The sequence below is a fragment of the Grampus griseus genome (assembly GCF_964374135.1).
Source record: "Grampus griseus genome assembly, chromosome: X".
In the NCBI taxonomy this organism is placed as follows: domain Eukaryota; kingdom Metazoa; phylum Chordata; class Mammalia; order Artiodactyla; family Delphinidae; genus Grampus; species Grampus griseus.
In genome coordinates this window covers 109029957-109102045 of record NC_138999.1, presented here as the reverse complement: position 1 = coordinate 109102045, position 72089 = coordinate 109029957, and positions in this window count along the sequence as shown.

The window sequence follows — 72089 nt, the reverse complement described above, 5'->3', positions numbered from 1 at the left end:
TGCTACTGTTGGGTGGAAAGTTCTGTAGATGTCTATTAGGTCTAGTTGATGTATAGTCTTGTTCAAATCTTCTGTTTCCTTGTTGATATCCTGACTAGTTGTCCTATTCATTATTGAAAGATAGATGCTAAAGTCTCCTACTAATATTGTTAAGTTGTTTATTTCTATCTACCTTTCAGTTTTTTCTTTATGCATTTTGGTGCTTTCTTATTAGGTGCAGGTATATTTATAATTGTTTTATATTACTGATGAATTGGCCCTCTTATCATTATAAAATGTCCCACTTTATCTCTAGTAATAGCATTTAAAGGCTATTTTTTTCAGATATTAAAATAGCCAAACCAGATTTCTTATGGTTGCTTTTTCTTTGATATATATTTTTCATCCTTTTACTTTTAATGCGTTTGTGGCTGTTTCTTCTATTAATGAGGATAATGATACCTGAATTGCCCTAAGTCATAAGCTTCTAAAAGATTAACAGTTATGAGTTATTTGTGTCAAGTAGGAAAATTACAACACAAGCAAAGGCAGATTGTTAAGTAAGCTATGCATTCCAACAAATGCTTTCAACTTGTTACACAACATTTCAATGTTATGATACTGAGGAAGTGAGCAGTTTTCAAGAAAGAGCAATGTGTGAGTATGCAAGTTTAGAAAACTATAGCATTCATTCTCTGCATAACTGTTTTATTGACCTGGATTCCATTAACAACTATAAATGAGTCAGAAATATAAAGATTATACAGAAATAAACTATGTATTTATATACTCTGCTTATATTACAAATTTGTGCTTGAGAAGTATCTGTTACGTAAAATATATCTACCGCAATTAAAAACTCTATTAAACGGCACAACCCAATTCAAACATTTTATTCAGTTAAAATAGCTTTAGTAATAGACAAATGTGTGTCTCTTGCAAAACAATAATAACAGAAGTCATGTCTTCAATTCAGTTTTTGTCTATTCCGAAGTCCCATTCCTATACTCTTTTTTTTTTTTTAATCAGCTTCTGAACTAGTTGGAGTGAAACAGGCAACATGAATAACACTAGTTCTTGCTCCATTCTCTACAGAGCATCCAAAATCCTTCCAGATTCTCTATAAAGAACAGGATGATTGGATGAATGTGCCCCAGAGACAAGTTCCATAAAATAATAGACTAACATAGTTATGTACCCAACTCAACATATGCCCTGAAATCATGAAACTGAACATATATCAAGTTATTTAAATAGCCTTCTTTTAAACAATGGGACAATCTGGATAAAATGTAACCATGTATTTGTCCCTGGCAGAGAGCTGATTGATGAAGAAAAAATATATATGCCTAGAGAGCTAAAGCAGCTGAGTGCCACTAAGTTCATGATTCCAATCACTGTAGAATCTGAAAATATATTTGTGTAAGTGTAGTCTCCATGGATATTTATATGTGTCCTAGATTAAAAATGAAAAATGGGGCTTCCCTGGTGTCTGCCTGTCAGTGCAGGGGACACAGGTTCAGTACCTGGTCCAGGAAGATACCACATGCTGCAGAGCAGCTAAGCCCATGCACCACAACTACTGAGCCTGCACTCTAGAGCCTGCGTGCCACAACTACTGAAACCCGCGCGCCTAGAGCCCGTGCTCTGCAACAAGAGAAGCCACCACAATGAGAAGCCCGCACACCACAACAAGGAGTAGCCCCCACTCGCCGCAACTAGAGAAAGCCTGTGCACAGCAATGAAGACCCAACGCAGCCAAAAATAAATAAAAGTTAAATAAATTAGGAAAAAAACAATGGCTGATTCCTGCAGATGTGAATAACAATTAACAAATATATTTGCCTTCCCTGCACACAGTCCTTCTGCCAAAAGTACCATCCATGGACTTACCTAATGCTATATTCACCATTATAGTATTCTAAATAGCATTGCTTGTGATCAAGGAACTCGTTTATCAGCAAAAGAAGTGTGGTAATTGTCCATGCTCATGGAATTCACTGATATTACCATGTTCGCCACTATCTTGAAGCAACTATCAGTAAAATGGTGGAACAGCCTTTTGAAGACAGTTACAGTACCAGCAAGGTGGCAATATTGCAGGGCTGAGGCAAAGTCCTCCAGAATGGTGTATGTGATTTGAATTGGTGTCCAATATATGGTGCTGCTTTTCTTATAGCCAGGAATCACAGATCCAGGAATCAGGGGATGAAAATGGTACCATTCACTACTACTTCTAGTGACCCACTAGCAAATTTTTTTGCTTTTTGTTCCTATGACCATATGCCCTGCTGGCATAGAAAGTGTCTATTCCAGTAAGAACAAAATGCTGCCCCTTACATGATGCAAGAAATCCAGTGTGATCCATTCACCACGAGGCAGCTGGCTGATGCCTTAGAGCATGGTGCCATATTGAGGACTCAGTTTTGGTCTGTTGCTGGCAGATTAGACACAGCAGTGGCCATAGCCAGGTGAGCCTTGGTGCATGGAAGGCCACGTTGCTGAGCTCATGCTTATCTTCCTGATCCTACCATCATATATACTTTGTTATTGAGCCCATTAGACAGTGACAGGGTAACTGGAGAAAGAGGCTAACTGGTATTCATAGAGTGAGTTATGCTATCCACTTGATTATTAAAAATCTCCTCTGCTGAGGTCATCTTTTGGTAAGCATTCACATGGGACACAAATAGCTACAATTTTTCCCACTCAAAGAGGTATATCCACATACCTTTCCCCCAAAGTTTCTTGTCACTAATATTCCAATTGTGTTCTTTTCAAGTCACCCACCATCCAGGCAAACTGTTGGCCACAGCCCACAGCTGCAATATATTCACACATCTAACCACTTCTCCTTCCAAGCAAAGTAAATAATTAAGTGCACTAATCGAAGTTCTGCCCAACTGGAGGATTTCTCTTCACCGCTGTCCTTCAGGGATGTCCCAGGAAAGGGCTGTAATGTTGAAACTGTTCACTTTAAGGTAGTACTTGCATACCATGCTGAGTCATCTGTCAATCAGACTCTAGTCTTCTATCGTCTGCCAACTGATTGTAGGGAACTCCTCATGAAGCCATAGGTGCAGGCTAGGAGAGAGAAGGCAGTGTATCAAGAGTGGGAATCATGGGCATTTGGGCCACTTCTTCATGTGACTTATGTGTGCCTTCAGGGCCTACTTGGGCCAATCATGTATATGATCTCAATTCAGTGATGGGGTGCTGTTATGCATGCCCAACTTTATGGCTTGATGGGTCAGATGACACCTAGCTCATGATGGGTAGCTAAGTTAGAATGGTAAATTGTTGAACCTTCGTTAAGCAATCAATTTTTACTAAGGCCCAGTAGCAGGTCAAGAACTTTTTCTCGAAAGGAGAGTAGTTATCCACAGAGTATGGCAGGACTTTGCTCCAAAATCCTGAGAGCCTGTGCCATGATTCACTTACAGGGTCCTGTCAAAGGCCCCTAAGAGCATCCCTATCTGTCACTGCCACTTCAAGCACCATTGAATATGTTGGATCATATGGGCCAAGTAGCAGAGCAGCTTGCGCAGAAGCATGGACCTGTGGCAGAGTCTTCTCTTGTTCTGAGCCCCACTCAAATCTATCAGCTTTCCAGGTCCCTTGGTAAATAGGCCAGAGTAAGATGCCTAAATGGGGAATATCTTGCCTCCAAAATCCAAAGAGGCCTACTTGTCATTGTGCCTCTTTCTGGTCTTAGGAGGGGCCCGGTGCAACAATTGTCCTTTGCTGTCTTAGTTCGGGTAACTATAATGGAATACCATAGACTCTGTGGCTTATAAACAACAGAAAGTTATTTCTCATCACTCTGGATGCTGAGAAGTCTGAGATCAAGGTGCTGACAGATTCGGTGTCTATTGAGAACCCACTTTCTGGTTCATAGTGAGCCATCTTCTCTCTGTATTGTCACACAGTAGAAGGAGCAAGGGAATTCTCTGGGGTCTTTATAAGGACACTAATCCTATTCATGAGGCTTCCACCCTAATGACCTAATCAGTTTCCAGTGACCTTGCTTTCAAATATTATCACATTGGGGATTAGGTTTCAACATATGAATTTTGAGAGGACAAAACGTTCAGTGTATAACATTCACCTTAGAAGGGATGTCTCAACATGTTCCACACCTCACTGCCCTGGATATTTCACTCAGGTAAAAAGACCCTGAAATTTGTTGGATTTGTTTTCCACCTTCTGACATGCAAATATCTTAGCATTAAGTAAATAGGTGCTAATTCTTAATAACTATGTCCAATAAGCATAATGCCATCAATGTAATGAATGAGTGTGATACTGAAGCCGAATCTGGCCTCTGTACCCCTACATTGAATTAAATCTCGGAGACAGAATTTTGGGTGAAGTAGAAAAGAATAGCTTTATTGCTTTGCCAGGCAAAGGGGGCCAAAGCGGGCTAGTGCCCTCAAAACTGTGTGTCCTTACCTGGAGGGGATAGTGAAGAGTTTTATAGTAATGGTTAAGAGAGAGCATGATCAGCTCATGGATATTCTTGTGATTGGTTGGTGGTGAGGTAAGTAGGGGTCAGCATCATCAACCTTCTGGTTCCAACTGGTCTGGGGTCTACGTGCTTGTGGGCAGCATACAGTTAACTTCTCCCACCTGGTGGGAGTTTCAGTATCTGCAAAACAGCTCAAAGATATTGTCTTGTATCCCCCTTGAGGGGGAAACAGGACCCTGCCCCAAGGCTGTACTATTGTTTCTTGACTATTCCTCCCTTGTCTCTGCATCCCCTCCCTTCCCTAATTAGGAGCTGTTTGAACTTGCCCATTGGAACTCAGGGAAGGTCATGGGTGCTGTATGAAGCCTATTTCCTGTAATCAAGAAACAGGGGACACAGAAAGACTTTTGTGCCCAGGAGCCCCACAGGGTCCTGCTTGGTTTCAATATCTTTTTTTTTTTTTTAACATCTTTATTGGGGTATAATTGCTTTACAATGGTGTGTTAGTTTCTGCTTTATAACAAAATGAATCAGTCATACATAAACATATGTTCCCATACGTCTTCCCTCTTGCGTCTCCCTCCCTCCCACCCTCCCTATCCCACCCCTCCAGGCTGTCACAAAGCACCGAGCCAATATCCCTGTGCCATGCGGCTGCTTCCCACTAGCTATCTACCTTACTACGTTTGTTACTGTGTATATGTCCATGACTCTCTCTCGCCCTGTCACAGCTCACCCTTCCCCCTCCCCATAACCTCAAGTCCGTTCTCTAGGAGGTCTGCGTCTTTATTCCTGCCTTACCCCTAGGTTCTTCATGACGTTTTTTTTTCTTAAATTCCATATATATGTGTTAGCATACGGTATTTGTCTTTTTCTTTCTGACTTACTTCACTCTGTATGACAGACTCTAGGTCTATCCACCTCTTTACAAATAGCTCAATTTCGTTTCTTTTATGGCTGAGTAATATTCCATTGTATATATGTGCCACATCTTCTTTATCCATTCATCCGATGATGGGCACTTAGGTTGTTTCCATCTCCGGGCTATTGTAAATAGAGCTGCAATGAACATTTTGGTACATGACTCTTTTTGAATTTTGGTTTTCTCAGGGTATATGCCTAGTAGTGGGATTGCTGGGTCATATGGTAGTTCTATTTGTAGTTTTTTAAGGAACCTCCATACTGTTCTCCATAGTGGCTGAACCAATTCACATTCCCACCAGCAGTGCAAGAGTGTTCCCTTTTCTTCACACCCTCTCCAGCATTTATTGTTTCTAGATTTTTTGATGATGGCCATTCTGACTGGTGTGAGATGATATGTCATTGTAGTTTTTTTTGTTTGTTTGTTTGTTTTTTTGCGGTACACGGGCCTCTCACTGTTGTGGCCTCTCCCGTTGCGGAGCACAGGCTCCAGACGCGCAGGCTCAGCGGCCATGGCTCACGGGCCCAGCCACTCCGCAGCATGTGGGATCCTCCCGGACTGGGGCACGAACCCGTGTCCCCTGCATCGGCAGGCGGACTCTCAACCACTGCGCCACCAGGGAAGCCCTCATTGTAGCTTTGATTTGCATTTCTCTAATGATTAATGATGTTGAGCATTCTTTCATGTGTTTGTTGGCAGTCTGTATATCTTCTTTGGAGAAATGTCTATTTAGGTCTTCTGCCCATTTTTGGATTGGGTTGTTTGTTTTTTTGTTATTGAGCTGCATGAGCTGCTTGTAAATTTTGGAGATTAATCCTTTGTCAGTTGCTTCATTTGCAAATATTTTCTCCCATTCTGAGGGTTGTCTTTTGGTCTTGTTTATGGTTTCCTTTGCTGTGCAAAAGCTTTGAAGTTTCATTAGGTCCCATTTGTTTATTTTTGTTTTTATTTCCATTACTCTAGGAGGTGGGTCAGAAAGGATCTTGCTGTGATTTATGTCATAGAGTGTTCTGCCTATGTTTTCCTCTAAGAGTTTGATAGTTTCCGGCCTTATATTTAGGTCTTTAATCCATTTTGAGCTTATTTTTGTGTATGGTGTTAGGGAGTGATCTAGTCTCATACTTTTACATGTACCTGTCCAGTTTTCCCAGCACCACTTATTGAAGAGGCTGTCCTTTCTCCACTGTACATTCCTGCCACCTTTATCAAAGATAAGGTGTCCATATGTGCATGGGTTTATCTCTGGGCTTTCTATCCTGTTCCATTGATCTATCTTTCTGTTTTTGTGCCAGTACCATACCGTCTTGATAACTGTAGGTTTGTAGTATAGTCTGAAGTCAAGGAGCCTGATTCCTCCAGTTCCTTTTTTCGTTCTCAAGATTGCTTTGGCTATTCGGGGTCTTTTGTGTTTCCATACAAATTGAAAAATTTTTTGTTCTAGTTCTGTGAAAAATGCCAGTGGTAGTTTGATAGGGATTGCATTGAATCTAGATTGCTTTGGGTAGTAGAGTCATTTTCACAATGTTGATTCTTCCAAAACAAGAACATGGTATATCTCTCCCTCTATTTGTATCATCTTTAATTTCTTTCATCAGTGTCTTATAAGTTTCTGCATACAGGTCTTTTGGCTCCTTAGGTAGGTTTATTCCTAGATATTTTATTCTTTTTGTTGCAATGGTAAATGGGAGTGTTTTCTTGATTTCACTTTCAGATTTTTCATCATTAGTATATAGGAATGCCAGAGATTTCTGTGCATTAATTTTGTATCCTGCCACTTTACCAAATTCATTGATTAGCTCTAGTAGTTTTCTGGTAGCATCTTTGGCATTCTCTATGTATAGGATCATGTCATCTGCAAACAGTGACAGCTTTACTTCTTCTTTTCCGATTTGGATTCCTTTTATTTCCTTTTCTTCTCTGATTGCTGTGGCTAAAACTTCCAAAACTATGTTGAATAAGAGTGGTGAGAGTGGGCAACCTTGTCTTGTTCCTGATCTTAGTGGAAATGCTTTCAGTTTTTCACCATTGAGGATGATGTTTGCTGTGGGCTTGTCATATATGGCCTTTATTATGTTGAGGAAAGTTCCCTCTATGCCTACTTTCTGCAGGGTTTTTATCATAAATGGGTGTTGAATTTTGTCAAAAGCTTTCTCTGCATCTATTGAGATGATCATATGGTTTTTCTCCTTCAATTTGTTAATATGGTTTATCACATTGATAGATTTGCGTATATTGAAGAATCCTTGCATTCCTGGAATAAACCCCACTTGATCATGGTGTATGATCCTTTTAATGTGCTGTTGGATTCTGTTTGCTAGCATTTTGTTGAGGATTTTTGCATCTATGTTCATCAGTGATACTGGCCTGTAGTTTTCTTTCTTTGTGACATCCTTGTCTGGTTTTGGTATCAGGGTGATGGTGGCCTCGTAGAAGGAGTTTCGGAGTGTTCCTCCCTCTGCTATATTTTGGAAGAGTTTGAGAAGGATAGGTGTTAGCTCTTCTCTAAATGTTTGATAGAATTCGCCTGTGAAGCCATCTGGTCCTGGGGTTTTGTTTGTTGGAAGATTTTTAATCACAGTCTCAATTTCAGTGCTTGTGATTGGTCTGTTCATATTTTCTATTTCTTCCTGATTCAGTCTTGGCAGGTTGTGCATTTCTAAGAATTTGTCCGTTTCTTCCAGATTGTCCATTTTATTGGCATAGAGTTGCTTGTAGTAATCTCTCATGATCTCTTTTATTTCTGCAGTGTTAGTTGTTACCTCTCCTTTTTCATTTCTAATTCTATTGATTTGAGTCTTCTCCCTTTTTTTCTTGATGAGTCTGGCTAGTGGTTTATCTATTTTGTTTATCTTCTCAAAGAACCAGCTTTTAGTTTTATTGATCTTTGCTATTGTTCCCTTCATTTTTTTTCATTTATTTCTGATCTGATTTTTATGATTTCTTTCCTTCTGCTAGCTTTGGGGTTTTTTTGTTCTTCTTTCTCTAATTGCTTGAGGTGCAAGGTTAGGTTGTTTATTCGAGATGTTTCCTTCTTCTTAAGGTGGGCTTGTATTGCTATAAACTTCCCCCTTAGAACTGCTTTTGCTGCATCCCACAGGTTTTGGGTCATTGTGTCTCCATTGTCATTTGTTTCTAGGTATTTTTTGATTTCCTCTTTGATTTCTTCAGTGATCACTTCATTATTAAGTAGTGTATTGTTTAGCCTCCATGTGTTTGTATTTTTTACAGATCTTTTCCTGTAATTGATATCTAGTCTCATGGCGTTGTGGTCAGAAAAGATACCTGATAGAATTTCAATTTTCTTAAATTTACCAAGGCTTGATTTGTGACACAAGATATGATCTATCCTGGAGAATGCTCCATGAGCACTTGAGAAAAATGTGTATTCTGTTGTTTTTGGATGGAGTGTCCTATAAATATCAATTAAGTCCATCTTGTTTAATGTATCATTTAAAGCTTGTGTTTCCTTATTTATTTTCATTTTGGATGATCTGTCCATGGGTGACAGTGGGGTGTTAAAGTCCCCTACTATGAATGTGTTACTGTCGATTTCCCCTTTTATGGCTGTTAGTATTTGCCTTATGTATTGAGGTGCTCCTATGTTGGGTGCATAAATATTTACAGTTGTTATATCTTCTTCTTGGATCGATCCCTTGATCATTATGTAGTGTCCTTCTTTGTCCCTTTTAATAGTCCTTATTTTAAAGTCTATTTTGTCTGATATGAGAATTGCTACTCCAGCTTTCTTTTGGTTTCCATTTGCATGGAATATCTTTTTCCATCCCCTTACTTTCAGTCTGTATGTGTCTCTAGGTCTGAAGTGGGTCTCTTGTAGACAGCATATATAAGGGTCTTGTTTTTGTATCCATTCAGCTAATCTGTGTCTTTTGGTGGGAGCATTTAGTCCTTTTACATTTAAGGTAATTATCGATATGTATGTTCCTATTCCCATTTTCTAAATTGTTTTGGGTTCGTTATTATAGGTCTTTTCCTTCTCTTGTGTTTCTTGCCTAGAGAAGATCGTTTAGCATTTGTTGTAAAGCTGGTTTGGTGGTGCTGAACTCTCTCAGCTTTTGCTTGTCTGTAAAGGTTTTAATTTCTCCATCAAATCTGAATGAGATCCTTGCTGGGTAGAGTAGTCTTGGCTGCAGGTTTTTCTCCTTCATCACTTTCAGTATGTCCTGCCACTCCCTTCTGGCTTGTAGGGTTTCTGCTGAGAGATCAGCTGTTAACCTTATGGGGATTCCCTTGTGTGTTATTTGTTGTTTTTCCCTTGCTGCTTTTAATATGCTTTCTTTGTATTTAATTTTTGACAGTTTGATTAATATGTGTCTTGGTGTATTTCTCCTTGTATTTATCCTGTATGGGACTCTCTGTGCTTCCTGGACTTGATTAACTATTTCCTTTCCCATATTAGGGAAGTTTTCAACTATAATCTCTTCAAATATTTTCTCAGTCCCTTTCTTTTTCTCTTCTTCTTCTGGAACCCCTATAATTCGAATGTTGGCGCGTTTAATGTTGTCCCAGAGGTCTCTGAGACTGTCCTCAGTTCTTTTCATTCTTTTTTCTTTATTCTGCTCTGCAGTAGTTATTTGCACTATTTTATCTTCCAGGTCACTTATCCGTTCTTCTGCCTCAGTTATTCTGCTATTGATCCCATCTAGAGTACTTTTAATTTCATTTATTGTGTTGTTCATCATTGCTTGTTTCATCTTTAGTTCTTCTAGGTCCTTGTTAACTGATACTTGCATTTTGTCCGTTCTATCTCCAAGATTTCGGATCATCCTTACTCTCATTATTCTGAATTCTTTTTCAGGTAGACTGCCTATTTCCTCTTCATTTGTTAGGTCTGGTGCATTTTTATCTTGCTCCTTTATCTGCTGTGTGTTTTTCTGTCTTCTCATTTTGCTTATCTTACAGTGTTTGGGGTCTCCTTTTTGCAGGCTGCAGGTTCGTAGTTCCCGCTGTTTTTGGTGTCTGTCTCCAGTGGCTAAGGTTGGTTTAGTGGGTTGTGTAGGCTTCCTGGTGGAGGGTACTAGTGCCTGTGTTGTGATGGATGAGGCTGGATCTTGTCTCTCTAGTGGGCACGTTCACGTCTGGTGGTGTGTTTTGGGGTGTCTGTGGCCTTATTATGATTTTAGGCAGCCTCTCTGCTAATGGGTGGGGTTGTGTTCCTGTTTTGCTAGTTGTTTGGCATAGGTTGTCCAGCACTGTGGCTTGCTGGTCGTTGAGTGAAGCTGGGTGCTGGTGTTAAGATGGAGGTCTCTGGGAGATTTTTGCCGTTTGATATTATGTGGAGCTGTGAGGTCTCTTGTTGACCAGTGTCCTGAAGTTGGCTCTCCTACCTCAGAGGCAGAGCCCTGACTCCTGGCTGGAGCACCAAGAGCTTTTCATCCACACAGCTCAGAATAAAAGGGAGGAAAAGTGGAGGGAATTAGTAGAAGTATGAGGAAAGAAAGAAGGAAAGGAGGGAAGGAAGGAAGGAAGAAAGAAAGAAAGAAGCAAAGAAGGAAAGAAAGGAGGGAGGGAGGAAGGAAGGAAGTAGGGAAAGAAGGAAAAAAGACAGAAAGAAGATGCAGTAAAAATAAACTAAAGTATAATAAAGTTATTGAATTAAAAAATTCTTATTTAGAAAAAAAAAAGGGACGGATAGAACCTTAGGACAAATGTTGGAAGCAAAGCTATACAGACAAAATCTTACACAGAAGCATACACATACACCCTCACTAAAAGAGGTAAAGGGGGGAAATCATAAATCTTGCTGTCAGAGACCACCTCCTCAATTGGGGATGATTCGTTGTCTAAAGGAGGGAAGGAAGGAAGGAAAGAAAGAAAGAAAGAAGGTAAAGTATAATAACGTTATTAAAATTAAAATTGATTATTAAGAAATAAATTTAAAAAAAAAACCATGGACGGATAGAACCCTAGGACAAATGGTGGAAGCAAGACTATCCAGACAAGATCTCACACAGAAGCATACACATACACATTCACAAAAAGAGGAAAAGGGAAAAAAATCATAGATCTTGCTCCTAAAGTCCACCTCCTTAATTTGGGATGATTGGTTGTCTATTCATGTATTCCACAGATGCAGGGTACATCAAGTTGAATGTGGAGCTTTAATCCGCTGCTCCTGAGGTTGCTGGGAGAGATTTCCCTTTCTCTTCTTTGTTCTCACAGCTCCCAAGGGCTCAGCTTTGGATTTGGCCCCGCCTCTGCGTGTAGGTCGCTGGAGGGCGTCTGTTTTGTGCTCAGACAGGACGGGGTTAAAAGAGCCGCTGATTCGGGGGCTCTGGCGCACTCAGGCCGGGGGGTAGGGAGGGTCACGGAGTGTGGGGCGGGCCTGCGGCGGCAAAGGCCGACGTGACTTTGCACCAGCCTGAGGCGCGCTGTGCGTTCTCCCGGGGAAGTTGTCCCTGGATCCCGGGACCCTGGCAGTGGCGGGCTGCACAGGCTCCGCGGAAGAGGGGTGTGGCTAGTGACCTGTGCTCGCACACAGGCCCCTTGGCGGCAGCAGCAGCCTTAGCGTCTCCCGCCCGTCTCTGGGGTCCGCGCTTTTAGCCGCGGCTCGCGCCCGTCTCTGGAGTTCCTTTAAGCAGCGCTCTGAAACCCCTCTCCTCGCGCACCAGGAAACAAAGAGGGAAGAAAAAGTCTCTTGCCTCTTCGGCAGGTGCAGACTTTTCCCCGGACTCCCTCCCGGCTAGCCGTGGTGCACTAACCCCTTCAGGCTATGTTCAAGCCGCCAACCCCAGTCCTCTCCCTGCGCTCCGTCCGAAACCGAAACCCGAGCCTCAGAGCCTCAGCTCGCAGCCCTGCCCGCCCCGGCGGGTGAGCAGACAAGCCTCTCGGTCTGGTGAGTGCCGGTCGGCCCTGATCCTCTGTGCGGGAATCTCCCCGCTTTGCCCTCCGCACCCCTGTGGCTGCGCTCTCCTCCGCGGCCCCGAAGCTCCCCCCTCAGCCCCCCGCAGTCTCCGCCCGCGAAGGGGCTTCCTAGTGTGTGGAAACTTTTCCTTCTTCACAGCTCCCTCCCACTGGTGCAGGTGCCGTCCCTATTCTTTTGTCTCTGTTTTTTCTTTTTTTCTTTTGCCCTACCCAGGTACGTGGGGGGTTTCTTGCCTTTTGGGAGGTCTGAGGTCTTCTGCCAGCCTTCAGTAGGTGTTCTGTAGGAGTTGTTCCACGTGTAGATGTATTTCTGGTGTATCTGTGGGGAGGAAGGTGATCTCCGCGTCTTACTCTTCCGCCATCTTCAAGGTCCCCCCGGTTTCAATATCTTATTGGAGGAAAATGTGATCAGTATCTCTGAGAATTAAATTATGGCATAGGGCTAGAGAGTTGCTATATCCCTGAAATAGGACATAAAGGTATATCGCTGGTCTTGCCAGCTGAAAGCAAATTGCTTCTGGTGGACTATATGGACAGGGTTGGATAAAAAGGCATTTGCCAAATTAGTAGAGGCAAACCAGGTGCCAGGGGATGTGTTAATTTGCTCAAGCAATAAAACCACATCTGGTACAGCAGCTGCAGTTGGAATCACCACCTGGTAAAGTTTACAGTAGTCCACTGTCATTCTACAAGATTCATCTGACTTTTGCGTAGGCCAAATAGGAGAATTGAATGGGGCTGTGGTGGGAATCATCACCCCTGCATCTTTCAAGTCCTTGATGGTGGCTAATCTCTGTAACTCCTCCAGGAATGTGGTATTAGGGTTCACTATTTTGCTAGTTAGAGGCAGTTCTAGTAGCTTTAATTTGGCCTAATCCATCATAATAGCCCTCACACCACAGGTCAGGGAATCAATGTACGGATTCTGCCAGCTGTTGAGTATATTTATCCCAGTTATGCATCCTTTGGGGGAAATAACCACAGGATGGGTTTGGGAACCCACTGGGCCCACTGTGAGATGCATCAGAGCTAAGATTTCCCTGATCACGTGACCTTCATAATTCCCTTCTCTGAATGGTCAACTGCAGTGATGTTTTGGGTCTCCTGAAATTAGTGTTCTTTGAGAGCCAGGGTCTTATAGTCCACAAACGGTCTGATTATTTTCTTTTCTCTAGTGCATTGGTTCCTTTGGGGAAGGCAGGGAGAAAGCGTAAGAGTGTAAAATTTTGGCAGTGTACTGGGATCCTTCCTCAAGGGGACCTGGCCTCTCCTTCATTCAAGGAGTTCTAGGTGTGTAAAATCGCTCAAGACTGGGAATTGACTGAGGATCCATAACTCTCTGTTTTTATGATCCAGTTTAGACTTTTGTTAACTTCACCTAGAACTTTTCTGATTATACAACTGAAATGATTCAGTAGGCTTCTATCCGTTTCAGCGCTACAGCCACCATGACTAGCCAACAGCATAGGTCTGCATAATTCAGGCTATTCTGTTGCTGCCTTGTCTCTACTGTCCATTACAGCAACCACACTTACCTTGCTTTTGGTGGCTCACGGCTGCACCTTGGCCCTTGCCACCTGCCATTTCCTCGCACTATACTTAGATTAGGCAATTCAGTGACTGGAGTTCCATGAAAAGGTCTCACCTACACCGAAGAGCAATTACAGAGCTCTTCAAGGATTCTGGAAGTCCCCTCAGAAATTTATTTCTCAGCATTTTGATGAAAGGTGTGTCTTCTGAACCGTCCCTGTGTTGGTGAATAGGTCTTAAGTATCCACTCTAACATTCAGATCTCCCTAAACCTTTGAATTCCTTTCTGTACATTAAAACTAGGCAGATCTGGCTTTTCTAATTCACTCACTGCGCCACAGCATCAAATGCAGAATTTCTGCTTAGTGAGCCCATCTCAATAAATTCTGTCTTAGCAACATTAAATTTGTTCCATCATTATCCCACACATCAACATTCTGTCCATTCTCACACATGTCCCGGAGATCTGTTGGTATAAATTAGAAAACTCAGGTAGTTCTTTTGATGTGTAGCACACATCTTCATGGGTCACAAAGTATACCTCATCTTTAGGGACCTGCTAAAACTTGAGTCTAGTTAAAGGTCTAGAAGCAAGGAGAGCTGGTCTTTGTAGGAGTTCAGGTTTCCTGAGGAGAGATTCCAGAACTCCATTGGAGAAAAAAAACAAATTACGAGTTTAGATGCAGTAGAGATGGTAAGAGGAGCTTTGCCAGCGCTGACTTCCCCCGTGGTGGCACTGCATGGAGCTGAATTAGCCGGTGGTGACCTCTCCCACAGGGAAAGGGAGAGTAGTGAGTGAGTGCCTGGTTTCCTCAGCTGTGCAGGATGCTTCTGGAGAAACCAGTTTTTCTCCCACAGCACCCCAAGTATTGGAGTGGGACCTCCATGATGGGGGGGGGAGAGGAGATAGAGAAAGAGGCAGATAATACTAGAGAGCATTAAAAGGTTGTGGTTCTGCCTTCTTGCACTGTTAGTGGGAATGTAAATTGATACAGCCATTATGGAGAACAGTATGGAGGTTCCTTAAAAAACTAAAAATAGAGCTACCATACGACCCAACAATCCCACTACTGGGCATATACCCTGAGAAAACCCTAATTCAAAAAGAGTCATATACCACAGTGTTCATTGCAGCCCTATTTACAATAGCCAGGACATGGAAGCAACCTAAGTGTCCATCGACAGATGAATGGATAAAGAAGATGTGGCACATATATGCAATGGAATATTACTCAGCCATAAAAAGAAACGAAATTGAGTTATTTGTAGTGAGATGGATGGACCTAGAGACTGTTATACAGAGTGAAGTAAGTCAGAAAGAGAAAAACGAATACCATATGCTGACACATACATATGGAAACTAAAATTAAAAAAAGAAGGTTCTGAAAAACCTAGGGGCAGGACAGCAATAAAGACGTAGACGTAGAGAATGGACTTGAGGACACGGGGAGGGGGAAGGGTAAGCTGGGATGAAGTGAGAGAGTATATATACACTACCAAACGTAAAATAGATAGCAGTGGGAAGCAGCCGCATAGCACAGGGAGATCAGCTCGGTGCTTTGTGACCACCTAGAGGAGTGGGATAGGGAGGGTGGGAGGGAGACTCAAGAGGGAAGAGATATGGGGACATATGTATATGTATAACTGATTCACTTCGTTATAAAGCAGAAACTAACACACCATTGTAAAGCAATTATACTCCAATAAAGATGTTAAAAAAAAAAAAAAGATGTTCTGGATGACTGCAATCAGAACTACAACAGGAAACCCATGCAAAAGCCCCTAAGTAAACCTCACCAGAGAATCCCTGCAAATGGCACCAAGGAAACACGAGTTATTTGTCTAAACTTATCCTTCCTCACTGTACTCCAGCCATACTGACTCTTTGTTCCTGTAATTTTAGGCACAATTCCAATATGGGGCATTCAAACCTGCTGTTGTTTTTATCTGGAATTTTCTTCTGCTGATATTCACATGACTCATGCCCTTACCTTTTTTTTTCTTTCTTTCTTTTTTTTTTTTTTTTTTTTTTTAGCGGTACGCCGGCCTCTCACTGTTGTGGCCTCTCCCGTTGCGGAGCACAGGCTCCAGCTGCGCAGGCTCCGCGGCCGTGGCTCACGGGCCCAGACGCTCCGTGGCATGTGGGATCTTCCTGGACCGGGGCACGAACCCATGTCCCCTGCATCGGCAGGCGGACTCTCAACAACTGTGCCACCAGGGAAGCCCTACCTTCTTTTTTTATTTTTATTTTTTTCAGTTTTTTTAAATTAAAGAATATAATCCATACAATTAAAAAGGTGTAAAAAATTCAAATTCATTTTTCTTAAAAAAAAATTTATTGGAGTGTAGTTGCTTTCCAATGCTGTGTTAGTTTCTTGCTGTATAGCAAAGTGAATCAGTCATGTGTGTGTGTATATATATATATATATATATACACACATATATGTGTCCCCTTTTTTTAAGATTTCCTTCTTGTTTAGGTCACCAGAGAGCATTGAGTATAGTTCCCTGTGCTATACAGTAGATTCTCATTAGTTACTTTATAAATAGTAATGTATATATGTTCCATGGTGTAATGGTGAGCACTCTGGACTCTGAATCCAGCCCTTACCTTCTTTAGGACTTTGGTCATATACATAGTGTGGTCTTTCATGACCATTCTATTTAAATTTGGATTCCCTGACACACTTTGTATTTCCTGTTTCCAATTGTTTTCCTCCATGCCACATATCTCAATCTGATGTTTTACACTTTATTGTACTTATTTATACATTTATTGTCTTAATCCTCAAATTAGATGATGAATTCCAATATGAGCAAGAATCTTTGTCTTTTACTTAGCATTTCCTTAGTGCTTAGAAGGTTACAGGCCACATAGTAATTTCCCAATAAATATTTATGAGGAAATAAAGTAAGGAAGGAAAAAGGCTGGTAAGAAGGGAGAGAGGGAGTTTTTATTTTCTTCTATGTGCAATTTGATAGCAACTGAAGTTTTTTGGGTAATTGATGCCATAATTAGCTTTGCATTTTTGGAAGGATGCCCTGGGTTCTGGGCAGAGAAGGCCCTGACTACCTTTCCTACCACATCTCTTACGATTCCCATTCTTATTTACTATTCTGCAGCCACTGGACTTCCTTCTGACCTGAAACACTCCAAGATTTTTTCTATCTCAAGTCATTTGCACTAGCTATTCCCTTGGCCTAGAATGCTTTTCCTCTAGACCTTTTCGTTACTTGTTCCTTTTCATTATTTATTTCTCAGATTAGATAACTTTCACCATCACAGGAAGAACTTTGCTAATGACCATAGCTAAATTACCCTACACCACACGTTCATTAAATCATTCTCTATAATATACTATGTTTCATTTTCATCATAGGTCTTATCATAAATTTAATTGCTTATTTATTTGATTTTGTGTTGATTTTCTGCCCCCCTCGTGTAAGTGGCATAAAGTTATGGCCTTTGGCTATCTAATTAGTTGTTTTATGCCTACTGCATAGAACAGTGTTTTGCACATGGTTGAAAAGCAGTAAACAATTAATGAGTGAATGAAAGGATGAAAAGAGGCAGTATAAGCAAGGGTTGGCTTTTTGGGGGAGATGATGAACTTATCAGTTAAACTAGAAAAAATATGGTAGAAGAAAAGATTGAAAAGGTAGGTGTACTGGCATTGGGCCATTACAACTGGAGTCTTTGATCAAATAACAGTGGTTTATGGATTAGCATATCCTTTAGTTTTTCTGATTTACAAAAGAGCTCCAGTGAAGACTGCTGACATGCTTGTTTTCTAATTGCTCCTATTTTCTATCTACAACTTAGCCCTCCAAATTGCTAGGCCTCACATTTTAGAGTACGTTTTAAAAAAAGGAAATGTTTGCAAATATAGATCCTGGTGATCTACCACAGAAATTGTGATTCAGTAGGCCTAGATTTTGTTCTAGGAATCTGAAATTTTGGTTAGCTTTTCAGGGAATTTGATGCAAGTTATACCTGGACTTCACCTTGAAAATACAATTCCAGATTTTTGTTTGTTTTAAAATGTAGTAGAAGTTTGATCTGTACTCAGTGCATTTCAAATATCTCCACTATGAACAAAGGATTCAGGCCAAAACACTTTGCAAGCTTAACTGGCTTGATAATATTTTTTGCATCATCCTGTACAAGACATAACTAATATTAAATTTAAAAAGGTTGCATATTAGCTTAGGGTGGTGTAACAAGATACCGCAGACTGGATGGCTTAAACAGTAGGTACTTATTGTCCACAATTATTGAGGCTCGGAAGTCCAAAATCAGAGTGCCAGCTGATTTGATTCCCCAGTGAGGGTCTCCTCCTGGCTTGCAGATGGGAAGAAGGGAGGGAGGAAGAGAGACAGAGAGAGAGAGAACACAAGATCTCCTTATAAGGTACCAGTCCCATCACAAGGGTCCTACCATCATGACCTCTACTAAACCTAATTACTTCCCAAAGGCCTCATCTCCAAATAACATCACATTGGGGATTAGGGCAACATATGAATTTGGGGAGGACACAATTAAATCCATGGCAAGTTGCAACTGTTGGGCAAGCATTTCAACCCCTAAATGTGCCTCAGTTTCCTCATTTGTAAAATGGAGATAGTAATGTCATCACCCAAAATAAAGCACATGATTCTTTGGAATAGAAATTAAATGAGTCAATGACAATGGGAGGAAAGTGCTAGCTAATTAATAGTAGTTTTGAAGAAGTAATTATTCACATATCAAAGAGGTGGAAGGAAAATCTGAATCTGGTTACAAGTTACTTTGGATAATTATATTTATAATTTTGGAAACAATATTTTCCTTCTATATGCCATTTATTTTACCCTAAAGTAAGTACATGTTATTCTAATAGTCCACAAATAATTTTAAACAATAAATACTATTTGCAGATACAAATTTGAGAGAGGATGTACATGACCATTCATTAGTGAGTTTGCAAACGTGAGATTCTTTTAGAATTGACATAGCCCTTCTTTTTGAGAATGATCCTATAAATGGAACGCAAGCAAATGAAAAATATTCAGTTGCTCACATGAATAGAAATGATGGTTGAACTAATCTTATGGCAGCTAAAACTAAATTGAACGTATGTGCTATGGATACTGTGTGGAAAATTGACTTTTTCCCCCAGCTTTGTTGAGATATAATTGACATATAACATTGTATAAGTTTAAGGTGTACCATGTGATGATTTGATACACATATTTATTACAAATGATTTTCAGAATATGGTTAGTTAACACATCCATCACCTCATATAGTTATAAATTCTTGGTGTGTGGTGAAAACATTTAAGATCTACCTTCTTAGCAACTATCAAGTATATAATACAGAATTGTTAACTATAGTCACCATACTGTACATTAGATCCCCAGAACTTATTCACCTTATAACTGGAAGTTTGTATCCTTTAGCCAACATCTCCCCATTTTCCCTACCCCTCTACCATTATTCTACTCTGTCTCTATAAATTTTTTTTTTTAGATTCCTCATATAAGGAAGATCATACAGTATTTGTCTCTCTCTAACTTATCTCACTGAGCATAATACCCTCAGGTACCCTCCATGTTGTCACAAATGGCAGAATTTCCTCCTTTCTTATGGCTGAATATAGTCCATTGTATATATGTATGTACAAAATATATATATGTATATATTTCTTTATCCATTTGCCAGTGATGGACACTTCAGTTCTTTCTATGTCTTGGCTGTTGTGAATAATGCTGCAAGAACATGGGGGTACAAATAGCTCTTTGAGATCTGGATTTAATTTCCTTCAGATGTATACCCAGAAGTGGGATTTCTGGATGATATGGTATCTATTTTTAATTCTTTGAGGAACCTTCATACTTGTTTTTTCCATAATGGTTGTACCAGAAAATTGAGTTTTTATAAAAAGAATGTTCTAGAATGTGGCAGTGCCCATTTTCATACTAAAAAGTCTTTGACATTGTCTCCCTGTAGGTTTATTTTCACAAGATGAAAGTCAATTTAGACAATTTAGTCAAAGTAGAATTAAATTTAATACTTCTGTCTGATCTTTCATACTGTACAGATATGTATATTTAAAATAGTTTTAGAAGCTCAGTTTTATTGATTTGGACAATAAGTTGGCCACTCACATGTACATAAATTGTTTGTACTTGTACTTATCTACTCTTGAGGAGAGGGTGGTAATTTAGAACTATTATCTACATATGTCAATGGATGAATTAAGTGCTCCAGTGCTCCAGTGACTGAGTGGAGTCAAACAATTTCAAAGAATCCATTGTATTTTCCACTTTATAAATCCTTTTCCCTGGTAATAAAACCATTTTTGGTTACTATGTAGATGCTTATTTAATCAGAAAAAAAATAATAATTTGTTTATAATAATAATAGTTTTATCATCATCATAATAAAATAATAGTTTAAAAATAAAAATAGTTTTATAATCATACTTTTATCATAAATGGAGAGGAATATTTAAAGGAAGCAGAAGTCTTGTTCAAATACAAATAATGATGCTAGCATTTTTAGCTTCTGATCATTTGATTATACTGGGCATTGGAAATGACATCTCAGTCATAGTGTGGCATCATCCTATGTCTACATTTATCTACCTGACATTTCCCTGTATTTAGGTAACCATGCGTGGGTGAATGAACTTGGACTTGAAGGTTTAAGCTGTGATCAAAAGGGTATTAGATATGATTGGGTATCTCTCAGCCACATTAATGAGAAGTTAGACAGTCAGATGCTAACACAAGCAACAGATTCTGTCTCTGTTCTTTTAACATTCAACATCCATATTTTCTTATATGTATCACATATTAATTATAAAAATAACTAACATTTCAGAGCTTACTGTGTACCAAATGTTCTGAGTTCTTTTATAGATTATCTCCCTTAATCTTCACAAGAACCCAGTAAGTGCTGTTATTACCTACTTTTTATAGATTATGAAATTGGGACCTAGAGAGTTGAAGAATTTACCCAAAATCACACAGATAGTAAGTGGTAAAACAGAGTTATGTATCTAAGCAGTCTTGTTTACCCTTAACTGAATCTCTACTCTTAACTGCCAACCTATAACATTATCAAAATCTATTGGTTTTTTTTTCCCACTTTAAATAGCTCTTTAAGCTGTCCAAGTTTCATTAATCAATGAGTAATTCAATGTTTTAACCCCCAAGGAGTGTTTACATTAAATCTTTACTTTAATCCTAATAATTATTCAGTTTCACTGAAAAAGGACTAGCAAAACATAAATGAAGTAAAAGTGACAGTTTCTCCTTAACCTCACCAGTGCTGGTGAGTTAAATTCCCTGGATTTCATTTTCTCCATCTAAATCCTGAGGTAATGCCTGCTTGTTTATATTGCCACCTTCTTATTATTAAAATCAGTTAAAAATTAATAAATTAAATGTAAATATTAATACCAGTAGTATTAATATTATTTAATATCATTCATTTATATTATACCAATAGTATTAATATTATTTAATATCATTCATTTATAATATTATTTAATATCATTCATTGAATATCAATATCATTCATTTCATTTGATTAATTATTAAATATTAATTATTAAATATCTGGAATTAATATTTCAAGTATGTGTTTGGAACTTTCATAAGTACTACTTCTTTTAGTTATTTCACACAACAGACACAAACTCACATAAAATTGTCAATTATGTATTATTAAACAGTTTTCAAATGAGGAAATTGAGGCACAAAGGTTATAAATCACACAACTAGAAAGGCAAAGTGGGGTTCAAAATGAAGTCTCCTGACACCACGAAATATATACTTTCCTACACATTATACTGAGTACAAATTGAAGCTAGCTATTGAAAAACACTATAGGCTGTAAACAATACCTATTATTATGAGATGGGTGGTGATGAGAGAATAGTGTTCTATAGCTCCATTTTGGTTATAGAAGAAAAAAACTTTTGAGGGATATATTAGAGTAGGCTAGATCATGGTAACAGATTAAAATATGAAATTGCTTAATAAATATGTAGTTCATTTCTTGCTTACCTAAGAGTCCAGGGAAGTTTCAGTTTTGTTAGTTCTGCCTTTTCTAAAACTTGATTTCTAGTGTTACCCAGGAGATTGCCATCCAGATGGCCAGAAAGGAAAAAGAACCTGGAGAAAGCACGCTAGCTTCTTAAGAGCCTTGGCCTAGAAGTGACGTAGATCACATCTACCCACATGCCATTGTGGATAACTAGTCTTGTGACCACAAAAGACTAGTAGTGGTCACACAACTTGCTGGCTGGGTAACTGCTACCTAGGTACAATTGATACTAAAAAATAAGAAATTAGATTGAGCTGGACAGATAACCATCTAATAACCACAGGAAGTTATTCCTTGATACTGAGTTCAACAACCACCTAAAAATGGATTGCGTATCAGAGGGTATTTTTTTGTTGTTATGTGAGGACCAGTGTGCCAATATTCATTGAAGTGACCACCCCTGGCTGATATATGTGTGTGTGTGTGTGTGTGTGTGTGTGGGAGACAATGTACCTAAGGCAATTACAGATGAGAATAAACACAATAAAATTATATAAGTTCCATTTTTGCCACCTGCCAAAGGCTCTTTAATAGCCACTCACTTCTAATCATTCTCAAATGAAAAATAAATAGAATTGTAAACGTTGCTAGGATAATTTACTGTTCATCATAAATGAGCAATAAATAGAATACTGTTCATATATTTATAATCAAAATCAAATGAGAACAGTTGTTTGTTTGTTTTTTATTGAAGTCTTTAGCTTCCAGGCCATCAGAAGAGAAATAAAACTTTAGCAAGTAAGGACAAAAGGCACTTAGCAGCATCTGTTATCTTCATAAACTGTTGTTTTCTTTCTTAGACCTTCACAAAAGAAGGAAACTTAGAAATCAACTTTAAACCTCTCTATTCTGATTCCAAAGACTGAAAAAATACTGAAATAAGGCATAATGTCAGATTTTGTTTGGCAGGTTGAATAAAATAAAGTAATGGTTGTTTGCCTGCTGCTGAAAAAACAATTTTAAGGAGATGTACAGTTATCACTTTAACTGTAAAATAAATTTGGTTATTTGATCATTTATATAGACCTGAATCACATCTAGAATGGTATGGAATAAAGAATGAACTTTCACCTTATGCTATACTCTCTAAGCTACCTAAATATTATATTTTTTTTACCTCCTCTTCAAGGTCAATGAATTGACAAACATTTTTATCGCCTATATAAGTGCTGTAGGAACAAGGACGGTGTCTTTTTATCAATGTGCCACTTGCGATGGTTTGCTAAATTTACCAAATGTTTTTATAGTAGTTACCATATTGGAGGCCTAAATGTGAAAAACACACATGAACAATGAAACAGTATAGCTTGCTTTTCCTTTGTCTATATTTCTCAGTCACCTAAATACTTCTAGGTCAGAGGAAATTGAAATCATTATTTTTGTTGCTTATATTACTAAATTATTATGTTGGTTGAATTTTCTTTGCAAAAAATATGAAGGTCTCATGACTTCCTTGAACGCTTAAAGTATATATAGAGAACATGTTTGATGTGATCATAATTACTAAAGTTTTAACCTTGAAATTAAAAGATATTTTAATAGACTTTGTCATAGGCAGAAGTTGATTTGGACAACTCCCTTCCCTTAAATATTCAAAATGGATGTTGATTATTACTGGGTCACAAAAGTTTTACAGTTATTTTTGTAATTCTAAAATATCGTTAGCTAAGAAGAATGAATGAATTGTAATTGACCCACCTATGTAGCTCCAAAAGGTAAAGGCCATTATACTAGATTCTGTCCCTTGAGCTATCTGAATAGACATCTAACATTCACCACTATTTTTAAGTCTTTTCAGCTACAAAGAATCTATAATGTGTACAAGTTAGAATTCAGAAGATACCATAATTCTGACATTTTCATTGTAATACAAATATATAGAGAGGAAACAGTTCACTTCAAACAATTTTCTTGAATATATTTATTGGCAGTTGGGTATTAACTTTGAGGAACAAAGATGAATAATACAGAGATGAAAGAGATGAATAAACCTCACTATTATTGTTTGCAAATGAAAAATGTAACCAGTCTCCACAGGAAAATGATTGTATATAAATTGAATGCATACGTTAGGCTAAGAAAACAAGAATTTTCTATTAAATGCATTTTAGTGGATACAAATCTTATGGATTTTTATGTTAATGTTGGTGCCTTACTAGGTATAAAAATTATTTGTACCTATCATCTGTCTTTTAAGCATGCTTCTTTTAGTTACTATAGCTACATTTTTAAAAATAAAACTTTCTGCAAACCAAATGAGCAAAGTGACAAGTGAAAATTTAAAAAAAACATAAAATTAAAGAAATATTTTTCTTTAGAGCCTAACTACTTTGATTCAGAAAATAATTTTACTAATTCATTCTCATTACTCATTATATTTTATTCAGATTTTCTAGTTCTTAAGTCAGTATTCATAGTTTGCACCTTTCTAGGAATGTTCCCATTTCACCTAGTTGGTGAAATTTGGTTGCATGCAGTTATTCATAGTATTCATTCATAATAATTTTTATTTCTATAAAGTCAAAAGTTATGTCCCCTCTTTCATTTATGATTTTAGTCATGAGTCTTTATCTTTGTTTCTTGGTCAAATTACAGGTTGTCAGTTTGTTTTTGTCTCTTCAAAGTACGAACATTTTGTTTTGTTAGTTTTCTCTATTGTTTCTCTAGTGTCTATTTCTTTAATTTCTACTCTAATCCTTATTCTACCTCTCCTCGTTATGAATATAGTTTGCTCTTCCTCTTTATGTGTCTGAGGATGGAAGATTACATTGTTAACTTAAGATTTTTCTTCTTTCTTAATATAGGCATTTACAGCTCTAAGTATACCTTTGAGCACTGTGTTAACTGCATCCTGTAAGTTCTGGTTTGTTGTGATTCATTTTCCTTCATCTCAAAGTATTTTGTAATTTCTATTGTGATTTCTTTTTTGTCCTATTGGTTATTGAGTAGAGTGTTAACTCCCACAAATGTGTGAATTTCCCAAATCTCTTTGTATTATTAATTTTCAGTTTAACTCCACTGTGGCTTGTTTCATGGCTTAGCATATGATCTACCTTGGAGAATGTTCCATGTGCACTTGAGAGGAATGTGTGTTCTGCTGTTTTTGGGTAGAGTGTTCAATAGATGCATATTAAGTCTAGTTTGGTTATGTGGTTGTTCAAGTCTTCTATATCCATACTGATCTTCTGCCTAGTTGTTTTATCCATTATTGAAAGTGGAGTATTTAGTCTCTATTATTGTTGAACTTTCTATTTTCCCCACAATTCTGTCAGCCTTTGCTTCATGTATTTTTGTACCCTGCTGTTCAGTATGTATATTTTTATAATTATTATAACTTCATAATTTATTGACACTTTTTTCATTATAAAGCTTTTTTTTTCATTTCCAATAACATTTTTGGTTCTTAAATCTATTTTACTTTATAATTAGTTTAGCCACTCAAGCTTTCTTATGGTTTCTGTTTGCAGGATACATCTTTTTCCATCTTTTTATTTCCAACCCAATTTTATCTTTGAATACAGTATGTCTTTGATAAGATGTCTAAGGAGTGTCATATAGTTGAATCTGTTTTTTAATTAATTATTTCAATGTTCATTAGTTTTTTTTTAATTGGAGTATAATTGCTTTACAATGTTGTGTTAGTTTCTGCTGTACAATGAAGTGAATCAGCTATATGTATACATATCAGGTTGGCCAAAAAGTGCCTTCACTTCTTAAGTAAAAAATAAAAGACTCATTTTCACCAAGAACTTTATTGAACAACGTATTCACCCTTTTGTTCCACTACCTTCTGCCATTTTTCAGACAACTTCATAATTCCATCTTCCCAAAACTTTTTATCTTTTTGAGCAAAGAACTGTTCCAGGTGCCTTTTACAGTCTTCCAGGGAATTGAAATTTTTAAAGGCCGAAATAAATGAAAATCCAAAGGTCCAATGTCTAGTGAATACGGCAGATGAATCAGAACTTCCCAGCCAGGCTGTAACAGTTTTTGCCTGGTCATCAAAGAGACATGCGGTCTTGCATTATCCCGATGGAAGATTATGCATTTTCTTTTGACTAATTCTGGACGCTTTTCGTCGAGTGCTTCTTTCAGTTGGTCTAATTGGGAGCAGTACTTGCTGGAATCAATCGTTTGGTTTTCTGGAAGGAGCTCATAATAGAGGACTCCCTTCCAGTCCCACCATATACACAACATCGCCTTCTTTGGATGAAGACCAGCCTTTGGTGTGGTTGGTGGTGGTTCATTTCGCTTGCCCCACGATCTCTTCTGTTCCACATTATTGTACAGTATCCACTTTTCATCACCTGTCACAATTTGTTTTAAAAATGGAATGTTTTCATTATGTTTCAGTAGAGAATCGCATGAGGAAATATGGTCAAGAAGGTTTTTTCACTTATGTGGAATCCAAATATCAAAGCGATTCACATAAACAGGCTGGTGCAAATAATTTTCAATGCTTGATTTGGATATTTTGAGTATGTTGGCTATCTCCCGCGTGGTATAAAGTTGATTGTTCTCAGTTATTGTTTCGATTTGATCGCTATCAACTTCAACTGGTCTACCTGATCATGGGGCATCATCCAGTGAGAAATCTCTAGCACAGAACTTCACAAACCACTTTTGACATGTTTGATCAGTCACAGCACCTTCTCCATACACTGCACAAATCTTTTTTTTGCATTTTGGTTGTGTTTTTACCTTTCTTGAAATAATAAAGCATAGTATGTCGAAAATGTTGCTTTTTTTCTTCCATCTTCAATATTAAAATGGCTACACAAAAATTTACCAATTTTGATAAGTCATTTTTTAAATGCATGCTGATATGACAGCTGTCACATAGAGTCTAACAGAAATGTTTCGAATGAAGTTAAAGACAACTAGATGCTGCTAGAGCCATCTTACAGAAAAAAGTGAACGCACCTTTTGGCCAACCCAATATATCCCCTCCCTCTTGGACCTCCCTCGCACACCTCTCATCCCACCCCCTAGGTCATCACAGAGCATCGAGCTGAGCTCCCTGTGCTATATAGCAGGTTCCCACTAGCTATCTATTTTACACATGGTAGTGTATTTATGTCAAACCTAATCTCCCAATTCATCCCACCCTCCCCTTCCCCCACCCGTGTCCACATGTCCATTTTCTATGTCTGCGTCTCTATTCCTGCCTTGCAAGTAGGTTCATCTGTACCATTTTTCTAGATTCCACATATATGCATTAATATACGATATTTTTTTTTCTCTTTCTGACTTCACTCTGTATGAAAGGCTCTAGGTCTGCATCTTTTAGGATTATTTAATCTATTCTCATTTAATTTTGTTCTTGGAGTTGAATTTATGTCTACCGTTTAATTTTTGTTTTCTGTATGTCTCAAGTCTTTTTTGTTCCTGTATTCCTCCTTCACTACTTTTTTTGCATTGTGAATATTTTCAAGTTTAAGATTTTGATCCCTTTAAAGAATTTTTCACTGTATTTTTGAGGGTTATTTTTTTAGTAGTTGCTTTAGGTTGTGCCATATGCATCTTAAATTCTCAAATCCACTTTAGGTTTATACTAACTTAATTTCAGTGAGATATAGAAAGTCACTCTTATTTAGCTCCATTTTATTTCCCCCCTTTTTGTGCTTATTTTTATACAAATTACATCTATAATGTTACAAACCTAAATGTATATTGTGATAATTATTACTTTTGAAAATTGTATGTCTATTAAAGAAGATGATAAAAGAAAGGAGATTTGTTATATTTATAAGATTTGTTATATTTAACTTATTATTTACCATTTCTGATTCTCTTTATTGATTCCTGTGTAATTAAGTTACCACTTGGTGTCATTTCCTCACTCCATTACATCTTTGCTTTCATTCACTCCTGTGCTGTTATTGTCATATGTATTACATTTCTGTATGCTATAGGCCCAACAATATAATTACATACATATTGTTTTATATATTTTCTTTTTTATGTAAGTTAAGAATAGAAAAGAAATGGACATTTATTTTGTCTTTCAAAATTACCTCTACCAGTGAGATCTTTTTTGTGTGTGTGGTTTTGAATCTCTGTATGGATTTACGACCTTTCAATAGAACTTTTAGTTCTATTTCAGGAAACTTTTAGTATTTCTTGTAATGAGTCTACTAGTAATAAATTTTCTCAGTTTTTGGTCTTCTGGGAAAGTCTTGCTTTCTTTTTTGAAAGATAGTTCTGCTGTCTATAAGATTCTTGGTTCACAGTCTTTTCTTTCAAAAGTTTGAATATGTCATCTCACTGCTGTTAGGCCTCCATTTTTTCTGATGAGAAGCTGTTCATACTATAGGTGTTCCCTTGTACATGATTTGTTTTTCTCTTCCTATTTTCAAGACTTTCTCTTTCTCTTTGTCTTTTGGCTTTTCTACTATGTTTCTGCATGTGAATCTCTTTGCACTCTATGTGTAGTTCATTGAACTTCTTGAATGTTTAGCTTAATATTTTTCAGGAAATTCGGGAAGTTTTGAGCAATTATTTATTCACATTTTTTTTGCTCTTTTCTTTCTCCTTTCCTTTGAATAATCTAACTATATGTATGTTGTTGCATTTAAAGGTGCCTCGTATTTCTCTGATATTCTGCTCATTTTTCTTCATAATGTTGTCTCTCTTCTTTAGATAGTATAATGGCTATCAATCTATCTTTGTTGATTTTTCTTTTGCAGTTTAATTCTACTATTGAGCCCTTCTAGTTAATTTTACGTTTTCATTCTTGTAATTTTCAACTCCATAATTTCCATTTGGTTAATTTGTTATAATATCTATCTTTTAATTGATAGTCTCTCTTTGATAAAATGTTGTTATCAAACCTTTCTATACTTCTTTAAGCATGGTTTCCTTTAATTATTTGCATATATTTAAATTAGCTACTTTGAAGTCTTCGTTAAATATGACATCTGGCTACTCTCATGGGCAGTGTCTGTTGCCTCCTTTTTTTACTTATATGAGTCATAATTTCCTGTTTATTTGCGTGTCTCATAACATTGAAAACTGGATATAATATTTTAGATAATGTAGTAATTGTGTATACAAATTCCCCTTCAGCCCTATCCAGGGTTTGTTATTGTTGCTGTTTGATTACTTATCTAATGACATGGTTGGACCATTTCAGTAATGTCTGTTCCCCCCAAAGTGTGAGAGACATCCACATAATCACACTGGGATGCACAGTTGTTTTAGTATGGATCTCTGCCTCTTTGTCTCTGGTATTCTCTGTTCAGTGGTCTGTTTCATTTGGTAGTAATCCAGCCTTTAGGTTCCAGTAATTACCAGTTGTTTGCCCTATTGTTTTCAACAGTGCCTTGGGGCTTAAGTTGTTCAATACTTTTTACCAATTGAATTTGGACAGTGTTGATCTTGATGTCAGTCTTTGAGGTTTGTTCTGACTCCAGAAGGGCTCCTAACTCTTTCTTTCTCTGCTTCTCACTGGTGAGCTAGAAGCCTGTTCTTTATCTTGTTGCTCTTAATTAGGAGGAGATATTATTGTTATTATTATTTTTTAATGGTAAAGCAGACTTTATTCAGGGGGACTACTACATTAGAGTGTCATAATAAGAGAGAGAGCGATTTGGCTTAATTCTGTATACAACAAAGACAAGTGGTGATTTATAACCAATGAACAGGGTAGGAGTCAGTGGATGGAAAATTACTAAGAGGAAACATCAGGGTTAAGGGAAATTTGGGTTAAACCCACTTGATAGGATTTTTGCTGAAGGCAAATCAGGGCAATATCAAGGGTGGGGGATAAGGAATTTGATCAGATATCAAGGGTGGAGAATTTTCACTAAACTGACCCAATAGCATTCTTGCTAAAACTGTACTAAACTGACCAAGGACAAAGGCCAAGGTCAGGGACTGGTCAGAAAGCAGACACAGCGGAGCCTGACTTAAGTTTTGTCGACAACCCCCTCCCACCTCCCCCCTCCCAGTTGAAGGAGAGAAGATCCATTCTTCTTTAGTTGAATAATGTAAGTCCATTTCTCATTTGGTGGAGGCTATTTGCTGGATGGTGGAAATAGTCAATATTTAATGAGAGAGGATTTCTCTGAAAATAAAAGAAAAACAAATAGTAGTAATTGGAAACCCAGTTTCTGAGTCCAGAGAATAGTCAGTTGAGATTTCTGGATGTTAGGCTCAAGCATGAAAGTCGTGATCAAATGCATATTTGCTGTGCAGTTTGAATCTCTTTGGTAATGACGTCAGGTATTCCAGTGAACTTTCTGAGTGGACCACACTGTAGCAGACATGAAGATCATCCATCAGTAATCTGTTGTGGTGATTTCTTTGAAGTTTTTATCAAGTCATCCAGGTTCAGCTTACAAGGCTTTGGCAAAAGAGCAGCTATTGAGGAGCTATTATTTTTGAGAGTACCCTTAGGCTTGAACTTCCCAATCTTCTGTTCCTAAAAAAGTCAGTTCTTTTGGGGAGAACTTTGTTGTATTTTTTGTTTTTCTTATGAACTGCTTCTCCACCTAGGCAAAAATACCTAAGCCGCTACTATGGGCACTGGGTAAGGCAGTAGCCTCTGGTCTTCTCAGCCTGCTTCTCTCAACATAAAACCTCTTTCCTACAAGCATGCCAGGATGAGAGCAATTAGGACCCAGTGTTCTCAGCCTGCTACACTTGAGATAGTGCCTCCATTCTACAGGTAGAGGCTAAATAAAGAAGTCCCAGCTATCTCAGCCACACTCATCAGGAATTTATTCTCTTCCATTTGGAAGTACAAAGAAAGAGAAATGCTGGCCTTATGCCCTTCCCAGAAAGATATAGTAACCCTTGATTGGGAGTTGACGGGAGAGGGAACACCATCTTCTTAACCAAACCCACAGAAAATGGAATTTACTTCAGGATGAGGTGGGTAAAAGGAAGGGAGGCAGCAGGAATATTATTCATTTATTTTTTATTTTATGCCCAATTTTTTAAAAAATTAAGAATGGTCTTAGATTTTCTGGAAAGTTGTGAGAATAATCCTGACTCAAATGTCTCAGACTCTCATTGTAGTTATTGAGTTTTAATAGTTTTTTTAGCTAGATATTTTTTGTGTTGTTCTATTGAGACAATTGCCAGAGACTTTAAATGGCTGGGTTTTTAAATAAAATTTTCAAAAATTTTGCTTTGTTTTGCCTGGGAGTAGGTCTGTGGCACACTTCATGCTACCATCCTGGAAGAAGAATTCAGTATCATCCTGCTTTTGAATTTATCTTGATTTATCATGAAGGGAACAGAACTAATATAACATTTTCCCATAAGCTATCCAATTATCTTAGTATTAACCAAAATTTTTTGTATTTTATTCAGTCATTTGAAATACCTTATTGCACACTGAATTACCATATCCATTGGGTATACTTCCAGATTTTCCATTTTAATGCATTACGCTGTCAGTATATTAATAAAAACCTAATATGTTTTAATTATATAGCCTTTATAAGCTGTTTTAATATCAGATATTTTTATACTTTTTTTCTGACTGTTTCAGTAAGTTTGTTCTTTTAAGTGTGTTTACTATAAACTTTTTGAGATCTACCGGGGGAAAAGAACCTAATGGTAATTTTATTAGGATGACTAAAATGTATAAATTTACCTTGGGATGAGTAGAATATTTATAAATTTAAGTCTTCTTTTCCAAAACCATATATTTCCTGTTTTTAAGTCATGTGGGAATCTTTGAAGTGTTTTATATCTTTCTCATACAGGCTCCATATATTTCTTGTTAAGCTTATGCTCAATTTTTAAAAAATCTTTTTAAAACAATTTACAGTAGTTTTAGATTCACTGAAATAAAATGTTAAGTAGTACAAAAGGTCCTATGTACCCTATACCCAGTTTCCCCTATTATTAACATCTTACATTAGTATTGTATATTTGTCACAACTAATGAGTAAATACTGATACATTATTATTAACTAAAGTCCATAGTTTATTCAGGTTTCATTAGCTTTTACCTAATATCATTTTTATGCTCCAGGATCTCATCCAGGATACCACAGTTCATTGGTTGTCCTGAAACTCCTATTAGCTGTGATAGTTTCTTAGGCTTTATTTATTTTTGATGATCTTGAGAGTTTTTAGGAGTACTTATCAAGTATATTGTAAAATATCCCTCAATTGGGATTCGTCTGATGTCTTTCTCATGAATAGACTGGGGTTATGTGTTTGGGGGAGGAAGACCACAGCAATAAGGTGCCACTTTCATTACATCTTATCAATAAAACTGACTTATCAAGGATGATGGTAACATTGATCATTTGGCTGAGGTAGTTTTTGCCAGCTTTTTTCACTGTAAAGTTATTTTTTTCCCTATCCATAATGTACTCTTTGGAAGGAAGTCAATATGTGCATCTCACATTTGAGGAGTGGAGATTTATATTCCACCTACTTGGGGGGTATAATCTACATAAATTATTTGGAATTCTTCCTCAAAGGAGATTTGTCTCTTCTTTCGCATTAATTTATTTAAACACTTATTTATATCAGTGTAGACTCAGGGATATTTATTTTATAGTTTGGGTTATTTTATCCTTTGGGATATTATCCAATATTACTTTAGTTGCTCAAACTGCTATAGCTTTGGCCTTTGGAAGCTCTTTCAGTTGGCTTCTGCGTCCCTTTTACACGTTCACGTCATTATAGATTTTGCTTGCTTGTTTTGTTTTGATTTAGCACTTCCTTAGTTTCTGGCACTAAAAGAGGCTCCAGGGTCAGCTTGTATATTTATTGCCATAGTCCTGAAATTAGCCATTTATACCCAATTTTAAAATTTATTTTGTAAATAGGAGATTATCTTCCTTTATATTTTCTAATTGGTTTTGTTTTTATTCATGAGTAATGTTAATTTTTATAAGTTAATTGCATTACCTGATATAGTTTATATCTTGTAGCAGTTTTTACATAAATTCTTTACTTTTCAAGATGCATAGCCATATCATTTGCAAATTAGGTTAGATTAAATTTTCCTTTCTTATATGTATAATTTAGGTGTTTTCTCCTGTTTAACTGCATTGACTAATATCTACAACATAATACTAAATAGTAGGAAAGATAAAGGGCATCCTTGTCTTGTTTCTGATAATAACAGAGAAGCCTTTATTGTTTCACTATTAAGTCAGATGGTGTTTTGTCTGCTTTGGATATTTTCTAACAGATATCTTAATAGATAAGTCTGTCACTTCTTCCAAGTCAGTGTTAATATGTCCCTTTTGCAGTTAGACTTAACATAAGCACCCTAACTAAAATCACACTCACATTACCAAACCGAATCCAATAATACATTAAAAGGATCATACACCATAATCACGTGGGGTTTATTCCAGGGATGCAGGATGGTTCAACATCTGCAAATCAATGAATGTGATATATCATATTAAAAAATGAAGGATAAAAATCATTTGATCATCTCAGTAGATGCAGAAAAACATTTGACAAAATCAACATCCATTTATGGTAAAAACTCTCAACAAAGTGTGTTTAGAGGGAATACATCAACATAATAAAGGCTATATAGGAGAAACCCACAGTTAACATCATACTCTGTGGGAAAAACTGAAAGCTTTTCCTCTAGGATTGGGAACAAGACAAGGCTGCTCACTCTCACCACTTTTATTCAACATAGTATTGGATGTCCTGGGCAGAGCAGCTAGGCAAGAAAAATAAATAAAAGGCATCCAAGCCAAAAAGGAAAAAGTAAAACTGTCACTATTTGCAGATGATATGATACTATACATAGAAAACCCTGAAGATTCCACCAAAAAATTATTAGAATAAATGAATTCAGTAAAGTTATAGGATATCAAATCAATATATAGAAATCTGTGATGTTTCTACACACTAATAAGAAAGACAAAATAAGAAAACAATCCCATTACAAGTGTATCAAAAGAATAAAATATCTAGCAATAAATTTAACAAAGGAGGTGAGAGACATGTACACTGAAAACTATAAGACATTGATGAATGAAATTGAAGATACAAAAAAATGGAAAGATATTTCATTCTCATGGGCTGGAAGAATTAATATTGATAAAATGGCCATACTACCCAAGGCAACCTACAATCCCTATCAAAATTCCAATGGCATGTTTCATAGAACTAGAACAAATAATTCTAAAATTTGTATGGAAACACAAAAGATCCTGAATAGCCAAAACAATCTTGAGAAAGAATAACAAAGCTGGGAGGTATCATGCTCCCTGGTTTCAAACTATACTACAAAGCTATGGTCATCAAAAGAGTATGGTGCTGGCACAGAAACAGACACGTAGATCAATGGAACAGAATTAAGAGTCCAGAAATAAACCCAATTAATCTATTTCAAAGGAACAAAGAACATACAATGGAGAAAGAGCAGTCTCTTCAATGAGTGGTGTTGGTAAAACTGGACAGCCACATGCAAATAAATGAAAAGACCATTATCTTACACTATACACAAAATTAACTCAAAGTGAATTAAAAGTTTGAATGTGAGACCTGAAACCATAAAATTCCTAGAAGAAAACATGCGGTAACGTCATTAACATCAGTCTTAGTAATCTTTTTATGGATCTGACTCCAAAGGCAAGGTAAACAAAAGCAAAAATAACAAATGAGACTAAAACTAAAAAGTTTCTCCACAGCAAAGTAAACCATCATCACAGCAAGAAGGCAACACACTGAACAGGAGAAGATACTTGCAAATCATATATCTGATAAGGGGCTAATATCCAAAATATATAAAGGACTCATACAGGGCTTCCCTGGTGGCACAGTGGTTAAGAGTCCGCCTGCCAATGCAGGGGACACGGGTTCGTGCCCCGGTCCAGGAAGATCCCACATGCCACGGAGCGGCTGGGCCCGTGAGCCATGGCCGCTGAGCCTGCGCGTCCGGAGCCTGTGCTCCGCAATGGGAGAGGCCACAACAGTGAGAGGCCTGTGTACCACAAAAAAAAAAAACAACTTATACAACTCAAAACAAAAAACCAAACAACCCAGTTAAAAAATATGCAGAGGACCTGAATAGGCATTTTTCCAAAAGAGGACATACAGATGGCTAACAAGAGCATTAAAAGATGTTCACAATCACTAATTATCAGGGAAATACAAATCAAAACCACAATGGAATTTCACCTTACACTTGTCAGAATGGCTACTATAAAAAAGACAACAAATAATTGTTAACCAGGATGTGGAGAAAAGGGAGCCCTCATCCACTGTTGGCAGGACTGTAAATTGGTACAACCACTATGGAAAACAGTATGGAGATTCCTCAAAAAATTAAGAATAGAACTACCATAAAACCCAATTATTCCATTTCATGGTATTGTACCCTGTGATCATCGCATATATGCATCCCCATATTCATTACAGCATTATTTATAATAGCCAAGACATGGGAACAACATAAATGTCTATCAACAAATGAATGGATAAAGAAAATGTGTTATATATACAATGGAATACTACTCAGCCTTTAAAAGAACGAAATTCTGCCATTTGTGACAACATGGATGGACTTGGAGGGTGTTACACTAAGTGAAATAAATCAGATGGAGAAAGATGAATACTGTATGTGGAATATAAAGAAAAACAACCAATAAATTAAAACAAAAAGTTATCAACACAGAGAAGAGATTAGTCGTTATCAGAGGGGAAAAGCATTGGTGGTGGTGAAATAGGTGAAGGCGGGTCAACTCTGAGGTGATGGATGATAACTAGACTTGTGGTGGTGATCCCTCTGTAGTATATACAGATGTTGAACTATAATGCTGTAACTTGGAAATTATATAAGTAAATAAACAAATAAAATTACACTCATTCTCACCCCACACATAAAATCAGGCCTTCTAATCTCCCTTGCATAACTTTATTTACTTCCACAAAACTTCTCAACTTCCAAAATACTATATACTGCATTTATTTATTAATCTCATTGTGTATTACCTGTTTCCCTGATGAGAATATAATTTCTCTGAGGACAGATAACTTTGTCTCCTTCACTAATCATTCTCACAGCCTAGAATGATGTCTGGCATACAATAGTTCCTCAAGCAATATTTTATAATCAATGAATATATAAATTCTTCCTCTTGATCCTCAGAGTATTCCATTTTTATCTCTTCTATAGCAATATATTTTTAAGCTGTTTTATTTGTATACCTTGTATTGTACTAATGTTTTAGTCCCGTAAGTGTAGGGACTGTGGATTACTCATATCTTTATTAATTCCTCCAGCCAGAAATGTGTTTCATATGTAGTCAGTATTCAAAAACAATTTTAAAAGTCCAATTATTACATTTGTGTTTGCAGATCCAGATCAATAACAAGATCTGAGTCTGCTTGCAATATCAACTGCTAATCCAAATGGCACTGATTGAAATTTACCCTCTATCTTTTTGAACCACCAATCACTATTCATTCTCTTATTCCAGCCTCACAGCCTTTCTATTCCTTGAATATACTACATTTATAGAAACTCAGGGAGTATTTTTTCATGCTGTTTTCATTACATGAAATACTTACTTTTAAAAAAGATTTTAAAATAGGTTTAGCATGATTTTATGTTCACAGCAAAATGTAGCAGAAAATAGTGTTCTCCTATATCCCATGCCCCTACACATGCACAGCCTTCCCCACTTTTAACCTCCAGCACTGAAGCGGTACATTTGTTATAATCTGTGAATGTCCATTGACACATCATTAACACCCAAAACCCACAGCAGGATTCACTCTTGGTGTTGAACATTATATGGGCTTTGACAAAAGTATAATTACATGTATCCATCATTATAGTTTCATACTGAACAGTTTCACTGCCCTGAAAATCCTGTCTTCTGCCCGTTCATCGTTCTCTCTTCCCTAACCCCAACAACCACTGATCTTTATACTATCCCTACTTTTACCTTTTCCAGAATTTCATATAGTTGAATTATAAAGTATATAACCACTTCAGATTGGATTTCTTTACTTAGTAATACACATTTAAAGTTCCTCCATGTTTTTGAGGGTGTGGAGAAAAAGGAACCCTCCTACACTGTTGGTAGGAATGTAAGTTGGTGTAGCTACAGTGGAGAAGTGTGGAGGTTCCTTAAAAAACTAAAAAATAGAGTTACCATATGATCCAGCAATCCCACTCCTGGGCATATATCTGGAAAAAACTCTAATTTGAAGATACATGCACCCCAATGTTCATTGCAACACTATTTACAATAGCCAAGACATGGAAGCAACAAAAATGTCCACCAACAGATGAATGGATAAAGCAGATGTGGTACATACATACAATGGAATATTACTCAGCCATAAAAAAGAATGAAATAATGACCTTTGCAGCAACATAGTTGGACCTAAAGATTATCCTATTAAGTGAAGGAAGACAGAGAAAGACAAATATCATATGATATCACTTATACGTGGAATCTAAAAAAATTGATACAAATGAACTTACTTACAAAACAGAAATAGTCTCCAGGCCTAGAAAACAAACTTATGGTTACCAAAAGGGGAAGGGGGGGAGGCATAAATTAGCATACATACATATATATAATAGATAACCAGTGAGGACCTACTGTATAGCACAGGGAATTATATTCAATATCTTGTAATAACTTATAATGGAAAAGGATCTGAAAAAGTATATAGACACACACACACACACACACACACACACACACACACATATGTAAAAAAGGTTCCTCTGTGTTTTAAACAGTTTGATAGCTGATTTATTTTTATTGGTGCATAATATTACATTGCCTGGATGTACCACTATTTATTCAGATACTGAAGGACATCTTTGTTGCTTCCATGTCTTAGAAATTATAAATAAAGTTGCAATAAACATCTATGTGCAAGACTTTGTGTGGACATGTTTTTAACTTGATTTGGGTAAATACCAAGGAGTATGATTGCTAGATCACATGGTAACAGTATGTTTAGTTTTGTAAGAAACTGCCAAATTGTCTTCCAAAGTGGCTGTACCATTTTGCATTCACACCAGCAATGAATGAGTTCCTGTTTCTCCATATCATCCCCAGCATTTGGTGTTATCAGTGTCTTAAATTTTTGCCATTCTAGTAAGTCTATAGTGGCATCACATTGTAGTCTTAATTTTCATTTCTCTAATTACATGTGATGGTGAACATCTTTTCACATGCTTATTTGCCACCTCTCTATCTTTGGTGAGCTGTCTGTTCATATCTTTAGCCCATTTAAAAAAATTTTATTGGAGTATAATTGATTTACAATGTTGTGTTAGTTTCAGGTATACAGCAGAGTGATTCAGTTATGCATATACATATATCCACTCTTTTTTAGATTCTTTTCCCATATAGGTCATTATAGAGTGTGGAGTAGAGTTCCCTGTGCTATACAGAAGGTCCTTATTATCTACTTCATATATAGTAGTGTATATGTCAGTCCCAGTCTCTCAGTTTATCCCCCCACCATCCCCTGGTAACCATAAGTTTCTTTTCTACATCCATGACTCTACTTCTGTTTTGTAAATAAGTTCATTTATACCTTTTCTTAAAATAGATTCCAAACATAAGAGATGTCATATGATATTTGTCTTTCTGTGTCTGACTTCACTCAGTATGACAATCTCTAGGTCCATCCATGTTGCTGCAAATGGCATTATTTTGTTCTTTTTATGGCTGAGTAATATTACATTGTATATGTGTACCACATCTTCTTTATCCATTCCTCTGTTGATGGACATTTAGGTTGCTTCCATATCCTGGCTATTGTAAATAGTACTGCAGTGAACATTGGGGTGCATGTATCTTTTTGAATTATGGTTTTCTCTGGGTATATGCCCAGTAGTGGGATTGCTGGGTCATATGGTAGTTCTATTTTTAGTTTTTACGGAACCTCCATACTGTTCTCCACAGTGGCTGTATCAATTTACATTCCCACCAACAGTGCAAGAGGGTTCCCTTTTCTCCATATCCTCTCCAGCATTTATTATTTGTAGATGTTTTGATGATGGCCATTCTGACTGGTTTGAGGTGATACCTCATTGTAGTTTTGATTTGCATTTCTGATGTTGAGCATCTTTTCTTTAGCCCATTTTTTAATCAGGTTGTTCATTTTCTTGTACAATTTTAAGAGTTCTTTATTTATTTTGGATAATAGCCCTTTATCAGATGTCTTTTGCAATTATTTTCTTCCATTCCGTGGCTTATATTCTATTTCCCTTGACAGTATCTTTCACCAAGCGAAGTATTTAATTTTAATGAAGTTCATTTTTTGAATTCTTTCTTTCATGGATTATGTCTTTGGTATTGTATATAAAACTTTATAGCCAATCCTGATGTCATCTAGAATTTCTCTTGTTATCTTCTAGAAGTCTTAGACTTTTGCATTTTACATTTAGATCTATGATTAATTATGAGTTGATTTTGGTGAAGGGTGTAAGGTCTCAGTCTAGATTCATGTTTTTGCATGTGGATATCCAGTTATTCATGCAACATTTGTTGAAAAGACTGTCTGGGCTTCCCTGGTGGCACAGTGGTTAAGAGTCCGCCTGCCGATGCAGGGGATACGGGTTTGTGCCCCGGTCTGGGAAGATCCCACATGCCATGGAGCGGCTGGGCCCGTGAGCCATGGCCGCTGAGCATGTGCGTCCAGAACCTGTGCTCCGCAACGGGAGAGGCCACAGCAGTGAGAGGCCCGCATACCACAAAAAAAAAAAAAAAAAAAAAAAGACTGCTTTTTGGGCTTCCCTGGTGGTGCAGTGGTTAAGAATCCTCCTGCCGATGCAGGGGACACAGGTTTGAGCTGTGGTTCAGGAAGATCCCACGTGCCGTGGAGCAACTAAGCCCATACACCACAACTACTGAGCCTGCACTCTAGAGCCCAGGAGCCACAACTACTGAAGCCCGTGTGCCTAGAGCCCATGCTCTGTAACAAAAGAATCCACCTCAATGAGAAGCCCACACACAGCAACGAAGAGTAGCCCCTGCTCACTGCAACTAGAGAAAGACTGCGTACAGCAACGAAGACCCAATGCAGCCAAAAATAAATTAATTAAATAAATTTTTAAAAAAAGACTACCTTTCCTCCATCGTATTGCCTTTGTTCCTGTTTCAAACATAAGTTGACCATATTTTTGTGGGTCTGTTTCTGGGCACTCTATTCTGTTCCATTGATCTATTTTGTCTATTCTTTCACCAATACCACTCTGTCTTCATTATTATAACTTTATATTTAAGTATTGAAGTTGGATAGTGTTAGTACTCTCATTTTGTTCTTCTTCAAGATTTTGTTGGCTATTCTGTTTCTTGGGGTTTTTTTTCTTGTTTTTTTTTGTCTTTCCATTTAAATTTTAAAATCAGTTTGTCAATGGCCAAAGAAATGACTTGCTGGGATTTTGATTGGGATTTCATTGGATCTATAGACAAGGGTTTAAAGGAAAGACATCTTGACAATATTGAGTCTTCCTCTCCATGAACATTGAATCTCTCTCAATTTAATTAGTTTTTTATTTTGTTCTTCAGAGTTTTGCAGTTCTCATATTGATCTTATACATATTTTGTTGGATTTATACCCAAGTATTTCATTTTGGGGGGGTAATACTTTAGTGTGTTTTTGTGTTTTTAATTTGAAATGCCACTTGTTTATTGCTGGTATATAGGAAAGTGATTGACCTCTGTATATCAACCTTATATCTTGAAATCACTGTAATTGTTTTTAGTTCCAGGTGTTTTTTTGTCAGTTCTTTCAGATTTTCTGCACAGGCAGTCATGTCATCTGTGAACAAAGACAGTTTTCTTTCTTCCTTCCTAATCCGTATACCTTTTATTTCCTTCTCTTACTGCACTAGCTACATCTTCTTATATGATGTTGAAAAAGAGTGGTTAATGGGGACATCTTTGCCTTGTTCTTGCTTCAAGTTTCTTACGATTAAGTATGATGTTAGCTGTTGTGTTTGTAGATGTTGGCATATTGAGATGTTAGTTGTCATGTTGAGAAAGTTCCCCTTTATTTCTAGTTTATTGAGAGTTTTTTCTGAAGAATGTGCATTGCATTGGATTTTGTCATGATTTTTCTACATCTATTTATATAATCATGTGCTTTTTCTTCTTTAGCTTGTTAATGTGATAAATTACATTAATTGATTTTTGAATGTTAAGCCAGCCTTACACAACTGTTATAAATCCCACTTGGTCATAACATATAATTATTTTTACACATTGTTGGGCTTGATTTGCTAATATTTTGTTGAGGATTTTTGCGTCTACATTCATGAGAGTTATTGCTCTGTAGTTTTCTTTTCTTGTAATGTCTTGTGTGGTTTTGATATTAAGGTAATGCTGGTTTCATAACATAAGTAAGAAGTAGCCCCTCTTCTTCTATCTTTTGGAAGAGATTGCAGAGAATTAATAGAATTTCCACCTTAAATATTGGATAGAATTCACCAATGAACCCATCTGGCTCTGATGTTGTGTTTTGTTTTGGAAGGTTATCGCTTATTAATTCAAGTTTTAAATAGATACAGGTCTATTCAGATTGTGTAGTTCTTTTGTGAGGCTTGGCAGGTTCTGTCTTTAAAGGAATTGGTCCATTTAACCTAGGTTATCAAATTTGTGGCCATAGCATTGTTGATAGTATTCCTTTATTGTCTTTTAAACGTCCATGCAGTTTTTGGCAAAGTCTCCCCTTTCATTTCTGTGATTATTAATTTCAGCATTCTCTATTTTTTCTTAGTTAGCCTGGCTAGAGTTTAATGAATTTTATTGATCTTTCCAGAGAGTCAATTCTTGGTTTTGTTTATTTTCTCTATTGATTTCCTGTTTTCAATTTCAGTAATTTCTGATCTAAATCTTTTCTTCTGCTTACTTTTTTTTTTGTGGTACGCGGGCCTCTCACAGCCGTGGCCTCTCCCATTGTGGAGCAACAGGCTCCGGACGCGCAGGCTCAGCGGCCATGGCTCACGGGCCTAGCCGCTGCGCGGCATGTGGGATCTTCCCAGACCGGGGCACAAACCCGTGTCCCCTGCATCAGCAGGCAGACTCTCAACCACTGCGCCACCAGGGAAGCCCTCTTCTGCTTACTTTGAATATAATTTGTTGTTCTTGTTCTAGTTTCCTAAAGTTGAAACTTACCAGTAGATTACTGATTTTTAGCTCATTCTTGTTTTGTAATATATACAATCAATTCTATAAATTTCCCTCTAAGCACTGCTTTTACTGCCTCACCCAAATTTTGATGTTATGTTTTCATTTTTATTAGGTCAAATTTTAAAATTTCTCGTGATATTTCTTCTTTGATTCATGTGTTACTTACAATTGTGCTGGTTCATCTCCAAGTATTTTGAGATTTTCCAGCTACATTTCTGTTTTTCATTTCTAGTTTAATTCCTTTTTTTTTTTTTGTCTGAGAGCATACGTTGTATTACTTCTATTCTTTTAAATTTGGTAGTGTGTGTTTCATGACCCAGAATGTAGTCTGTCATGGTGAATGTTCCATGTGAGCTTGAGAAGGATGTGTATTCTACTGTCATTGGGTGGAGTAGTCTATATATGTTGATTATATCTAGATAATTGATATAGATGTTCAGTTAAACTATGTTCTTACTGATTTTCTGCTTGCTGAACCTGTACATTACTGATAGAGAGGTGTTGAAGTTTCCAGTTATAATAGTGACTTCATCTACTTCTCCTTGCAGTTCTAGCAGTTTTTGCCTCATATAGTTTGATGCTCTGTTTTTAGGTACATACACACATCAAAAATTGTTATGTCTTCTTGAAGAACTGACCCTCTATCATTAAGTAATGTCCCTCTTTATTCCTTATAATTTCTCTTGCTCTGAAGAAGCTCTGTTTAAAATTAATATAGCTACTCTAATTTTCCTTTGATTAGTATTTTTCTTCATCCTTTTAATGTACGTGTCTGTGTTTAAAGTGAGTTTCTTGTAGACAACATATAGATAGTTGAGCCTTTTTTTAACCCACTCTGACAATCTCTGTCCTTTAATTGATGCATTAGACCATTGACATTTAAAGTGATTATTGATATAGTTGGATTAATGTCTACCATATATGTTACTGTTTTCCATTTGTTGATCTTTTCTTTGTTCTTGTTTTCCACTCTTTCTGTCTTTTGTGGTTTTAATTAAGTACTTTGAATAATTCCATTTTCTCTCTTTTTATCAGTATAGCAATTGTACTTCTTTTTTACAATGCAAAATTTGCCATGTATATTTATAACTATTCCATTTCAACATTCAAATACACTATAGTGCTTAATAGGTAGTGCAAGTACCTTATACTAATAAAGTATTCCTTACTCCTCTCTTCCATCCCTTATACCATTGTTGCAATTCATTTAAATTATACATAATTTATAATCACTAAGCACATTGTTGCTATTTTTATTTTATTTATTTATTTTTTGGCTGCACAGCATGCAGGATCTTAGTTCCCGGACCAGGGATTGAACCCATGCCCCCTGTAGTGGAAGCATGGAATCCTACCCATTGCACTGCCAGGGAATTCCCACTATTATTATTTTGAACAAACTGTTATCTCTTAGATTAATTAAGAATAAGAAAAATGAAATACTTTATTTTATCTTCACTTTCCCTAGTGCTCTATCTTTATGTAGATCCAACTTTCTGACCCATATTATTTTCTGCCTCTCTGAGAAAATTCTTTTCACATTTCTTGTGAGACAAGTGTACTTTATTCGTCTGAGAACATCTTTATCCCTCCTTTACCTTTGAAAGATAATTTTGCAGGGTACAGAATTCTGACTTGGTGGGTTTTTTTTTTTTAAACTTTAAATATTCGCTCCATTTTCTTCTTGCTTGCATGCTTTCTGAGGAGAAACGGGATGTAATTCTTATCTTTATTTCTCTATAGGTAAGGACTCCCCCCCACCACCCCTGGTTTCTTTCAAGAGTTTTTCTTTATTATTGATTTTCTGAAATTTTGAATATGATGGATATGCCTAGATTTTTTTTTAAGCAGTTATCTTGTTTGGTGTTCTTTGAGCATCCTGGATCTGTGGTTTGGTTTCTGACATTAATTTGGAGAAATTCTCAGCACTATTACTTCAAATATTTCTTCTGTTCCTTTCTCTCTTCTCCTTCTGGTATTCCTATTACCTATATGTTTGACCTTTCATAGTTTTCCTACAGTTCTTGGATATTCTGTTCCATTTTTTTCAGTCAATTTTCTTTCTGATTTTCAATTAAGAAGATTCTGTTGACATGTTCTCAAGCTCAGAGAGTCTTTCCTCAGCTGTGTCCATAAATATCATAAATCTATCAAAGGTATTCTTCATTCCTGTTACAGTGTTAGCATTTCTGTTTGATTCTTTCTTAGAATTTCCATCTCTGTTTACATTACCCAGTTATGCTTGTGTGTTGTCTAATTTTTCCATTAGAGACTTTAGCATATTAATCATAGTTATTTTATTAATAAATTGCTTCTCTGATAATTCCAACTTTCTTGCCATATTTGCCTCTGATCCTGATTCTTCCTCTGTCTCTTAAAACTGTGTTTTTTGCCTTTTAGTATGTAGTTCTTTATAGAAAGCTGGACATAATGTCCTAGGTAAAAGAACCTGTGGTAAATGGTCTTTCAGTAATATGCTGGTGAGGTGCAGGGAGAAAGAAAGTGTTCTGTAGTCTTATGATTAGCTCTCAGTCTTTTAGTAAGCCTGTGCCCCTGGACTGTGAACTTCAAAAGTGCTTCCATCCTCACATCCCTTTAGGTGGGACAATGGGATGGACAGAAGGGGCTGGCATTGAGTATTTCTCTTTCCCCCATTTCCCCTATTCCCCATTTGAAAAGCAAGAGGAAGGTGGAGTTGGATATTTCCTTTCCTCCCGGTCATTTAGGCTTTGATAAAACTCCAGCAGGTCGGCTCTACTAAAATAGTTTCCCTTGAGGGTCGGCCTTGTTAAGAACAACAGAATGCTTTGGTACATTTCAAAAAGGTTTATTTCTCCTCCTCCTGCCAGAGTCATGAGGAAGTTTTCTTCTCATCATAACTGTGAGAACATAGTATAGTTCCCGGCAGTAAAACACAAAAGTGTAGGCACGCTCCCCCCAAGACTGGCACCTCCTGGAGTTTTTAACTCTCATATTTGTTTACATTGAACCTCCAACCATTTCGAACTACAGGTTAAGTTTCCCTCCTCTGGTATTGGTTCCTATTTACATTTCTGCTTATGGGTGTCTGCTCGAAAAGTTACGATCTATATATCTGACTGGCTGTTTCTCCATTTTGGGGGGCAGTGATTTGCCCTGTAATCTCAGTTATCTGATAGATCTGAAAAGAGTTGTTGGTTTTCAGTTTTTCAGCTTTTTACTTGTTATTAGTATGGAGTGATGACTTCCAAGCTCCCTTCCTGATGGACTGGAAACCAGACAGAATATTTTCTTAATCTTCATGCAGCATCTCCACTTCATAAGTCACGAGGCTTTGTTTAATATATCTTATAACTATCAACTATGAACGAGTTAATTAGTTTACTTTTTGTGTCTGTCTCTCCAACTAGAAAATGAAGGATATTCCATGGAAACATGAACTTGTATGTCTTCTTTTTTTTAATATTTATTTACTTATTTACTTATATTTATTTTTTGGCTGTGTTGGGTCTTCGTTTCTGTGCATGGGCTTTCTCTAGTTGCGGAGAGCGGGGGCCACTCTTCATCACGGTGCGCAGGCCTCTCACTGTTGCGGCCTCTCTTGTTGCGGAGCACAGGCTCCAGTCGCGCAGGCTCAGTAGTTGTGGCACACGGGCCTAGTTGCTCCGTGGCATGTGGGATCCTCCCAGACCAGGGCACGAACCCGTGTCCCCTGCATTGGCAGGCAGACTCAACCACTGCGCCACCAGGGAAGCCCCTCTTTTGTATGTCTTCTTGATCACTCTATTTCTTTCATCTAAAACAATGACTAGCACTCAGTAGGCTCTCTTAATTATTTTGTAAATGAATGGATGAATGAGTCATCAAGGGGTGCCTGAAATACAGGGTAAATCTGTTATTTTGTGTTTGTGTGATTCTTTGATTTGTTTTGGATTTTTCCACTTGTTTATCTTAGAGATATGTTTCCTTAGATGTAGATGACACTCTAAATATGCTTTTGAAATAGAAGTTCATCAGTATTTGGGCCAGTATCAATAATAAGAGTTGTAAATCTCTCAGTCTATGGCTGTGCATTTAAGCAGAATTATCTGTAACAGTCAATGTTGGATGCAATCTCTGTTGGATTCAGTTTCTTAAAAAATAAATTAATGCAAAGCGAACAACGGGAAGCAGTATGGAACAGATTTAAAAGGTAAATACCAATATAAAAGTTATCGTTACATGGCACTGGTGGGTTTTAGGTAACCCCATAGGCCTTCTATGGCTTGCTGAGAGTACATTCATCTCTAACTTTAGGAGTCCTGAATGCTACACACTAATAGCAATTAGCATTGTGATTCTGGGCACAGTCAGTTGCCAAGTTTCCATTCAGCTACTTTTTAACAGCCTTTCCAAACACTGACCTTTTCATTATCATTGTAGTTTCCTTGTTCGTTTGTTTTCCCCAATGTTTTTGATTCTTAATGCTGTTTATTTATAATGGTTTCTGGACTTTTTGCATGGCATGTATAAAGACATAAGAAAAGAGATAAAAATTGTAATAATTTCATATATTTGAAAACAAAGATACCAAGAATGCTTTTCATAAAAACTGAATGCCTCATTGTAATGATAAATAATTTTACAAATTGTGAATATTTGAATAATCAATCTTGAGAAATTGTATCTAAAATTCTAGTGATGATCATCATCTCTCTTAGACTGTAAGTATCAAACCCTTCTTTAGAAACTAGTTTAATTGGTCTCTAACTCCTTAAGAGGAGTATGTCTTGTGTATTAATTACATGTGTCCTAATCTATAATTAACAATTAAGAACAAGTAAAGGCTTTGCTCATGTATTTTTTTATTCTACCAAATTTTATTTGTAATTAAGTTTATTGATTACAAGTATGACCCAAAACGCTGTCACTCATTCTCTAGTAGTTATCTAAATGTGGCCTGACAAAACTCTTTATGAGGATATCAGTTATGGATTTTCTTCCATTTTGATGATCAATAATGTAACAGTTGATTATATCAGTGAGCCAACCTGACTGAATTGGCCCTACAAGCCCCAGTCCAGCTGTGGTTATTTTTAAAAAAATGTCAAGTAGTGTTACAGGATCATATTGATATGTTTTCACTGGGTTGCTTGGCTTAACAAGAGCCACTTGTTATTAGAGGCTTACAACAAACAAATATGCATTTCTGACTTATGTTACTTTAGGGTTTAAGGTACTTTTAACTCTGTTGAGGTCTCTTGAGTTTTTTGGCATACGTTGGCCTTATTAGACTTTACTGGGTCAGTATGTGCCGGGCTCAGTTAGACTTGGCTACACATGTCTCTGCATTTCTTGCCATTCAGAAATCTACACTAATGTATCCATTATCTTGGACATACTATTCTAATGATTGAGGGCCATATCTTTTAATGATTGAAAGCAACAAGGCCACAGGCCACAATTGCTTTTAAAGCTTCTGTTCACATGCAGCAAATGTGGCGTGGCCATGACCACCTCAACAGGGCAGAAAACATGGCAATAACAAGAATGGAAGAAATGATAGTGAATAATAGTTCAATTTACCACAAAAGATTACTTCACCAACATACTCCTCTTTATTCCTAACTTTTATCCCTTAACATGGATAACAAATAACTATTTTTAGATCAGAAGGTTGCCAGTTATGATATTACATTCAGATATCAAGGACGAACACCAGATATTTTTGTTCTTTTCCTAACCATCAAAAATATCATTGATTAATGTATTTAACCTTTCTTAAACCTATTAGTTTTTAGCCTGTAACCTCTTGAATAATATGTTTTACACATTTAGTTTTGATTAAATTTTACTTAGAAAAGACAATTTTGTATATTTACAAACAATTTTAGAACAGTCAGGTGGTGTGACAATTTTGAAAATCTAGTTAAGAATTAATTAGATAAACATGAATGTTAATGTATCTAAGTAGTTCATTGATAAGTTGTATTACCTCTTTACTATACAAAAATATATTGTTTGAATATTTCACTTGGTTTTGTTTCTGAAATGTGCTCAAAACTGTATGGCTTTCCTCAACTGTCGATTGGATCTGTTGTGACAGAATGTATCATAACATGGTGTATACAACTTGAACTAGGAAAATACATATGACTCTATAGTCATTAGTCATCCTTTAACATTTAATGTAACAGTGAATTAGTTTTTCCACTTTTCTCTCTTTCACTATTTCCTTCTTGTTTTAAAAACACAACTATTAAACATCCAATCACATGTAGCACTACACTGGCAGACACAGATACTCACACACAAAGCATGTGTGTGTATGTTTGAGAGAGAGAGAGGGAGAGAAACTCCTATCCCATGAGACCATTTCTGGTCTTGTCCTTCTCTTACAAGTAGTCTTCCTATCAATTTTCTGGTTGCTTTGGTTCAGCATAGGTATAACAGGACAAACATAAGAAAGAAATATCTGTGCTCGAGTACACATAGAGGAAGCTGGGACAGCTGTAAAAGTGACTAATGTTAATAATCTGGAGCTAGTCAACTTTGTCAACCAAAGGAAAAATAATTCTCTTTCTTGCTTCTCTGAAAAGGCATAAGAGCCCATCTGTGTAGTGTTCACACAGTCTGCTTCCTTCTGAGGAGTCCCAGAAATAATGTTCGGTAGAAAGCCCACCAGTCCCATTTACTCTGCATGAAAGAGTACTGAATGCCACCAGACCGGCCATGAGTGACTTTTTGCTCCTCGTTTAGTCACAGTAAGAGTCATTTTCACACAGCAAGGGACAGGAAACTTTCAAACTAATAAAAGCATACTTCCAAAGAAATTTGCAAGAACAATTGAAATGACTAGTAAAAATTATCCAGTAAAATGATAGTAAAGCTATAAGCAGAAACCACAGGACTAAGAATATTGTTTGTCAACAGGGTAGGTGGGACTGTTCACTTGAGGCATAGGGACAAACCCCAGCACTAAAGACCGAATCTGAATTGGAAATAGCCAATAAAAAGTGAATAATATTTAAAGGAACTTAAAATACATTACTAAAGTAAACCGTTAAATTATTTCACTGCTTGTTCTTCCTGTTGACCAATTTAGGACAGTATATTTGCATTACAAAATTTTGGTAACAGGTATTTTTTTCTTTTTCTCTTTATTTTTTGCTTTTCTTCCTACATATTTTTACATTGAATGTTTTATGTGACGTGAGTGAATAATCATACACCAAGAAAGAGTTCATTATTGATATATTTTCAGTTGCCCACTTATAAAATCAACCACTGAATTATTCAAAACTTGAAGTATTGGACAGCATAGATCCAACAAGTATACTTATTTAACCATTCCCAAAACAGATGGAATCTAATTTCCTCAGGAAACTGTATATTTACAGTTTTTAATTTACATAATTTACAAAAATTTACATATTTACAAAAAGCTTTTTTTTGTCTCTTTCCTACAACTCAATCCCCTTATTAGTTTTTTACTTAGACTTTTAAGAATTTTTAGATAATTGTATATTCTCACACTGTTGTAATAATAAAACATAGAGACACACTTTACCCAATTCCCCTCAATGATAACATCTTGCAAAACTATAGTACAATATCACAACCAGTATACTGACATAAATACAATTCATCTGTCTTAAGATTTTCTTGTTTTACTTGAACTCATTAATGTGCATTCATGTTTAGATGTATGTAGTTTTTTCCTGTATCTACAACCACAATAAATACAGAACACTTCCATGAACACAAGGATCCTTGATGTTGCCCTTTAATAACCACACACACACATGTACATCCTTTCCTCTACCCTACCTTAACACCTGCTAGTCAGTTCTCCATTTCTTTAACAGTGCATTTTTAAGAATGTTATATGGAGATGTCAGAGAAAATGGCAGAGTAAGGAACTCTGAAATTCCACCCATCCTTAAAAGTAATGAAAAAAACAAAGGAAACAGTCAGAATTAACGTTTCGGAAGTTAACCAAAATCCTGCAGCAACCCAATAGTTTGCAACAATCCATTTTTAAGAAAAATTGGTGAATATCAGTAAGAATAGGGAGCTTTGGAGAATTTTAACTTACTCTGATCTGATCCTCTTGATCCTAATTAAACATTCTATTTTAGCAGGAAGGCATCCTGTTTAAGTTTAGAATGTAGGTTATGGTCTGCTTTTGTTGGCTGAGTTATCAGTGACACTTTAGTTTTCCAAGTCTTTGCAATGCTATCCTGGTTTGCATCATTCTTTTGACTCCACTTGAGTTCCCACTAGATCCCTGTTTGTAACATCTGTGGTGGAAGGCACTTCTTTGTGTGGCTGTGTGATATTAGATGAGCTTTCAGGAATGCTAGAATCTTGTGATGATGGGTGTTTCCTCTGGTCTGTTTCAGCAATCTGGTTACAATGAGTTTACCCCTCTTTCTGCTTGCGCTGCTGAGGAAGGGAAGCACCTTCCTGGGTCAAATTTTGCTGCAGGATGGAAGTCAGAGGCAGCAGTGTCTGCTATTTAGTGGAAGGTTGGGAGTACCCAGAACTGTCTAACCAACTGCCATGGGGTAGAAACCTGAGAGATGCTGGATTTAGTTGTTTCTCCACCACTGTGTGTAGGATTGGGAGCCTTCTGTTCCGGGTTACCTTCTGCTGGTGGTGGAGGGCCAGGAGACACCAGGCCTGCAGGTGGTGCTGGTAGTGGAATAGGTGCCAACCTGCTGCTGCCCGGTGTGGGGCGGGGGATGGGTTGACCAGCCCAGTTTCTGTGATGCTCTGGCACAGTGACCCACTGCTGCTAGGGTATGTGTATCCCCACTAAGTTCCTGCTGTGCTTTCCCTTTATAAGTTCTTTGGCCAGAGGGAACAGGCTTTTTAGTTGGTTTGTTTGAAATTTAAAGGCAAAAGGAGTTAACCCATTTTGTAAGAATTGTAGATCTTTAGTCTTCAAAGTAATATGTGCCAAGGGTCACACATGAGTATTAGAAGAAGGTGTTAAACATAGCAAGTGTCATATTGTGTCGGCAGCCATTTACTATATACTCAGCACTGTGCCAGGCATTATGTATATGGTAAAGAGGTATAATGTTTATGTACCTTCATATTTATGCATATTGTTTTAATTCATTTATTTGTATTCTAATTTAAATTTGTAACATAATGTGTTCATTGGCTAGCTTTTATTTTCTTTACCAAATAATCTGATTTTGTTTATGGGAAATAGACTCAATAAAACAGTGATACAACTATATATATATATCTATATATGTATATTTATATGCATATATTTATATATCTGCATACAGAGATATTTATATCTGTCTATTGTATATATTATATGTGTATGAAAAGTAGGTAGCTATTGATATCAAGTTATATAAAGATTCCTAAGTGTCTCTCCATCCGTCTGTTAAATCAGTGAATTTTCAGCAGAAAAGGGAAAATAAACTATTTCTTCCCTTAAATCTGAAAGTTATCTATTGTAGATAAACAATTAGAGAATATTTTATTCTAGTATATAAACATATAGTATTAATGTGCTTACTTGTATTAGCTATAGAGTCAAGTGTCTTTGTTAAGAGTCTAAAATGCTTCAAGTTAGCCTCAATCACTTAGTACTTTTTTTAGGCTCTTACATATTTCACTGTTCCTTTTCTGCATCTGAACAACCAGAAATCCTTTATCCCATTTAAGTGAGTGGTGAGCCTTATAATCAACCCCTTTCAGCTAGAGAATGTGTATATTTCTTTATTTTAACCATACAAGTAATACTTTGAATATCTAGCAATGTTTTTGACTGAGTGCTAGGATTCTATCTGAATAAACATCAATATTGTCAAATCCTTTAGCTGTATTAGAAAATGGAAGGTAAAGATCTTTACTTTTTATTTTTGGATTAAATCAAAGAGAGTCATTTTTGTGCTACTATTTTGAGCTGACAGTTTTATTCAGTTAGTAGTTTTACATTAACACATTTCTTTTTGACAAGAATTTGTTTGCATTAATGAGATATAAAATATTTCCTAAGCATAAGAAAGGATACCAGCATTGATTCAGTGTTCTTAATAATTAGTTGTGCCTTTAAAACAAAATCTGAAAAAGAATATTTTAATGGATTCTTTTCGGCTAGTCTTAGAAATATGGGTTCATTAATGCATTTTATTATAGACCCCACAGGTAAGGGATACATAAAAGTATTTCTTGTATATGTGCAAATTTCCATATACACTGATATTCTTTTTAAGGGCTCTAATACTCATTCCAAAATATTAAAAAGTAATTACAAATTTATTGTAAGGAGAGTCCCCTCTCCAGAAAACTCTGGCTAAATTTTGACAGAAGATAACAGTTGTCATATTAAAAAAGAACGAAATTTGGACATTACATTATATTCTAAATTTAATCAGTAACATACTGAGGTTTTATAAGAATTTGCCAAAAATATTTCCTGAAGTTGTACCATTTTATTACATTCCCATTTTACACTTTCCACAATGCCTGACATTTAGAGTAAAACAATCTTGGCCTAGAGTTTTCTTTGTGTGAAGATATTGATAAAAAAGTTAATTTATTTAATAGATATAAAACTACTTAGATTTTCTGCTTCATGTTTAGTCAACTTTGGCAAGTTGTATTTCTGCAATGAATGAGAGTTCTATTGCTCCACATTCCAGAGAACACTGTATTGTTAGGCTTATATATTTCAGCCATTCCAGTGAGTGTTTTGTTCATGTGAATTTTCATTTTCTAATGTCTAAAGATATTGAGAATTTTTCACATGCATATTGGATATTTGTACATCACCTTTTGTGAAATGTCTTTTCAAATATTTTGGCCTTGAAAAAATATTGGAGTTTTTTATTAAGTTGTAGGAGCTCTTTATATATTGTGTATACAAATCATTTGTCAGATACAAGATTTATGAATATTTTCTCCCAGTTTCTGACTGTCTTTTCAATTACTTACTAGTGGCTTTTGGAGAGCAGAAATTTTAAATTTTGATGAAGTCTAATTTATCTTTATTTTTTTCTTTTATGTTCATTGTTTCCCTTCTAAGAAGTATTATTTTACCAAGGATGGAAATACTTTTCTCCTGTTTTCTTTAATAAATATTATAGTTTTTCATTTTATTTTTGATTCTGTGATTCATTTTGAATCAATATTTGTGTATGATATGAGGTAGGAATAAAAGTTGTCCTTTTTCTCCCTTATATTTAGTTACTTCTTGACAGTTTGTTGAAAATACTGTACTTTCCTCATTGATTTACCTTGGCAGTGTTATTAAAAATCAATTAACCATATATGTATGAGTCTACTTCTGTACTCTCCATTTTGTCAAATTTAAATATATGCCTATTCCAATTACACACTTTCTTGATTGCTGTAACTTTAGACTGAATCTTGAAATCACATGGTTAATATATCAAACTTTATTTTTTAATATTTTTTTCTATTCTAGGTTATTTACATTTTCATATATCTTTTAGAATAACCTTTTAAATTTATATGGAAATAGTCTGCAGGGATTTTAATCAAGATTGCATTAAATCAATAGGTTAATTTGGGGAAAATTTTATTTTATCACTATTGAGTCTTCCAATTGATGATGATGGTTTAAATTTCCATTTTTAGAGTTTATTTTTAAAACTTCTCTCATCAATATTTTGTGGGTTTGCTGTATCAATCTTGACATATTTAAAAATGTATTCCTATGTATTTAACTATAACTTTAATGAAATTTTATATAACACATTTTAAGTTTTAAATTTTGTTCATAGCATATATAAATGAAATGGATATTGGCCTTGTACTGCTAAATTTACTTACTAGCTATTGTAGATTATTGTAGACTCCTTAGGATGGTCTTTATATATGATCATGTCATCTCTGAATAAACATAGTTTTTCTTTTTCCTTTTTTATCAGTATGCATTTTATTTCTTTGTCTCGCTTTATTTCACTAAGAGGACCTTCAGTAAAATGCTGAATAGAAATGTTGAGAGCAGATATCACAGTCTTGCTCCTGATCTTAGGGGAAAAGCATTCAGTCTTTACCATCAAGTTTGAAATTTTCCATAGGTTTTTCATAGATGCCCTTTTTCAGGTTGAGAAAACCTCTTCTGTTCCTCTTCTATGTGTTGAAAGTTTTTGTTTGTTTTGTTTGATTATTAATAGGTGCTGAATTTTATTGAATGCCTTTTGAGCATTATTTGATTAAAACGTTATTTCTCTCCATTATGTTGTTAAAATTGTAAGTTATATTTTTCTTTTAATATTAGGCCAACCTTGTATTCTGGAATGTGTTGTATTTTCAAAATTCTTTTATTCAATTAGCTAATGATTTAGGAAGGCATTTTGCATCTCTGTTCATCAGGGTTATTAGTTTGCAATTTTCTTTCTCTTATTTGTCTGATTTTTATATCAGGAAAATTTTGTCCTCTTAAAATGTGTTAGGAAATATTTATTCTTCCACTAATTTCTGAAAGAATTTATGTAATATTTAGTATTATGGCAACTTTGAATGTCTGCTAGAATTTACCAGGAAAATCATCTAGGCCTGGAGCTTTCTATGTGTGAAAGATTTTGAAACAAATTAAATTTCTTTAATATATAAATCTACTCAGATTTTCATTTAAACTAAACTTTGGTAAGTTGTATTTTTCTTTTTTTTTTTTTTTGCAGTACACGGGCCTCTCACTGTTGTGGCCTCTCCCGTTGCAGAGCACAGGCTCCGGACGCGCAGGCTCAGCGGCCATGGCTCACAGGCCCAGCCACTCTGCGGGATCTTCCCGGACCGGGGCATGAACCCGTGTCCCCTGCATTGGCAGGCGGACTCTCAACCACTGCGCCACCAGGGAAGCCCAGTAAGTTTTGCAAGATTTGTTTATTCCATGTAACTCATCAATTTTATTGTCCTACATTTGTTCATAATGGTGTCTTATTATCCTTTTAATGAGTGGAAGACTTATAATCATTTTCCCTGTTTTATTCCTGACAATGGTAAGTGGTAAAGTTGAGTTCTTTCTCATTCTGTATCTATCAATCAATCAATCAGTCATCTGACTACCTTTTTGTTTATTGATCATATATGGATCATATATCTAATTTATCTCTAAGTATTTATTGTTGATCAATCTAGAGACTTATGAATTATTACTGTTTTCAAACAATTAGCTTTTGGTTTTCTCAGTTTTCTCCATTTTTTTGTCCATGTTCTATTTTATTAAATTCCACTTGTATGTTTATTTATCTCTTTCCATCTACTTACTTTGTGTTGAATTTACTATCCATTCTCTAGCTTCTTACGTTATAGAAGCCAAGATCATTGGTTTTAAACACTGTCCTATACTAATATAAACATTTAAAGTTATACTTTTCTCTTAGTCCTGCTCCAGCTGTATCCCACAAATGTTTGTATGCTGTGCTTTCATTATTCATTTCAGAATATTTTCTAAGTTCCTTTTGATATTTCCCTTGATCTACGGTTACTTAAAATCATTCTGTGTAATTTCCAAATGTTTGAGGATTTTCCAAATATCTTTTTATTATTGATTTCAAATTAAATTCCATTGTAGTCAGAGAAGATTTGCTCTTTATTTTCCATCCTTTTTTAATATAAATTTATTTTATTTTTGGCTGCTTTGGGTGTTCGTTTCTGCGTGCTGGCTTTCTCTAGTTGCAGCGAGCAGGGGCTACTCTTCATTGTGGTGCATGGGCTTTTCATTGTGGTGGCTTCTGTTGTTGCGGAGCACAGGCTCTAGGTGCGTGGGCTTCAGTAGTTGCAGCACATGGGCTCAGTAGTTGTGGCTCGTCGGCTCTAGAGTGCAGGCTCGGGAATTGTGGCACACAGGCTTAGTTGCTCCGTGGCATGTGGGATCTTCCCGGACCAGGGCTTGAACCCGTGTCCCCTGCGTTGGCAGGAGGATTCTTAACCACTGCGCCACCAGGGAAGTCCCACAATCCTTTTATCGTCATCGAGACTAGGTTTATGGTGTAGCATATGGTCTATCTTGGTCAATGTTGCATATATACTTGAAAATAATACTTATTTTGATATTGTTGAGAATGTTTCATAAATGTGAATTAGGTCATTGTTGGTAGTGTTGTACAATTCTTCTATAATTGATTTTGTCAATTTTGTCAATTACTCTGAAGGTAATATTGACATCTCTAAATATAAATGTGGACTTGTCTTTCACTTCTATCAACTTACTCTGTGTTAATCTTAAACTCTGTTATTAAGTACATTCTCTTTTAGTTGTTATAATGTCATTTTTTATGAATTCCTCCCTTTATCATTATGAAATGTCCCTCTTTGTCCCTGTTAATATGCTTTATACTGAAGTTTAATTCTGTAACCATTTCTGCTCTCTTGTGATTAGTAAATCAGTATTTTCATGCTGTATATTTTTTGACTCTTTTATTTTAAAGGAATCTTTGCCTCTAAAATTAACATGTTTCTTGTATACCACATACATTTAGGACTGTATATTTACAGGCCATTTACATTAACAGCATCATTTCAATGTTGAAATATTTGGGTTTCTTATTTCTTTTTTAAAAAATTTTTATTGGAGTATAGTTGATTTACAACGTTGTGTTAGTTTCAGGTGTACAGGAAAGTGAACCAGTTATATATATACATATATCCACTCCTTTTTTAAAGATTCTTTTCCCATATAGGCCATTACAGAGTATTGAGTAGAGTTCCTTGTGCTATACAGCAGGTTCTTATAAGTTACCTGTTTTATATATAGTAGTGTGCATATGTCGTCAGTCCCAATCTCCCAATTTGTCCCTCCCCACCCCCTTATCCCCTGGTAAACATAAGTTTTTCTACATCCATGTCTACTTCTGTTTTGTACCCTGTTTTTTTTACATTGCACATATAACTGATATCATATGATATTTTTCTTTCTGTGTCTGACTTCACTCAGTATGACAATCTCTTGTTTCTGTAGAAATGTTTGTTTTAATCCTCCTGTCTTATTTATTTATAACTATATTTTCCTTTATTTGTTTCCTTCCTTTCCTGTTTCCTCTTTGAGTGTTTTTAGCATTTCATTTATTTCCTCTATTGTCTTATTTTTATCTAATCATTTATTGTTTTAGTCTTTACAATATTCATCTTGAATGTATCACAGTCTATCTTCAAATAAGTGTACCACTTAACTTGTAATATTCCAAACCTTCCTTTGTCCAATGTTTAATTCAGTTTACTGTTATATATGTTATAAACAAATTATCATTGTTATTATTTTATTATTATCATTATTCCCTTTTCTTTGGGGACTATAATTGCATGTATCTCAGATTGCTTGATATTGTCTCCCAATTTACTGAGGATTTGTTAATTTATTTTCACTCATTTTCTTGTGTGTGTGCTTCAGTTTGGACAGTTTTTATTGACTTGTGTTAAGTTCAGTAATCTTTATCACAGTTTCTGTACTTCTGCTGTCTATGCAGTGAAATGGTTCATTTAAGCTTGTATTTTTCAGCTTCAAGATTTCAACCTTTTATATATAGCTTTCATTCTTCTATTGTGCTCCTTATTATTTACTTTTAAGCAATTCTTTTTTTTTAAGTTGAAATACAGATGATTTAAAATATTATATTAGTTTCAGGTGTAAAACATAGTGATTTAGTTTATAGATTATACTCCATGTAAAGTTATTACAAAATAATGGCTATATTTCCATTTGCTGTACAAATATATCCTTGTTGCTTATTTTATACATAGTAGTTTGTATCTCTTAATCCCATACCCCTATTTCGCCCCTCCCACTTCCCTCACCCCACTGGTAACCACTAGTTCTCTGTATCTGTGACTCTGTTTCTGTTTTGTTGTATACATTTGTGCATACAATTGTGGTAGTTTGTGTATTTCTAGGGATTTGTACATTTCATTTATTTTTCTAATTTTTTGGTTTGCATATGTTGCTATCATTCTCTTATAAGCCTTTTTATTTCTGTAAGTTCAATAGTAGTTACCTCATAAATTTTTTTAATTGAAGTATATTTGATTTACAATGTTGTGTTAATTTCTGCTGTATAGCAAGGTGATTCAGTTATATATATAACTGAATACTAGTTATATATATATATTTATATTCAGTTATAAATATATATATTTATATATAGTTATATTGATATATAGTTATTATATATAGTTGTATATATAAAACTAGTTATATATAGTTATATATATATTTATATATACATTTATATATATAATATATATAATTATATATATAATATACATTTGAGTATAAATATATATGTATATATTAAATATATATATTAAATATATATTTTATATATAAATGTTATATATATTTATTTAATAAATATATTTTATTTTGTATGTTTAATAAATATATTTAATATATTTAATGTTATATATTTAATGTTATATATATTTATATATAGTTATATATATATACATTCCTTTAAAAATTATTTTCCATTGTTTTGTCATAGGTTATTGAATATAGTTCCCTGTGCTATACAGTAGGACCTTGTTGTTTATCCATCCTATATATAATAGTTTGCATCTGCTAATCCCAAATTCCCATTCCATCTTTCGCCACCCCCCAGACCCCTTGGCAACCACAAGTCTGTTCTCTGTGTCTGTGAGTCTGTTTCTGTTTCATAGGTAGGTTCATTTGTGTCATATTTTAGATTCCGCATATAAGTGATATCATATGGTATTTTTCTTTTTCTCACTTAGTTCACTTACTATGATGATTTTAGTAATTTGAGGCTTCTCTCTTTTTTTGTAGTCAATCTAGCTAAATATTTTAAAAATTCATCTTATATCTAAAAAAAGCACTTTTGGTTTTATTGATTTTTCTCTATTGTTCTTCTGTTCCCTATTTGTTTTATCTAACTATAATTTTCATTATGTCCTTCCTTCTGCTAGCTTTGAATTAGTTTGCTCTTTGTTTTCTAGTTCTTTAAGGTGTAAAGTTAGGTTACTGATTTGAGATCTTTCTTCCTTTTTAATATAGGCATTTACAGCTATAAGATTTATTCTCAGCATTGATTTTGATGCATCCCAAAAGTCTGGTGTGTCGTGGATTTGTTTTTATTTGTTACAAAGTGTTTTATAATTCCTCTTGTGTTTACTTCTTTGACCAATTGGTTATTTGAGTGTTTAATTTCCACATATTTGTAAATTTTCCAGCTTTCTTCTGTTAGTACTTTCTAGTTTTATTCAATTGTGGTCAAAGAAGATATTTTGTATGACTACACTATTTTTAATTTTGTTCAGATTTGTTTTGAGTTTTAACATATGGTCTATCCTGAAAAGAGCTCTATGTGCATTTTTGAAGACTATATATTCTGCTATTTGGGGGGTAAGAGGTAGTGCATTTATATGTGTTAGGTCTAGTTGATATATAGTGTTGGTCAAGTCCTCTGTTTACCTAGAGATCTTCTGTCTAGTTCTTACATCCATTATTAAAAGTGGGTATTGAATTCTCCAATTATTATTGTTAAACTTTCTATTTCTCCATTCAGTTCTGTCAGTTTAACTTCTTATATATTGAGGCTTTGTTGTTAAGTATATATAGTTTATAATTGTTATGTCACCTTGATGGATCAACTCTTTTATCAATATATAATGTCCTTTTTTATCTCTTGTAACAATTTTTATCTTAATGTCTATTTTGTATTTTGTCTGACACTAGTAAAGACAACACAGCACTCTTTCAGTTACTATTTCCATTGAATGTCTTTTACCATCCTTTAACTTCAATCTATTTGTGCCTTTATAGCTAAAGTGAGACTCTTATTGACAATGTGTACTTGAATCTTATTTCTTTATCTGTTTACCAACCTCTGACTTTCAAAGGGTGTTTTCAATCCATTCACTTAAAATAATTACTGATAAGGAAGGACTACTTCTATCATTTTGCTGTTTGTTTTCTATTTATCTCATATGTTTTTTGTTCATTAATTGCTCCATTTCTGTCTTTTTTTATGTTCAGTTGGTATTTCTAGTGTACGGTATTAACTCTCTTTTCATTTAATTTTCTGTATATGTTATAGGCATATGGTGGTTACTCTCGGGATTATATTTAACATTTTTAATTTAGAAAAATCTAGTTTGTACTAATGCCAGTTTAGCCTCAGTAGTATACAAAAACTCTGCTCCTATACAGCTTTTTCCTCTTCATGTTGTTACTGCCACAAATTAAATCTTTATGCATTATATTCCTATTAACAAAGATTTATAATGTTGTTCCATGGGTTTACATTTTAAATCATACAGGAAAAAAGAAAGTGGTGTTACAGACCAAGAATGTAATAACACTGACTTTTATATTTACCTGTGAACTCACCTCTATTAGAGTTCTTACTTCTTCATATGGCTTTGAGTTAAAGTCTGGTCTCCTTTCATTTAAGCCTGATGAATTCCCTTTAGGATTTCTTGCAGTGCAGATGTGCTAAAAACAAACTCCTTCAGCTTTTGTTTATCTGGAAATGTCATAATTTCTCCCTAATTAAACTCCTTCAGCTTTTGTTTATCTGGAAATGTCATAATTTCTCCCTAATTTTTGAAGGGTAGTTTTTCCATATCTAGAATTCTTGGTTGGCAGGGTTTTTTTTTTTAATTTCAACACTTTAAAAATGTCATCCTACTTCTTTCTAGCCTCCATGATTTTGATGAGAAATTGGCTGTTAATCTTATTGAGGATCCTTTGTATATAATGAGTCTCTTCTTTTTTGATTTCAAGATTCTCTCCTTTGTCTTTTTCTTTCTATAGTTTGATTATAATGTGTCTCAGTGTGGACCTTTTGTGTTTATCCTTTGGAGTTTTTGAGCTTCTTGGATGTATAGATTTATGTATAGATTCACGTGGGAAGTTTTTAGCCATTATTTCTTCAAATAATCCTTCTAACCCTTTCTCTCTCTTCTCTCCTTCTGCAAATCCCATTATGTGCATCTTGGTATGCTCAATGGTGTCCCACAAATATCTTTAGGCTCTGTTTATTTTTTTCATTCTTTTTCTTTTCTGCTCCTTGGACTAGATAATCTCATCTGATCTCTCTTCAGGTTCACTGATTCTTTCTTCTGACTAATCAAATGTCTGTTAGCACCCTTTAGTGAACTTTTTTATTTTAGTTACTGTACACTTCAACTCCAGAATCCCTATTTGGCTCTTTTTTATAATTTGTATCACTTTATTGATACTGTCTTTTTGCTGATACATGCTTTTCACAATTCCTTATAGTTCTTTGAACATATTTGTAATAGCTGATTAAATTATTTGACTATAAAGTCCAATGGCTGGGCTTCCTCAGGCATAGTTTCTATTACTGGGTTGGCCAAAAGGTTTGTTCAGTTTTTTCCATTAAGATGGCTCTAGTAGCACTTAGTTATCTTTAACTTCATTCAAAACAGTTTTGTTAGATTGTATGTGACAGCTGTCATTAGCATGCATCTAAGAAAAAACATCAAAATTGGTGAATTTTTGTGTAGCCATTTTAATATTGAAGATGGAAGAAAAAAAGCAACATTTTCAGTATATTATGCTTTATTATTTCAAGGAAGGTAAAAACACAACCAAAATGCAAAAAAGGATTTGTGCAGTGTATGGAGAAGGTGCTGTGACTGATCGAACGTGTCAAAAGTGGTTTGTGAAGTTTTGTGCTGGAGATTTCTTGGTGGACGATGCTCCACGGTCAGATAGACCAGTTGAAGTTGATAGTGATCAAATAGAGACATTAATTGAGAACAGTCAACCTTATACCATGTGGGAGATAGCCAACATACTCAGAATATCCAAATCAAGCGTTGACAATCATTTGCACCAGCTTGCTTATATTAATCGCTTTGATGTTTGAGTTCCACACAAGTTAAGTGAAAAAAACCTTCTTGACCATATTTCCTCATGTGATTCTCTACTGAAACGTAATGAAAACGTTCCGTTTTTCAAACAAATTGTGATGGGTGATGAAAAATGGATACTGTACAATAATGTGGAATGGAAGAGATCATGGGGCAAGCCAAATGAACCACCACCAACCACACCAAAGGCTGGTCTTCATCCAAAGAAGGCGATGTTGTGTATATGGTGAGATTGGAACGGAGTCCTCTATTATGAGCTCCTTCCAGAAAACGAAACAATTAATTCCAACAAGTACTGCTCCCAGTTAGACCAACTGAAAGCAGAACTGGATGAAAAGCATCCAGAATTAGTCAACAGAAAACGCATAATCTTCCATCAGGATAATGCAAGACCATATGTTTCTTTGATGACCAGGCAAAAACTGTTACAGCTTGGCTGGGAAGTTCTAGTTCATCCACGATATTCACCAGATAGTGCACCTTCAGATTTACATTTATTTACATCTTTATGAAATTCTCTTAATGGAAAAAATTTCAATTTCCTGGAAGACTGTAAAAGGCACCTGGAATAGTTCTTTGCTCAAAAAGATTAAAAGTTTTGGGAAGATGGAATTATGAAGTTGCCGGAAAAATGGCAGAAGGTAGTGGAACAGAAGGGTGAATACATTGTTCAATAAAGTTCTTGGTAAAAATGAAAAATGTGTCTTTTATTTTTACTTAAAAACCAAAGGAACTTTTTGGCCAAACCAATAAGTGTGTGTGTGTGTGTGTGAGAGAGAGAGAGAGAGAGAGAGAGAGAGAGAGAGAGAATGGGTGAAACTTAATTGTTTCTTTGAGTATCATTTTTTTGTTGAAAATGTACTCATTAACATGATAATGTGTTAACTTTGTAAATCAGATTCTTTCCTCTATATGGTGTTTGTTGCTGCTGCTTTTTTGTGCATTATATGTTTGGCGCCTGCCTGTTCTAAACTATTTTTGTCAAGACACTGTGTTAGGTTTCTCCAAAGAAATAGAACCAATAGGATGTACACATATTTTATTGTAATTCTTTTATTCAGACACTCAATTCAAACTATTCAGGTTTGAGAGCACTTTCCCTGCATATCTACATTCTCTCTCCTACTTGGCCCTGCTTATTCTAGCTATTTCAGTTTCTATGAACTCCAGTTTCTTCTCTCCTTTGCTCAATGAGACATCAGTCCTTTGCTTGGGTTCCCCCTCTCTCAGCCAGTATCAAATAAATGCCTTGATGCAGAAAATCCAGACAATAGTAGGGCTCATTTCATTTGTTTTGATTTTCTCATGGATCACAATCATGCACTATTTTCCAATGCCTGAAAAATATTTGCTTCTTATATTTTTGTCAGTTTTCTAATTATTCATAGTGTGATAACTATTCAGGTACAAGTTTATCATGGTCTCAAGTGGAAGTACCTGATATGTCGTGCAAGATCATTTAAAATTTGAAATAATAATTGGAAAGCAAATAGAATGTAGACTCTTCGATTTGATCTTCAAGGTATCAACTGCCAAAACATTACATCATTTTTACATATAAATGGCAAATTATATCAAAGGGTTTGAGTTATAAAAGGGTCACAATTTGAAGGCAAACATAAAGGTATAATAATGTACATACACAGTTTCAACCAACAATTCCAACTTCATCTGGAGAGATTTACCTCCATGGTAGGATACTTGTAGGAGTTTGAACTTTCAAAAATGCCTAAGTATTGTTATTTAGCATGAAAATTTGGCTTCCTGCTGTTGGATTGCCTCTGAATTTTTTTAAAAATTATTCAAAAACTCCTTAGAAAAACCAAAAAACTGCTTTTGAAAGTTATATTTTGCCGTACAGTTCAAAATATGTGATTAAAATAATATCTTCTGGGCTTCCCTGGTGGCGCAGTGGTTGAGAGTCCGCCTGCCGATGCAGGGGACACCGGTTCGTGCTCCGGTCCGGGAAGATCCCACATGGTGTGGAGCGGCTAGGCCCGTGAGCCATGGCCGCTGAGCCTGCGCGTCCGGAGCCTGTGCTCCACAACAGGAGAGGCCACAACCAGTGAGAGGCCCGCGTACCGCAAAATAAATAAATAAATAAAAATAAAATAATATCTTCCAATTAATGCTCTTGCTTCATAAAACCAAAGGTTGAGATAATATATTCAATGCTGGTTTATTAAGTTTAAATTACTCTAAATTATAATAATTATTGTAAAGTGTCAGTATGACTGGCCCAGAAGCAGGCATATTGGTGTTCATGATGTTTCATTACCCATACAGTGGTTCGTCACTGTCATTAAAAAAGATGTTTTAATTATCACTGGTATCAGATTGACATTTTGAAAATAAAAAAGCATATCAGAAGATACTCTAAGATTTTTAAAGAAATTACATCTTAACTTCCAAGGACTACCTCCTTTCCTTCATCTTTCATTCATGCAACATATATTCATTGAGTACAAACTATGAGTCAGGCATTTTTCTGAGTGTCGAGGATATAGCAGTGAAGAATGACTATCCTTTACACACATATAGCTTATGTTTTAGCAGAGAAACATATGATATACAAATTATACATTATATAAAAGTGTTAACTGCTAAGAAGAAAAATAAAGCAGAGTAACAAATATAATGTGACTATATTTACAGAACATCTATATTGTACAACTATGGGTCATGTTTGGAATTCAGTTTTCAACTAAACATTCATTTGCTTCAATAGATTTCCCCTTATCTACTTAATACAGTTGTTGTGGCCTGCTAGTAAGACATTATGTGCTTGGATTTCATAAATATGTGTGGATTGTTTGTATGTTACATTTTCTCACAAAGTCTTCCTTAATATGTCTTACAAAAATACTTTTCTCAGAATCACAAAAGCATTTAGGCAGTGAATTATTTTTTGTCTGCCATAGACTTGCAAGTTGCAACCTTACTAATATATTTGCACATAACTTGTTCCCTCTATAAACAAACTCAGTCTTTGCTTTAAGGCAGAGTTATTGTCAAATTGCCAAGAAACACCTTCAAGAGTGAGGAGAGAGAGAGGTATTTTATTTTTCCCTTTCTCATTTCTGAAAGTTTTACATTATTGAGAGAAGGAGGGAAGGGAGAAGGTCGGAAGAGAGAGGGAAAGTGGGGGAGAGAGGGAGAGAGGGAAAGTGGGGGAGAGAGGGAGGGAGGGAAAGGGGGCAGGGATGTGACAGAGAGAGAGAGAGAGAGAGAGAGAATGAATTTATTAAGCATTTTTAAACCTAGGAATTCCCATACAAGAAAGAATACAAAGCCCTATGAAACAGGAAATCTGACCAAAAGAATGACTGCTATGTGAGACTGGTCAGAGATAGGAACCAGCATCCTTCAAGGTTTAAACAGGCTATCCAGGAGCATGCAGGTCCCATAAATACATGAATCTGAAAAGCAGATTAGGTTTAGACAATAGCAATAGCAGTTAGACAAGGCCAGTTACAGCAAATCACAAAGAATATCTAAAAGAAGTTATATCATACAATTTACAAATACAACATATAAGAATGGTTAGGACTTGAAAAGATGGAGTGAGAAAGGGAGGTTATTCTATTAGGAGAAAAAGGTAACAACATGACAACAAATTCCTCTCCACTAAAAGAGAGGCAAAAGACACGTACTCTAAAAACTATAAGGTGCTGTTGAAAGAAATTGATGACACAGATGGAAAAATATACCATGTTCTTGGATTAGATAAATGAATCTTGTTAAAATGACCATACTACCCAAGGCGAACTACATATTCAGTGTAATCCCTAACAAATTACCAATGGCATTTTTTACAGAACTAGAACAAAATATTTAAAAATTTGTATGGAAACACAAAGGACCCGAAACAGACAAAGCAATCTTTTTTTTTTAACATCTTTATTGGAGTATAATTGCTTTACAATTGTGTGTTAGTTTCTGCTTTATAACAAAGTGAATCAGTTATACATATACATATGTTCCCATATCTCTTCCCTCTTGCATTTCCCTCCCTCCCACCCTCCCTATCCCACCCCTCTAGGTGGTCACAAAGCACCCAGCTGATCTCCCTGTGCTATGCGGCTGCTTCCCACTAGCTATCTATTTTATGTTTGGTAGTGTATATATGTACATGCCACTCTCTCACTTTCTCACAGCTTACCGTTCCCCCTCCCCATATCCTCAAGTCCATTCTCTAGTAGTTCTATGTCTTTATTGCCGTCTTGCCCCTAGGTTCTTCATGACCTTTTTTTTTTTTTGTCTTAGATTCCATATATATGTGTTAGTATACAGTATTTGTTTTTCTCTTTCTGACTTACTTCACTCTGTATGACAGACTCTAGGTCCATCCACCTCACTACAAATAACTCAATTTCATTTCTTTCTATGGCTGCATAATATTCCATTGTAAATATGTGCCACATCTTCTTTTTCCATTCATCTGTTGGTGGACATTTAGGTTACTTCCATGTCCTGGCTATTGAAAATAGAGCTGCAATGAACATTTGGGTACATGACTCTTTTTGAATTATGGTTTTCTCAGGGTATATGCCCAGTAGTGGGATTGCTGGGTCATATGGTAGTTCTATTTTTAGTTTTGTAAGGAATCTCCATAATTTTCTCCATAGTGGCTGTATCAATTTACATTCCCACCAACAGTGCAAAAGGGTTCCCTTTTCTCCACACCCTCTCCAGCATTTATTGTTTGTAGATTTTTTGATTATGGCCATTCTGACCTGTGTGAGATGATATCTCATTGTAGTTTTGATTTGCATTTCTCTAATGATTAATGATGTTGAGCATTCTTTCATGTGTTTGTTGGCAGTCTATATATCTTCTTTGGAGAAATGTCTATTTAGGTCTCCTGCCCATTTTTGGATGGAGTTGTTTGTGTTTTGGATATTGAGCTGCATGAGCTGCTTGTATGTTTTGGAGATTAATCCTTTGTCAGTTGGTTCACTTGAAAATATTTTCTCCCATTCTGAGGGTTGTCTTTTGGTCTTGTTTATGGTTTCCTTTGCTGTGCGAAAGCTTTTAAGTTTCATTAGGTCCCATTTGTTTATTTTTGTTTTTATTTCCATTTCTCTAGGAGGTGGGTCAAAAAGGATCTTGCTGTGATTTATGTCATAGAGTGTTCTGCCTATGTTTTCCTCTAAGAGTTTGATAGTGTCTGGCCTTAAATTTAGGTCGTTAATCCATTTTGAGTTTATTTTTGTGTATAGGGTTAGGGAGTGTTCTAATTTCATACTTTTACATGTACCTGTCCAATTTTCCCAGCACCACTTATTGAAGAGGCTGTCTTTTCTCCATTGTATATTCGTGCCTCCTTTATCAAAGATAAGGTGACCATATGTGCTTGGGTTTATTTCTGGGCTATCTGTCCTGTTCCATTGATCTTTATTTCTGTTTTTGTGCCAGTGCCATACTGCCTTGATTACTGTAGCTTTGTAGTATAGTCTGAAGTCAGGGAGCCTGATTCCTCCAGCTCTGTTTTGCGTTCTCAAAATTGCTTTGGCTACTCGGGCTCTTTTGTGTTTCCATACAAACTGTAAAATGTTTTGTTCTAGTTCTGTGAAAAATTCCAGTGGCAGTTTGATAGGGATTGCATTGAATCTGTAGATTGCTTTGAATAGTAGAGTCATTTATGCAATGTTGATATTTGTATCATCTTTAATTTCTTTCATCAGTGTCTTATAATTTTCTGCATACAGGTCTTTTGTCTCCTTAGGTAGGTTTATTCCTAGGTATTTTATTCTTTTTGTTACAGTGGTAAATGGGACTGTTTTCTTAATTTCACTTTCAAATTTTTCATCATTAGTGTATAGGAATGCCAGAGATTTCTGTGCATTAATTTTGTATCCTGTTACATTACCAAAGTCATTGATTAGCTCTAGTAGTTTTCTGGTAGCATCTTTAGTATTCTCTATGTATAGTATCATGTCATCTGCAAACAGTGACAGCTTTATCACTTCTTTACCAATTTGGATTCCTTTTATTTCTTTTTCTTCTATGATTGCTGTGGCTACAACGTCCAAAACTATGTTGAATAATATTGGTGAGAGCGGGCAACCTTGTCTTGTTCCTGATCTTAGTTGAAATGGTTTCAGTTTTTCACCATCGAGGACGATGTTGGCTGTGGGTTTCTCTTATATGGCCTTTATCATGTTGAGGAAAGTTCCCTCTATGCCTACTTTCTGCAGGGTTTTTACCATAAATGGGTGTTGAAATTTGTCGAAAGCTTTGTTTGAATCAATTGAGATGATCATATGGTTTTTCTCCTTCAATTTGTTAATATGGTGTATCGCATTGATTGATTTGCGTATATTGAAGAATCCTTGCATTCCTGGGATAAACCCCACTTGATCATGGTGTATGATCCTTTTAATGTGCTGTTGGATTCTGTTTGCTAGTATTTTGTTGAGGATTTTTGCATCTATGTTCATCAGTGATATTTGCCTCTAGTTTTCTGGTGACATCTTTGTCTGGTTTTGATATCAGGGTGGTGGTGGCCTCGTAGAATGAGTTTGGGAGTGTTCCTCCCTCTGCTATATTTTGGAAGAGTTTGAGAAGGATAGGTGTTAGCTCTTCTCTAAATGCTTGATAGAATTCGCCTGTGAAGCCATCTGGTCCTGGGCTTTTGTTTGTTGGGAGATTTTTAATCACAGTTTCAATTTCAGTGCTTGTGATTGGTGTGTTCATATTTACTATTTCTTCCTGATTCAGTCATTGCACGTTGTGCATTTCTAAGAATTTGTCCATTTCTTCCAGGTTTTCCATTAAAATGGCATATAGATACTTGTACTAATCCCTCATGATCCTTTGTTTCTGCAGTGTCAGTTGTTACTTCTCCTTTTTCATTTCTCATTCTGTTGATTTGAGTCTTCTCCCTTTTTTTCTTGATGAGTCTGGCTAGTGGTTTATCGTATTCTCAAAGAACCAGCTTTTAGTTTTATTGATCTTTGCTATCGTTTCCATTTTTCATTTATTTCTGATCTGAACTTTATGATTTCTTTCCTTCTGCCAACTTTGGAGTTTTTTTTGTTCTTCTTTGTCTAATTGTTTTAGGTGTAAGGTTAGGTTGTTTAATTGACATGTTTCTTGTTTCTTAAGGTAGGATTGTATTGCTGTAAACTTCCCTCTTAGAACTGCTTTTGCTGCATCCCATAGCTTTTGGGTCGTTGTGTTTTCATTGTCATTTGTTTCTAGGTTTTTTTTGATTTCCTCTTTGATTTCTGCAGTGATCTCTTGGTTATTAAGTAGTGTATTGTTTAGCCTTCATGTGTTTGTATTTTTTACAGATTTTTTTCCTGTAACTGATACCTAGTCTCATAGCATTGTGGTCAGAAAAGATACTTGATACAATTTCAGTTTTCTTAAATTTACCAAGGCTTGATTTGTGACCCAAGATATGATCTATCCTGGAGGACGTTCCATGAGCACTTAAGAAGAATGTGTATTCCCCTGTTTGTGGATGGAATGTCCTATAAATATCAATTATGTCCATCTTGTTTAATATATCATTTAAAGCTTGTGTTTCCTTATTTATCTTCATTTTGGACGATCTGTCCATTGGTGAAAGTGGTGTGTTGAAATCCCCTACTATGATTGTGTTGCTGTCGCTTTCCCCTTTTATGGCTGCTGGTATTTGCCTTATGTATTCAGGTGCTCCTATGTTGGGTGCATAAATATTTACAATTGTTATACTTTCTTCTTGGATCAATCACTTGATCATTATGTAGTGTCCTTCTTTGTCTCTTGTAATAGTCTTTATTTTAAAGTCTCTTTTGTCCGATATGAGACTTGCTACTCCAGCTTTCTTTTGATTTCCATGGAATATTTCTCTCTATCCCTTCACTTCCAGTCTGTATGTGCCTGTAGGTCTGAAGTGAGTCTCCTGTAGACAGCATATATACAGGTCTTGTTTTTGTATCCATTCAGCCAGTCTATGTCTTTTGGATGGAGCATTTAATCCATTTACAGTTAAGGTAATTATCAATATGTATGTTCCTATGCCCATTTTCTTAATTGTTTTGGGTTTGTTATTGTAGGTCTTTTCCTTCTCTTGTGTTTCCTGCCTAGAGAAGTTGCTTTAGCATTTGTAGTAAAGGTGGTTTGGTGGTGCTGAATTCTCTTAGCTTTTGCTTATATGTAAAGGTATTAATTTCTCCATCAAATCTGAATGAGATCCTTGCTAGGTAGAGTCATCTTGGTTGTAGGTTTTTCTCCTTCATCACTTTAAATATGTCCTGCCAGTCCTTTCTGGCTTGCAGTGTTTCTGCTGAAAGATCAGCTGTTAACCTTAAGGGGATTCCCTTGTGTGTTATTTGTTGTTTTTCCCTTGCTGCTTTTAATATGTTTTCTTTGTATTTAATTTTTGACAGTTTGATTAATATGTGTCTTGGCGTGTTTCTCCTTGGATTTATCTTGTATGGGACTCTCTGTGCTTCCTGGACTTGACTATCTATTTCCTTTCCCATATTAGCAAAATTTTCAACTATAATCTGTTAAAATATTTTGTCATTCCCTTTCTTTTTCTCTTCTTCTTCTGGGACCCCTATAATTCAAATGTTTGTGTGTTTAATGTTGTCCCAGAGGTCTCTGAGAGTGTCTTCAGTTCTTTTCTTTCTTTTTTCTTTATTCTGCTCTGCAGTAGTTATTTCCACTATTTTATCTTCCAGGTCACTTATCCGTTCTTCTGCCTCAGTTATTCTGCTATTGATCTCTTCTAGAGAATTTTTAATTTCATTTATTGTGTTGTTCATTATTGTTTGTTTGGCCTTTAGTTCTTCTAGGTCCTTGTTAAACGTTTCTTGTATTTTCTCCATTCTATTTCCAAGATTTTGGATCATCTTTACTGTCATTACTCTGAATTCTTTTTCAGGTTGACTGCCTATTTCCTCTTCATTTGTTAGTTCTGGTGGGTTTTTATCTTGCTCCTTCATGTGCTGTGTGTTTTTCTGTCTTCTCATTTTGCTTATCTTACTGTGTTTGGGGTCTCCTATTCACAGGCTGCAGGTTCGTAGTTCCCGTTATTTTTGGTGTCTGTCCCCAGTGGCTAAGGTTGCTTCAGTCGGTTGCGTAGGCTTCCGTGTGGAGGGGCCTAGTGCCTGTGTTCTGGTGTGTGAGTCCAGATCTTGTCTTTCTGGTGGCCAGGTCCACGTCTGGTGGTGAGTTTTGGGGTGTCTGTGGAATTATTATGATTTTAGGCAGCCTCTCTGCTAATGGATGGGGTTGCATTTCTGTCTTGCTAGTTGTTTGGCATAGGGTTTCCATCACTGTATCTTGCTGGTCATTGAATGAAGCTGGGTCTTGGCGTTGAGATGGAGATCTCTGGGAGATTTTCGCTGTTTGATATTATGTGGAGCTCATAGGTTTGTTGTGGACCAGTGTCCTGAATTTGGCTCTCCCAACCTCAGAGGCACAACACTGACTACTGGCTGGAGCGCCAAGAGCCTTTCATCCACACGGCTCAGAATAAAAGGGAGAACAAATAGAAAGAAAGAATGAGGATAAAATAAAATAGAATAAAATAAAGTAAAATAAAATAATTAAAATAAAACATAATTATTAAGAAAAAAATTTTAAAAAGTAAAAGAAAGAAAACAAAACAAAAAAACCCGGCCAGACAGAACCTAGGACAAATGTTAAAAGCAAAGGTATACAGAAAAAATCTCACACAGAAGCATACACATACACACTCACAAAAAGAGAAAAAGGGGGGAAGAAAATATCTTTGCTCCCAAAGTCTGCCTCCTCAATTTGGAATGATTCGTTGTCTATTCATGTATTCCACAGGTGCAGGGTACATCAACTTGATTGTGGAGCTTTAATCCAGTGCTCCTGAGGCTGCTGGGAGAAATTTCCCTTTCTCTTCTTTGTTTGCACAGCTCCCAGGGTTCAGCTTTGGATTTGGACCTGCCTCTGCATGTAGGTCGGCTGAAGGCATCTGTTTTTCGCTCAGACAGGACGGGGTTAAAGGAGCAGCTGATTCGGATGCTCTGCCTCACTCAGGCCAGGGGGAGGGAGGGGTATGGATGAGGGGTGAGCCTGCGGCAGCAGAGGCTGGCATGATGTTGCAACAGCCTGAGGCGTGCCTTGCATTCTCCTGGGGAAGTTGTCCCTGGATCACGGGACCATGGCAATGGCAGGCTTCACAGGCTCCTGGGAGGGTCAGTGTGGATAGTGACCTGTGCTTGCTCACAGGCTTCTTGGTGGCAGCAGCAGCAGCCTTAGCGTCTCATGCCTGTTTCTGGGGTCGGCGCTGATAGCAGCGGCTCA